Source organism: Beta vulgaris, chromosome 4 (assembly GCF_026745355.1).
Source record: "Beta vulgaris subsp. vulgaris cultivar EL10 chromosome 4, EL10.2, whole genome shotgun sequence".
Taxonomy (NCBI): domain Eukaryota; kingdom Viridiplantae; phylum Streptophyta; class Magnoliopsida; order Caryophyllales; family Amaranthaceae; genus Beta; species Beta vulgaris.
Genome location: NC_079205.1, coordinates 62578496 through 62650584, shown reverse-complemented (window position 1 = coordinate 62650584; position 72089 = coordinate 62578496). Strand labels below are relative to the sequence as shown.

General features: G+C 35.9%; 3 protein-coding genes, 2 long non-coding RNA genes, 1 other non-coding gene and 2 pseudogenes across 14 annotated transcripts in view; 3 read left to right on the top strand and 5 right to left on the bottom strand.

Annotated features, from left to right (window-relative positions):
* The window catches only part of LOC104890072 (uncharacterized), a 4589-nt gene extending 2957 nt beyond the window's left edge, over positions 1–1632 (top strand). Inside the window, exons 1-3 of the transcript XR_008969202.1 lie at positions 1–453; positions 1441–1526; positions 1621–1632. The exon at positions 1–453 is cut by the window's left edge and continues 2957 nt beyond it. This is a non-coding gene — a transcript (uncharacterized LOC104890072). The remainder of the gene's footprint in view (positions 454–1440; positions 1527–1620) is intronic.
* Positions 1617–9844, top strand: LOC104890074 (hypothetical protein). Of its 7 annotated transcripts, none has more exons than XM_057394532.1 (9): positions 1617–1725; positions 2467–2542; positions 3051–3155; positions 5883–6112; positions 6544–6777; positions 8056–8079; positions 8171–8339; positions 8505–8629; positions 9230–9844. In XM_057394532.1, the coding sequence occupies exons 1-5, from the start codon at positions 1655–1657 to the stop codon at positions 6758–6760; spliced, it is 699 nt and encodes a 232-aa protein (XP_057250515.1). In that variant the 5' UTR covers positions 1617–1654; the 3' UTR covers positions 6761–6777; positions 8056–8079; positions 8171–8339; positions 8505–8629; positions 9230–9844. The 7 variants fall into 7 exon arrangements, 6 of the variants coding, with proteins under 6 accessions (XP_057250515.1, XP_057250514.1, XP_057250512.1 ...); XM_057394531.1 differs by adding an exon at positions 7242–7612 and having other exon boundaries at positions 8056–8339; XM_057394529.1 differs by adding an exon at positions 7232–7612 and having other exon boundaries at positions 8056–8339.
* A 4656-nt stretch (positions 9845–14500) lies between these two features.
* On the top strand, positions 14501–20405 carry LOC125491542 (uncharacterized). 3 transcript variants are annotated; one of them, XM_048643730.2, is made up of 7 exons: positions 14501–14814; positions 16952–17038; positions 17580–17694; positions 18963–19064; positions 19143–19195; positions 19637–19680; positions 19909–20405. In XM_048643730.2, the coding sequence occupies exons 2-7, from the start codon at positions 16952–16954 to the stop codon at positions 19946–19948; spliced, it is 441 nt and encodes a 146-aa protein (XP_048499687.2). In that variant the 5' UTR covers positions 14501–14814; the 3' UTR covers positions 19949–20405. The 3 variants fall into 3 exon arrangements, with proteins under 3 accessions (XP_048499687.2, XP_048499685.2, XP_048499686.2); XM_048643728.2 differs by having other exon boundaries at positions 14502–14814; positions 18960–19064; XM_048643729.2 differs by lacking the exon at positions 14501–14814 and adding an exon at positions 16167–16354 and having other exon boundaries at positions 18960–19064.
* A 2897-nt stretch (positions 20406–23302) lies between these two features.
* Positions 23303–31681, bottom strand: LOC104885111 (xanthine dehydrogenase 1-like; annotated as a pseudogene).
* Positions 31682–41126: 9445 nt separating this feature from the next.
* LOC104885112 (hypothetical protein) lies at positions 41127–42809 on the bottom strand. The gene is made up of 2 exons (XR_008969199.1): positions 41607–42809; positions 41127–41526 (listed from the first exon to the last, which is right to left on the bottom strand). It is a non-coding gene; the product is annotated as a hypothetical protein (long non-coding RNA).
* Positions 42810–64434: 21625 nt separating this feature from the next.
* LOC125497092 (uncharacterized) lies at positions 64435–68338 on the bottom strand. The gene is made up of 8 exons (XM_057394167.1): positions 67859–68338; positions 67711–67765; positions 67180–67259; positions 65449–65679; positions 65257–65352; positions 65064–65150; positions 64895–64980; positions 64435–64501 (listed from the first exon to the last, which is right to left on the bottom strand). The coding sequence occupies exons 1-8, from the start codon at positions 68336–68338 to the stop codon at positions 64435–64437; spliced, it is 1182 nt and encodes a 393-aa protein (XP_057250150.1).
* A 445-nt stretch (positions 68339–68783) lies between these two features.
* Positions 68784–70155, bottom strand: LOC130589386 (xanthine dehydrogenase 2-like; annotated as a pseudogene).
* A 254-nt stretch (positions 70156–70409) lies between these two features.
* Positions 70410–70819, bottom strand: LOC130589414 (uncharacterized). Its single transcript, XR_008969201.1, has 2 exons — positions 70694–70819; positions 70410–70611 (listed from the first exon to the last, which is right to left on the bottom strand). It is a non-coding gene; the product is annotated as an uncharacterized LOC130589414 (long non-coding RNA).
* Positions 70820–72089: the final 1270 nt, after the last annotated feature.

Below are 72089 nucleotides of genomic sequence, written 5' to 3'. Positions count from 1 at the left end.
TGTGGAGAAGTTGCTTTTGGAGTGCTTTTTCTCAACTGATTTTGATCCAAACACTAGTGGTGTCATTGTTGGAGGTCTTCAAGCAATATGTAGTTCTTGTGCTCCCACACCAGAAATTGTTGGTGCTGTCATGTTATTGCCGAACAATAAGTTCCCTGATTTTGCTGCTTCCATTCTCTCTCATTGGACCATAACTAATGCATCAATGTTCTCCAATAGTGTAGCTGATTTTTTGATTAAACTCGAGAACAAGAATGGGAATGCTCCTCTTGACTATAGCAGTGTTTCCATCAACCAGTCTGCTCTCTTATATTTGTTAGAATATTTTGAAGCACAAGGTGTACAAGGTGTTAACATGCTAGAGAAACTGGCGTTGAATTTAGCAGACATAGAAACAAGACTCGGGAATCCTACAGTTCCAATGGATACTGGGTAATTCTGTCTTGTGTCATGGTGAGCTAACCCTACTGGTATATATCATTACTTTCAATTCGTGAGGTCAGATGATGTTGTTTGCTTTTTTTTTTTTTGAATTAGGTTTAATTTACTCAATAGTTTGGGATTTCTGCTCTATGTTTAATTTGCGTTTAATTTACTCGATTTTCTGTTGTTGATGTTGAAGTTCTATCTTTAATCTAGGGTTCTTGATTTTATATTTTAACCTTTTGAAGTCTTTATCGATTTTTTTTCCGATTTCATGGTTGGGGTTCGTGGGTTCAGGTCTTGCTTTTTTTTTTTTAGGGTGTGTTTGATCTGCGAGAAAACTGAATTTTACAGAATTCTTGATCAAATTTAGGGGGTGGGGGTGGGGGTGGGGGTGGGAGAGGGATTGATGATCAATTATTTCCAAATGGTGGGTTAATCATAATAAGCTCTTTGAAGTTGAAAAGATAAGGCTTAAAGAGTACTAGGGTAATGTTGTGGTACGGCTTTCTGTTAAGGAAGAGGGAAGGTTAATCAATGTTTACAAGGCTTTTGGATAGAGTGGTTGTCTGGTTGATAACTTGATGTGGATCTTAACCATGCAGAAATAGAAATCTGTGACCCTTTGGCAAAATGTCTTGTCGCACCATGTGCTATTGCTTGAGATCTTGGAGAAAAAGCCGACTGGCTTAACATTGTTGATATTACAAAAGTAAATGTCGAATATTTACTTTGGTAATATATATTATGTAAAGATATACACCTATTCATGTTTGATATATATATTATGTTAAACTAGCTTAACATCCTAATCCTAAGCCATACAAAAACAGAGGATCGAAAGAACGGTTGCTCACTTAATTCATTCATTAGTTCTTGGAACAGTTCCAACACGTTCTCTTTTAACAGTTCAGGGGATTACAAATGCAGAATTTGGAATAGAAACTTTAATGTACTGTTTTTTCCACGTCCTCAGGGTCTTCTGTGTGGATGATAACAGAGTTTTCATCTTGACAGGTTGAGAATATTCTAATTATGGGCCATAGTTGCTGTGGGGGAATCCATGCCCTCATGGGTATGCAGGATGAAGAAGAAGATTCAAGGTTCTAGTCTACTCAGTTATTGTTAGACTGCCCACACTGTGGCTTACTAATTTTTATATATTATGTTCTGATTTGGTTCTTTACTGCTTACTAGGAGGTGCATTAGAGTTGGGTAATTGTTGGCAAAAATGCAAGGATTAGCACCAAATCTGTGGCTTCTAATCTCAGTTTTGACCAACAATGTCGACATTGTGAAAAGGTGCACATCATTGGCAAACTCTTAACTTTGGATGAAATAAACAATGGTTTCAGTTTCATTCTCTTGGTTATGCATAAATTTCTTCTACTTCCTTCGTTCTAAAATAGTTTTCTTGCATCTTCGTTTCAAGTGTTATGTTGATTTGTTAAACCTCTCTCTCTCTCCTTGTATGTTTTCTTGCATCTCTGCTTTTTATGCATAAATTTTTTCTACTTCCTTCGTTCTAAAATAGTTTTCTTGCATCTTCGTTTCGAGTGTTATGTTGAATTGTTAAACCGCTCTCTCTCTCCTTGTATGTTTTCTTGCATCTCCGCTTTTTCTTTCTTCTAAATTTTTAATCTTATGATGTTTGCTTCTTTTTCTTTTTAAATTAGGTTTAATTTACTCGAGTTTCTCGAATTTTGCGCTTCTTTTTTTTCTCTAAAGCGTTAGCTCGAAATTGATGGATTTTAAGGAAGATTGTTCATCTTGATACCAAAGAATTTAGCAGCTGAAACTTTTCTTTTCCGTGTCTCGATTTAAGTTTTTATTATTGTGTTTCTGGGGGAAATGCAGGGAAATGCGTTGTAAGGTTATGTCCTAGAGGTGTTCAGTGGCTCTTTTCTCTCTCTATTCAGTTTGCCCAATACCCAACCCCTCCTGTTTAAATCTTTTTAAAGTGTCTTCATTGCTTCCTTAAGATTGTTTCTGTTAACAGGAAGAATTCTCGGCTAACAATTGATTTTAAATGTTATTTATCAGTTTCTTTCAGTGTGCTACACGCCTACACGAGATCCATCCTCCATTGACATTGCACCGGCACCCTATGTGTGCTGAAGTAAGTTGTTACTTTGTTTTTGAACTTCATTTCTGATCTTCTGTCGTGCATGCTACAGCTTAGCATCTTGATTTTATGTATGTTCTGGAAACTAACGCTGGTTATTGGGTATTCTATATCCCTTCTACTAAAAGGTGCAGTGCTGTATATTCAAATGAACTTGCAATGTGGTATTTTTCTGGCTGTTAATAATCATTTTCTTTCCTATCTGCAATGTATCAACGTAATTTTTTTGTTCCTGTGGTCTATGGATGGTAATCTGTACCTATATATTCTCATGCTACTTAATCTAAATCCTTCTTTCCTTTTGCCCGCGCTATCATATAATCTCTTTTTTCCCCCTAATTTGTGTCATTTTGAACTAATCAAGTATTTTTCTCTTGAAAGAGGTGGCAGTAAAACAGCTTATTTGACCCAAATTTGGTTATTGTTACCCTAGCCCTTCTGCACTCCCACATTTAAAAGATCAGAGGAGGTATTGACTTTAGACTCTCATTGTATCGTGCAGATCATTGAGGCATTCCAGAAATGTCATGCAGATCACCCTTTTGGCAAAATTTTCGGCAAGTGCACTGAGCTCAAAATTAAACTTGATGGCTGCTTCAGGAAGGAGGTAATTACTCTCCATATTTATATATATAAAAGTCTTGAACATCTTTTTCTTGGGTGGGTGAATGTATTGGATTTTATGTTTGTAGTGATTTTGTGCTGATTTGGACTTCATAGATAGTTTAGGTGACTTTAATGTGGTTACAAAAATTTTGAAATTGAAGAAAGAAATTAGTAAACCGTTTACCACAGGACAATAATTTCAATGTGATTAGTTACGCCATTGTTGGTGCTTGTCTTCTAAGCACTCGGGTTCCTATTTTTATTCGGTATTTGGTATATGGTTTAAGAGATACATTGTAGCTAATGAAGTATGTATAATAGTTTGAAGGTTTTTCACCCTAGGATTAGTTTTCTCCAACCCCTTTCTCTCTCCCTACTCTATGGTCTCAGGCTCTCCCTCAAGGTCTGTTCCCAAGGTAAGAAGAGAATGTTCCAATATGATATAAGAGCAACCGATTACAATTGAATTGCACCATATTGCTGGAAAAATTGGCCCCTTCATGATTTTAAGCTTTTAGGGGAATCTTTTCCTTTTGTCAACCTCTTATTTCTGTGATTTAGTGATGCAGCTTCTGGGTAGCAACTATATTCTAACAACTTGTGCTCACTTGTGATAAAGAAAAAGAAGTTTTGTTCACTTTACTGAACCAGAAAACATATTTCTTCCTTAATATTCATTCTTTCAAGTGGTTGTTTTGCTGTAATCTGATAGTTTGGGTTAGAGATTAATACAAGAGTTTCCGCGTTAAAGCATGGGTTGAGGCTGTTCAATGGATTCGTATGATAGGTGTTTCAAGGGAGTGATGGAGAGTTTAGACAACAACTTTTGTTAATATAATTAAAGGTGTTGGGGATTAATAAACTGGGCCGTCCTGACTGTCTTCTCTGTTTCACCAAATATGATTATAATAACATTGTATCTTCCATATTTCTGTCCCTTGCTTAGTATAATTTTTAGCCAACCAAGTTTCGTCACTTGAGTTGAGTGTGTGTGGGCATTTACGTAACTAATTGATGTGGGGCCCACCTTAACTTTTCTAGGAGTAGTTATATGGTAGGTTATCTAAATTAAAAACAGTTTTTTGGAGAAGTGCTCAAATATTGGATCCAAAATCTTATTTTGAGCTATCCTTTTCTCTCTGTTCTGGTCCTTTATGTTTCCGTAATGATTTTCAATTGACCCCCATGATGCATGATTAGAATGTCCTGTTGACAGGATTACGCCGGGTGGCGGAGAATTGAAACCTTCTCTTCTCTTCTAGCCACTTGTATATCCTGATGCAACTGTTGAGTTCTCTCTTTTCTTTTTGTTGGTAGTAAAGAGAATATTCCAAATACAATAACGACTCATATTTAGTCAGAAATAAAGGGGATAATGGTGATACATTTATGTGTCATTTTGTGAAAATGTTCGATTGCAATACCTATCAAGCAGGCCACAGAAGTTTGTAATTTTGCCCCACTTTGCTGCCATTATACCATGTTTTATCCTTAGACGGGGACATGGAAACATTAACAAATAAGTATACTGCTGTGGGTCAGTCTGGTTAGTGAGTTTGATAGTATCTGATATTTTATGTTTCCTATTTAGCCAATTTGACAAAATCTGAAATTTGAATGCAGTGTGTTGAAGTGAGCTTGGCGCTGTCAGTTGTGCATCACTATTATATGTTAACCAACTGTTTTGAAAGATGGTTTTTCACCCTAGGGAGAACTATTTTCCACCATTTACAAACCAAACACTCTCTAAAGCTGAGTGCGAATTGTTCATGAAAATGCAAGTCTTTCTTTATGTAATCTTATAGTACTTAAACCTGCAATTTCCCCTTTTCTTTAAAGGTGTTTTATGTTAACCAGTAACTGTAGACTGAATTATTTTTTGTATGTTGTTGACCATTCTAGCTTTTGTTAACTTCTATTAGTAGATTGAACTAATTTCTTTTATGTTAACCATTTTGCTTAAATCAAACTTTTCCCCCCTTCTTTTTCCAAAGATTTATTCCAAAAATGGGTTATTCAAGGAGCTATGATTGTTTCTTCAAGTATACAAATCATATTAGGTTATAGCCAACTCTAGGACCTCTTTTCACGATATGCCTCGGGTCTCCTTGCAATTTGTAGTGTTTGGCGGGTCCTGTTCTATTGTTGCTTGGTATTTTTATGCAGACCACATACATTTGCACATTCTTACAGATTCTTTAGTCCTCTTGGGATAGCACCAGTTGGCAGGTCCTATTCTCTTGTCCTTTTCAAGCTTGCATTGTTTGAAAGTCATGTTGTAATACTGTTTGTCTATGCTTTTAAAAAGAAGGTGTACATTCTAAACATTCAGCAAAAAATTGTTTATTACATTATCTTTCTGCTTTGTGAAGGATTTGTGATTAGCTAAACAAGTAGAAGTCTAACTGCTACTTGTAAGCTTGCAAGTATTTCGATATGTTTGCTTCTTATTGGACAATGATTTCGTTCTTAATTTTTTTCATTCTAGATGATATAATGTACTTTGGTTAAGCATAGTTTATTATACTTCATCTTTAGATGTCTGAATATGTAACTTATTAAGACTAATATATATTCGAAATTCGAGAAGCAAGCTTTTTGTTTTCTATCCTATGTTTCGTTCCATAGTATAGACCCTTATGATAGTAAAATAGTGCTCTGGTGCTTACATTGAAAAACCTGATCACTACCATAATCTCTTATACTTGTTATTTCACTTTCAATCCAGGTGGATGCTAGAGCAAGTTATAGCCTGTCATTAGGAGTATCCTATCCTGAGTTACTTGTACTTGATGATAAGAATACTCCATTATCTACAGAACACTTGCGTTCAGAAAATTCCGTAAGACAAAGAAGCAATGGAGGTTGTGTTTGCCTTAAGCATATCACCCTCTTTTACTTCAGCGACATCGACATAATCTGCGGGAAGCCAAGAAGGATGTCGCTAATGCTATTGATGTATGACTACTCGCACTTGCTCTTTCTATTGTTTTACTTTTCATGAAAAATATGAATTTTGCTATACCAAATTTCAGTGTCATCGCCCTTCACCTTTATTGGCTGAAGTCTAACTAGGTTAAATAACATATGCTCCTGCGATTTCAGAGTTCTTGTCCATATGGTCTTACAAATTCCGTGTAAATAATGAACTCAAATCAACCAAAGTATGGTAGTCTTTTGGGAATGAATATAAGTTAATTAAGTAGCATTTATTAATTATAGAAGACAATAGAAAACGAGAATTACAAACTATAAAGGTGGTCGTTATCTTGTGTATGTTGATTTTTGAGTTGGGCTGTCATGTTATTGCCGAACAATAAGTTCCCTGATTTTGCTGCTTCCATTCTCTCTCATTGGTCCATAACTAATGCATCAATGTTCTCCACTAGTGTAGCTGATTTTTTGATTAAACTCGAGAACAAGAATGGGAATGCTCCCCTTGACTATAGCAGTGTTTCCATCAACCAGTCTGCTCTCTTATATTTGTTAGAATATTTTGAAGCACAAGGTGTGCAAGGTGTTAACATGCTAGAGAAACTGGCATTGGACTTAGCAGACACAAAAACAAGACTCGGGAATCCTACAGTTCCAATGGATACTGGGTAATTCTGTCTTGTGTCATGGTGAGTTAACCCTATTATTTCTGGTTTCTTACGATTATCTGGATCAATTATAATACAGGCTCTGGATGAGTAGCTAGAAGATGAACTGCTCTTCATCCTGGGTTCTACTTTTTGTGAAGATAAACAGTATGATACATTTAAATGGCAGCCAAGCTATACTGTGTGTGTTCTATTTTCATTGAGAACATACGTTAAAGTAAGCTGGTTGTTTATCCCCTTTATTCTTTTGCGATAGTGGGAACTGGGAATTTGGGGGGGGGGGGGGGGGGGGGGGAGGGAAGTCAAACTTTATGCTCCCAAGCATAAGTTGTAGTTTTTGTTTTTCTTCTTTCTGGATTTTTCCTTTTGATGTTTCACATCAAGTGCATATACTTCCTCTCAAATTTTAACGTAAAGCAGAAAGGTTTGATTAATCATCAGTCCCTCTATTAATTAACTTATGTTATCTTTGAAGGAATTGTTAGCAAGCTCACATGGCTCACAGTGTGGATTTTGTACTCCTGGATTTGTCATGTCCATGTATGCTTTACTAAGGTCTAGTCAAACTCCTCCAACTGAGCAGCAAATTGAAGAAAGTCTGGCAGGGAACTTGTGTCGCTGCACAGGTTATAGGCCAATTATCGATGCCTTTAGAGTTTTTGCTGAAACTGATGACATGATATACACAGTTGGTAACTCGGCAAGCCAACAAGGCAACGAGTTTATTTGTCCTTCAACTGGTAAACCCTGCTCATGTGGACAAAAGTCTGATGGGAATTCACCTTGCCGTGCCTCCCGCCCCAGGCTATATTAGGCTGTGTGCCCGGGCAGCAAATTTTCCAGCTTTCCTGCCTCGGTATCTCCATGCCCACCTCACTATGTTGAGCTTACTTCTCACTCCACAATGGAATGTAGTAGATAAACAGATAAGTACTCGAAATTCCTGTGCAATGTGCTCTTCACGAGTTTAAGGCAAAATATCGTGAAAACCTATTATGATATTTTTGCACCTGCACGTGAAACAATCATCCCTTTTATGGTCTGTTGTCCCATAGATTTTTAATGAAAAGATGCTTGAGTTTAACCTTGTATCTTTTTCTGAGTCAAATACTGGATTATTATATTGGAGCACTAGCATTGTGGATGATGTTGAAGCCCTAGCATCCTTGTCTTCCTCATTTTGTGCTTGTTGCTTTATTGAATCTTTCTTTGTGTATGTAGAGCTTTTATGATTTGGTGTGACAGATTTGAAATATCGGATATATTGATTCAATTAATGTTATATATTACCCGGTACAGGTTGGATTTACAAATGAGGGAAAGGTACTAGCTCTGGACCTTGAGATATATAACAATGCTGGAAATTCACTTGATCTCTCTCTTGCTGTCCTTGAACGCGCAATGTTTCATTCAGACAATGTTTATGAGATACAAATGCCCGCATAAATGGCAAAGTTTGCTTCACCAATCTTCCAAGCAATACTGCCTTCCGTGGATTCGGTGGCCCACAAGGGATGCTGATTGCTGAAAATTGGATTCAGAGGATAGCCATGGAGCTCGAGAAGAACCCGGAGGAGATCAGGGTAAGAAAAGTTGCTGTGTTTGCTTCTATACTCTGTAGTGAGGTATCTAGGCTTTGTGTTTCGCACATTATTAGTTTGTTGTCAACTTTTCATCCAGCATATTTATTCATGAATATTCTAGTGATCAAGGTTTACACAATATGCTCAAATTTTGTGCTGTTGTAGGAAATAAACTTCCAAAGTGAAGGATCAATATTGCACTATGGCCAAATACTTGAGCATTGTACATTACCCGAGTTGTGGAATCAACTGAAATTATCACGCGACTTCCATAGAGCACGTCCTGATCTGTGAGTTTTTTCGCCATTGTGAAATTTGGATTCTGTGAGATGAGTATCTTCTTGGTTGTGCTTAAAAGTCCAAAGGAATAATATCTCTCTTGTGGAGAGTGTTTGGGAAGGAGTATTTTGTAGAAAAAAGAGTAGATTGGACCTGAAATTATGAAGTGTTTGGTAATTAGTTGGTCTTTAGAGGATCATGTATATTCTTTTGCAATATATACGAAGTATATGAAGTTGAGGTGGTGGAGTGGTGGCATCAATTCTCACCTCGTATCTCTGAGGTCTAGGGATCAAACCTTATCTTATCTTAAAAATAAAATAAAATTATACGAAGTATTTGAAACCATTTAGAAGATAACACTTTTATCATTAAATTTAAGTATCGTAATGACCATTTACCCCCTAGACTAATCATTTTCTTTATTTTACAAAAATACCCTTGTAGAGTTGTATGTCATACAGTCATACTACCAATCCAGAGAGCTAGGGGATAAGTTACCAAAACATTATCAAATAAATCTCTATCTGCTCGTTAAATATGATATAACATGCTATTTGCTAATGACCAAGCAAGGACGAAGTTTTAAGAGATATTGGGTTGATATGCAGGGAGCTCCAAATGTTAAGGCTATACATTCTTCAAAAGCTGTTGGCGAACCTCCATTTTTTTTGCTTCCGCAGCCTTTTTTGCCATCAAGGATGCTATCGCAGCTGCTAGAGCGAAGCAGGCTACAGTGGTTGGTTTCCTCTTGACATCCTGCTACACCTGAGAGAATCCGTATGGCTTGCACTGATGAATTTACGTTGAGATTTGTCGATCCAGAGTTCCGTCCTTAACTCAGTATCTGAGTTGATTCTCATGGAATTTTGAGTTTTGTGTACCTTCACATGAACAAATACCCCCTAGTTCCAGGGGTTACAAGATCGATTTTCATCCGTGCATATGGTGAGTGGGCCTGCCATACATATTTCAAAATGAAAAAGAAATCTTCACTACCGTGTAAATTAATCAAACATGTAAACTGATATGTTGGTTTAGTAGAAAGTGAGATCATATGGTGAGTATTTAAATTAGCATTATAGAGGCTAAATATGAGTTGAGCTTGTGATCATATACTACTATGAGCTTAAAAGTTTAGCACAGGTCTGAAGTGTTTGATTGTTTCTCATGCCGCTTGACTCGTTCCAATTTTCTAATAATTCAGCTGGAATTAAGTTGCTTGAGTTTCAGTAAAATAATGAAAATCATACATTGCCAAATTTTTATTTCCAAATTTATGAAAGGTAAGACTGTTTTGGGAGGATCGTTGAAAGGTGGGATTATTCCCATCAAAAAATTATGTCCCTCCTTTTTCTAAAGATCTTTCTTGTTACTGTTACTACAGATATCAATGAGAATTAATTTGTGTGAGGTGTAGGGTGTAGGGTGGGTAAAGTAGGAGAGAGAAAGGGGTTAAAATAAATAAACAAATAAAAAAAGGTTAAAGTATGAAAAAAGGGAGTAAAATTGAATTAATAATGTAATGATGGATTATATGATATGGACACGAGAGGGTAAAAAGGGAAAGAAAAATTCCAAATAAGGAATAAAGTAAAAGAGGGAAGATCTTTTGGAAACGCACTTAAACGAAAAGAGGGAAGATCTTTAGGAAACGGAGGGAGTATGCATTAAGGGATAGACAGATGAAACGTTTTAATCCGTTGAAGAAAATAGTTGTTTCGGACAAAGGCCTGCTCGCAACCCGTGAGATGGGTCGCGGGTCGCGAGGAGCGCCGGCTCCTCCACAAAGCGCTCGCTCCCAGCTAAAACGCTCGCAAGCTGCCCCTGCCTCCGTTTGCCAGTCTCAATTAAGGTAATTGTAATCGATAAACGCATGTTTTTCTTTATACATTAAACACTTTTACGCGTAAATAAATCATACTTGCCGCAAATTCAAGAATTCATGCCACAAAATTATACATAATCATATTAAGCACAAAAAATTAAAGCATGCAATTCATGAATCAGACATATATATAATATATATATATATATATATATATATATATATAATATATATATATATATATATATATATATATATATATATATATATATATATATATATATATATATATATATATATATATATATCATATTCTAATTAACAACTCAACTAAAACATGAAATAATATAACAATTATGTATATTCATGTAGTGAGAAATGTATAAACAACTTTTATACTCCCACTAAATTAAAATTCAATTTTAATCATGCAAAAAATATCCTCATGCTAATACCTTCCCCTGAATGAATTAAAAAATGAAGTAAAAACATGCATCAACATGATCATATTAATCTATGCAATAAGCTAACAGAATATACATAGATAGGCATACATCTAGACTAAACAAAAAAAGAAAATCAAAATCCTTTTTCCCCAAGCTTGAATGAAGCATTGTCCTTGATTCATCAAACAAGACCAGAGGGTGGGAAGGGACGAAAAACAAACAAATTAAAGGAGATCGAAACTATATACTTCCTCCGTTTCTTTTTACTCGCTACACTTCTCATTTCACGGACTCCTAGGCAATTTTTGGAGAAGAGAGAGGTAGAGAGTAAAAAGAAAAGGGACCCATGTGGGAGGAGAGAGATAGAGAGAATTTATTGCCCAAAAAAGAAGTGTAGCAAGTAATGTGAAACTTCCCATAATGGAAAGTGTAGCGAGTAAAAAGAAACGGAGGAAGTACAAAGAGAAGTGATCATGTTATCTAGTAAATATCAACGATTCTCAACAACTTTTCATATGCTGCCGCACATAATTCCCAAAATATCAAATAGGAAATCACAAATAGAAAAGCATGTACAAAGATCGAAGCAATGCTATACCTAGATGCAATATGGTCATGATAATAAAGATGGGAATCAAAATAAAAATCTAGAAAATAAGAAGAAGAATCAAAATGAGAAAAAGAAGAAAAACTATCACTCTAAGAATTTTGATCATTAGAATGCATGACATCACAACTAGGAGAAGAGGGAGGAGGTATACCAAAATCAGATTAAACTTGGCTATAATGTGAACCCATGTCCCACTCATATGTGTCTTGGGCTACCCAGTTCTAGTAATCCAAAGCTTCATTCATAGAATTAGCCCCAAACTCACCATTGTACATACCCTCAGCCATATATCTCTTGTAATACCTCCAAAATTACTCATTCTCAAATTGAGGTATTGAAAAACTAGCCATTTTTAAAATGAACCTCTTTTATACAAAACTAAAGCTAAGCAAAATGTTAGTAATGACAATATAAAATCAAAACAAATAAAGAAAAATGAAAACAATAACTCAATGAAATTAAAGTATACAAGTTTGGGAGATAATTGTGTTAACCTGATGTAGGTTAAAATGGTATTTTTTTTTCCCGAAAATCTCTGGCTCTGATACCATGTACAAGTGTGGAAAATAATTGTGTTAACCTGATGTAGGTTAACCCTGACATTCAATATATATAGTGTTTACAGTACATACCTATGACTTAGTAAAATACCATTCTACCCATTCTACCATAATTTACATATAATATTATCCAATAAAAAGATTCAAGCTAATCAAGTGTTGCTCCCCGGCAACAACGCCAATTTGATGAAGGAGTTTTGAGGCTCCTCAACCATATAAAACCCCGGTTGTAGCGTGGTAGGGGGTTATCGAACATGGGAACAAGGTTGGCCAATATTTGAGCTATTTAATTAATTAAGGGTGTATTTTTTTGGGTTTTGGAAAATGATTCAAATTGACTACATTACAATCCAATTAAAAGCTAACAATTGAAAAACTAAAAGATCGAAAATCAATAAACTAAAATCTAGGTATGCGGTTTCAGATTCACTTGATTCCGAGAGAATTAAATCAACTAATCTACGGTCAAACTAAATGATGGGTTTTAAAATATATATATCGCAAGTGCACGGTGTCTGTTTAGCATAAACTGGCAAATACGGATCAATCCACATGGAGAGGAGTTCTACAGGCCCGGTCCGAACACTATAGAGGCCCTGTGTCGACGTTAAAAAACGAATCTCTATATCTTAGTTTTGCTATATATTTTGGGTACAATTGTTAGGGCCCCGTTTCTCAAGTAAAATACCTAACGAATTTAAAAGAATAAGATTATTTAAAACGGGTCAGTTCCACTATTAATATTGTAACAACTAACAACAATCGAATGACTTTTAAAAAAAGGAGATAACCGGCTATCCTAAAACACATGATCAATGCTAAAATGTTAAAGCAATATTTAAATCTCTATTATATAAGGGAAGGGGGAGAGGAAGATGGTGTCCTCATTTGGAAGTATTAAATTACCCTTAATGAACTAATGGAATGAAAAAATTACAAAAAAATAATAATTTAAGAATCATTTCTCATTTAATTTGGACTTGCCATTCAAAACAAGTTAAAAATGGTAATGTCAAATATTTTAATCAGAAAATTATATGGACAAAATATCTTCACCTTCTTTTTATAAGAGAATATGGTATACATGACGTCCACCTGAAAAGTTTGAAACACTCACTACCTTTAGATACTCTTTAATTCAGTCATAAAAAATAAATATTAAAAATTACTCACAACCTTTATTAGTTTTTTATATTGGCAAATTAGTATATCTAAATTCATCGAACTACTAATTTTTGACGTTTTAAGTGTAATCATAGTTATAGTACGAATAGAGTATATTATAATTTTACCAAATGCATCCCTTTAAAGTGATCACTTTGTTAATTGCAGCCCTTTTATTTCAATATCTTCAATTGCAACCTCAAATAAAACAAACACTTTTAAGTTGCAGCACAAAAGTCAGAAAAATAAGTTGGATTTAGGCTGCAATTTAGAAGTATTTGGTTTATTTGAGGCTGTAATTTGAAGAGATTGCAATCAAAGGGATGCAATTAACAAATTGGTCACTTTAAAGAGTCGCATTTGGCAAAAAAACTATAATAAAATAACAAGTTTTGAAATCAACGCATGCATCGCATATAAGACTAGTATCATCAATTAGAGCCTGGAAGGACACATGCAAGAGTAGTGGTCTTGCAAAATGCGAATCGCAATTTGTTGTCTTCTTTTAGCAATTAGAGCCTGGAAGAATATAGATAACTAGTTATTAGGCCCAGGCTATGCCCCGAGTAAGAAAAAATTTCATTTATTAATATAATACTTTATGATAATAACACTAAATACAACTTAGTCTAGTAGTTAAGACTTTAGTATATGTACTTGAGGTTTTGGAATCAAACCCTATACTAAGCAATTTCAAAACTTTTTTCTGCTGAACTTAACTTACTTTTTTGTTGAACTTAACTTATTTTTTCAGAACTTATTTTTACTGAATTTATTTTTGTTGATGCTTAGAGTAGATTTTTTGCGAAACTTAATATTTTCGCTCAAATTTTATTTTAATAAGAACATAAACCTTAGGGTCTCTCTCCCCCAACTTATTTTCAGTTTAGTTTAGTTTAGTCCAGTTCAGTTGCAATCAATTTAGTTCAGTTCAATTCAGTTAAGCTCCAATTATCACTTCTGTAAGTTACAATTTAATTCATTTCAGTTCAATTCAATTCAATTCAATTCAATTGCAATTAGGGTATGTTCTCTTCGGCATAAAACAGCTGAATTGAACTGAACTGAACTGAAGTGAATGGTGATATGTGAGAGTAAAAGTATTGTCAACAGTTGAGCTCAACCGAACCGAACTGAACTAAACTGAATTGAACTGAACTGAATTGAAAATAAACTGGGGAGAACAAGTCCTTAGTCTGATTCGTTCAATTCAGTTCAGTTATAATCAGTTCAGTTTAGTTGTTTTATGTCGAAGAGATTGATTGCCACTTTACGAGCGAAAAAGTCCTTGAAGGACTGATTCAGCTCACTTATCTCCCTACCCAACAACAATTAGCTGATGTTTTTCCAAAATACTTCCTTCTCCACAGTTCACTATGCTTCTTCACAAGTTGGGAAATTGTAAATATTAGATTGCCACATCAGCATATAGTTAGTTAGAGGTTGTTATGATGCTTAACAACCTATTGTATAAATAAACCCTCTCTCTCTTTCCTTGTAATAATTCATTCAATTCCTAAAACCTTTCTCTCTCTAGATTCTCTTTCTCTGACGCAGCAGTGAAATTCAGCTTCACAACATAACAGAGGTATAATTGATAGATTAGTTGATTTATGAGATCGTATTAACTTTTGTTTTGATTACTCGAACTACTTGTTTGTGATTTACCGCAATTAATTTAGGTTTATGAACGACGCTTTATTATTATTTGATTAAATTTCCTCGATTGTCAAAAGTTGACGAAAATTTTCTAAGTTGAGGTCTAGTTTTTATATGATTGTCACAAATTTCATGTCAGCATTGTTTTCAATTTGAGTAAGTTCAAATTTGAGTAGCATGATCATTCGTTTTGCTTGTCAATGTGATCTGAATGCTAGTGATCATCAATTAAAGGAGTTATATAATGAAGAGAAGTTCTGCAATTTTGGTGCAGAAATTTTCATTTTCGCTGCTTGTCAATGTGATCTTGAATGCTAGTTTTGCTTTCATATCAGCAATTTACGTTCCAGTTCAGTGCTTATTGAAGGATAAGTGTGTTTATTGTCTATAATCAATTCGGAAGCTCGAATTGAACAAAATTAGTTACAGTTGTGCTTTATAATAGTTAGAACTTTGATTCTGAACTATCATATGCGAAAACGAATTTTCATTGCTAGTCGTATGTGAGGACAAAGTTATTTTACGCAAAGTATTAGTTTGATAGGATCCGAACTTTTAATTCGTAATATGCATCCTCCCTTTCCTGGCTCAAACGTACTCACTTACTGTTGTGGCTGGAAATCAGGGATGAATGACCTGTCATCTTAGTTGATTATAAACTATTATAGCCCCTATCAAATTTTTTACCAATTTGTGTTTATGGACTATGAATAGAGTGAAAAGGGAGAAAAAGGATTGTTTACGATATAGTTTGTTGATTTTTATCAAGGCTCGATTAATTCGTATGCTTTCGTTATGCGTATTTGTGTTTTGTGAACGAAAATCTTTGTGATGCTATGTGATGAGAAAACAAGAGAGTGATAATTTTAATTTGAAAATCATGATGCCTAATGCATTCCTAACTTGTGAAAATATGATTGGAAGTAATTTTCCTATAATGTGGATTGTACTTTAAATTGATTTTGTTGGCTTAAAGTATTTTGAATTATATTAGATATTGTCAGTAGGATCTCATAAGTGTTACATCCATGTAATGTTTGTGGTGCTAGCTTATGAGGAAATGAGAAGTAATGGTTTTGGTTTGAATATCATGACATCTAATGCAATTCTGTTTCTTGATCAACGATATCTAACCTATTCAGAATTGATGGTGGCGGTTATCATTTTATCAGAAATTCATTTTTGTGTTCCATTGGTCGATGATCATTAAGTTTTTACACTTTTAAAGCCTCTACTTCATGAACAGTGTTTTCCAAGTTTTTATTTTCTTGTACAGTAAATGAGTAACGGCCTTTGGTTTACGCTTCTTCCCCTCTTTCCTCCTCACTAGTGGTCACCACTCAATTTTGTGCCCTTTTACGTCTACAGAAATTGTTCATTCTACAGACACTCAAACTATATTTTCTCTCTTTATCCACCATTAGAAGCTCAGGTTCTTGAAAGCATGGAGGCCTGAATGTTAGTTGCTGGTGTGAATTTGCCAACATTTGGTTTTGAATTTTTTGCTTGTATAATTATCTATTGTTTTTCACTTGTTCTAATCGCTATAGGAACCCAATTAATCTGCTTCATGAATTGTTTGCTGTTTTTTTTTATTATTCAAATTGACTAGCGGTTTATGAATTCGTTTCTGAAACGAAGGACTCAAATTAGGATTTTTATTCATCTGTGCCTTTTCAATTCTTCGCTTCTATAGTTTAGAGCCCAAATTCTCTGCTTCATGAATTGTTATTATTAGAAGTGTTTGATTTTTGCTTTTTGATTTTTTTTGCTTGTAGTTGTATTATAGTGGCCTGTTTTTCCAATCTCACAGCTTTAATGCGGCCATCAAAATGGTTTATATGATTTCTTGACATAGTATAAGTGTATAACCCCCTCCCCCTTATTGCAATTTGCAACTTTTCTCTCGTTCTCAATTTTTCTCTGATTCTAGTGTGTATTTTATCGATCTGTTTAGCCTTTTTGCTTCCATTTTGCTATCTCGTTAATTAATTGGTTTCATCTCTTTGTAGAGATTGTATTTATTTTTAAAAAACCTAATAGTTCCCGGCTTTTTTCTTTGATAGATGGCATTTAGAGGTCGAGGTCGTGGAAGAGGTTTCGGTGGAAGTGACTACAAGTTTGCAAAGCAAGAGCCTTTCGTACTTTATCCTGTGAGTCAATTGACCTGATTTATTATCTTTCTGTCTCTTTTGACACAACAGAATCTTGATTTTCATGGATATCACTTCTGCCGGGTGCTTTCTTTGCAGAAAGGCAGAATCTTTTTCTTTAAAAATTTAATCACTTAAGCCCGCTGTAACCTTCTTGAAACTGCCCTCTCTTTGTGTAATTAGTAATGTGAATTTGCTCGACAGAAATGGCTCACATAAGATTTTAACTCGTGTGCGTATAGTCATATAGCTTTAAATGGTTGAAAGAACTTGCTGGTTTTGGTTAAGCTCATTATGCGCGTGACTACATTCTACGTACCCCTAAGTTTTCTGTACGTGTGTGTTGGGAGGGGGGTGCTGCCGAGAGAAGCATTTTTTTTGTGCTAGTCAGTTGTTTGACTTATTACCTGTGTTGATATCTTTTTCTCTATCCCCTTGTTTCTAACATTAATATGTTCTGTTAGAATGTTTGATATCTCTCAACATATATTACTCACCGGAGCCTTTTGATAGATGATGTGCTTGGTCTTTTGGGTTACAGGATATTGAGCTACCTGATAGAAACAACGTTCCTGAAGAGAAGGAATTAGCAGTACATAATCATAGGTTGCGGAATTTATCGCACTCACCCTACAACCTTGGAGAAACAGCCTCAGGTAGTAATTAGTTTGCTGCATTTTTTTTCTTTGGTGCTTGTGTTTCTAATTTTAAAGTGTACAACTTCAATGAGATCGAAGCGTCTGAGAGTATGTATCTGCACATTTTGACTTGAGTACTATAACCTGAAAACATATATAAGACCACAAAACACTATGATGGGGATTTAGATAATTTCACTTCTGCTGTTAACAGGCATAATTCCTATCCTCCCTCTTTGCTCTCTTTTCATTTGTGTATTATGTCTCTTGAGAGCTATTGGGGTTTAGGTAGATAAAAAGTTAAAATCATTGACTGAAACTTTGTATCTTTTACTCCTTTCATTCCAAAAGATGGTCACAATTTCAAATATCACTTAATATGATAGTGCTTCTTGTCATATACATGATAAGACATCAGTGTTAAATACAAGAATTTTAGAGAACATTGTTTTCCCCCTTTATAGTCCATATACACTTTGAAGAATCCATGATGATTGCTAAAATGGACTAGTTTTGGTCTGTTCAGTCATCTAGTGCAGATATATTAAGAGTGATTATAATTGATGGAAGTATTAATGGTGTTCAATTTATTTTACATTAGGACACCTTCTAGGCTTCAGCGTCATCTTTAAGGAGTTTTTAAGCTTGTTTGTACATATGAATGATGTAAATGAATTCAGATAATTAATTCCAACTTAGCTTGTTGCTATAATTGAACGAGTAAATTGTTAGCTTTGGATGAGTGGATTAATCCAAGAATTTTAGGAAGTCCCGCCTTGTTTGACCATGTTTGTGTTGCTGTGTCTTTCAAGGCCAAGTTGTAGATAAGTTTACCTGGTTTTCTGTGTTTGTATACTTCCTTTTGTCGTCCAATGTCGTGATAGTTGGTAGTCATTACTCATTCATGCACACAATCAGTTGTTGAAGCTTCAGTGTCATCAAAATTAACCCTCAATAATCCTTAATCTAAGCAGTAGTATTTAATCTCTTCCATCTATCAGGACTTCCATTCGAACAATATATCATTAATCCTTGCTATTCTACAGTGCAGTACATGGTTGATCCTCATGTGATGTAAACATTGTGATCACTTTTGAGGCAACTAGTTAGTCGGGTTTCAATGTGAGGCTTTTTCATTTGGTTAATGATTTTAGATGAGAAAACCTTTCATCTTTTGAAATAAAAGGGATCACAATTACAAAAGCTTGATTTAAATTTGATTGTGCATTTATGCCTATTTGTTGGATGAAGAATCGTAATTACTTTGTGGGTTGTCATCTCAGAAGAAGATACGGTGGATATTGAGAGGTACTCTGATAAGGCCAAGGCTAAACTTACTGACTATATAAAACTTGAACATGGCTATTTTCCTGAAGAACTTCTTGAAGGTTAGTGAACACCTTTTGTTGAAAAGGAAAATAACTTAGTTTATTACTCTCAAGGTTGGTTGACAAGTTACTTTACAGGCACAAGCCGCACAACATGCAGGAGAAGAAAGTGCAATGGAATCCAGAAAGAGGTACTTTATTCTCTTTCACTATCACCAAGGATGTTTTAAAAGGTGCTAACCTCCTGGTTTTGCAATATGCCACTATGGAAAGGGTCTTGTGCTGTTCGTTTCTCAATAGTTGGGGCCTCTTCGATACTTTGTTTCACATTTTTATCTGCTGCGTTAAGAGACTTAAGACTGTTAATCGGTTGATCTCCTCCCTCTTCTGAACAAGACGGATGAAAAATTCAAGATGGAGGTACAGGGGGTAACATGTATTGCGTGTTGCCAAGGTGTAGCTGTTGCTTACTTGCATCAGCCCATGCCTAGCCGTATCCACTGCACGAATTATTTGGTCGTCATTTGCTAAGGCGTATTGTTCCAGCTGATATAGACCTGTGTGGGTTTCCAGTTATCAGTCCCATTTTATCAGATCTATATATGTTGGTAATTGTGATTTTTCTGTGGCAGACCTTGAAAAGCTGGATTTCCTGGAGGATCTGGAGAAGCTTCAAGTAAGTTTCTAAAGACTGTTACTTTGTCTATATCATCCTTTGGAAAAGCTGCAGACAGCTCAGAAAAATCAATTTTGTTCTGCTTATAGTTTATAGGTATTCTTAGTTTAAGATATCTGAGCTTTAGAAGTTCAAAAGTCAAGTGCGCACTGATAATTTACTGCTGTTAAATCCCCTTCTTGTGTTGTACTAATTGATAAGTACATCTTGATTCTTTCAAATGCGTAGAGTAATGAAGACAAAAAGGCAAGAAAGAGAAAGAAGGTGAAGATGACGAACAAGAAGATGAGGATGTAGAGGAGGAAGATGAACAGATTGCTCAGGAGAAAAAGGAGAAGAAGCTGAGGCGACTGGCCAAGGAGAAGCTGAGGAAGAAAGGATACATTAAAATGCTCAATCGAGAAGCTGGAGCGAATGGGGACGCTGTGTATGCCACATCAGACGAGGCTGAAGATTCTTCGTCCGTTAGTTCGGGCTGAGGATTCCATTTCATTATCATCACTGTGTGTCCTATTTCAGTCTTACTTGAATAATGATCTATAAGGTAACATGAAAAAGGAAGGTAACACAAGTTGTAGACCTTATATCACTTTCAGAATTCTAGATAGTAGAAGTAAACGTTGTTACTGTTGTAGTTGCTGTTACTATTTTGAGCTGTATAAACGCAACAAAACTTTCTTCATAACTGATAAAAACACAGAAGTAAAAGTTGTTACTGTTGTAGATGGATTTGTAGTTCCACCAGCAGTTGTTCAGGAAAGTCAGAGGTAGCCCCTCTCTAGTGGAGGTCTACCTGTTGCCTGTTGGTCTCTTTGAATTGAATTCTTCGTTGGCAGTCTTCCCCTCCTTACAACTTTGGGTTCTGGTTCATTATCATCACTGTGTAGTGTGTGTCCATAGGTTCTCGAAATTTTTCATAGCCAATTGGTGTATCGTATGTGCCTGGTAAGAAACCAAGATTCAATAAATGGCATCCAAGAATGGTTTGGATGTTATGAATGTGTTCTTGTTAATTTAGGATAGATGCACCATAGATTGGACTAACTAAAAGACATAAAATAAATGGCATACAAGAATTATAATCAATTTTCATTTTTTAGGATGTCTGACATATGCCTTTATTTCCTGCATACAAGAATTAAAAATTACGATCAAGAGCCTATATTATTATTATTATATAATATGATCTCGAGAATTTGACAACCTCTTTACCTCCTCGATCTCCAGTTTTCAACATGTTATATATATGTTACTGATCTTATAGCAATGCAGGAAATTTTCAATAACTCATCACACTCTCTAGTTCTCACGTCTGTTATAAAAAAGTGTATAAAAAGTAATACATTAAGCACAATTATCATTTCTGTAATTTGGAAAGCAATTAGCAAAGGTAACAAGTTTAAAGTAAGCAAGTGTCACTACTTTAAACTGTCCTCCAAACTTGGTATTAGAGGCCTTTGTTAGTCTTGTGATAAAAATAGAGAAGGGAAACTTAATGAAGAAAACATACCACTTAAATCTACCAATTGCGAGTGCATTTTCTGTTAGGATGAGAATATGTCAGATTCTGTGATAATTCACTGCAACATAGGTAAAAGAAGGAAAATTACAGTTGTTCATCATCTATATTTTGATTCAGCCTATATGCCAGAAGGGGGGATCACATAGCTAATCATTACTGATGGAAAGCACAAAAGAACCATAAGCTTACTCTGTAGTAGAATTTCGTATACGTAGGTGGTGGTGGTAGAATTACTATTTATGCTTTTCTTATTTTTCATTTCTGTGATTCCCTCAAATTTTCAATGATTTTTGCAAAGTATATAACAATAAAATTGTGATAAATTGGTGGTTGAAATTAATAAAATTCAATGAATAATATGATTATAAGAAAAATGGGTAAATTTGCATGAATGAAGTAACGCTGTTTTTTTTGAGGGGTGCATGAATGAAGTAAATTTTATGGAGGTTTAAAGATGAATTATAGGTGGGATGTTAGGTGAGATCATAAGCAACTACATTAAATGTTTGAAATTATTTTCAAGAATTTCTTTGATTATGAATTTTGTAACCAAAGCATTTATTACAAACTAGGAAAAAAAATGCTCATATATATAAAATCAATGAGGATATATTACCTGGGAATTTTGATAGATGAAGAAAATGAAGATGGAGAATTTGCAGAAGAAATTTGCAAAACATGGAAATGTAAATATGAGAGGAAGAAAAAAGGTGGAAGCTTGAAATGTGAAACTGTTAGTATCACATGAATAGTGATGTAGGACTTTGATGACAAAAAAATGAGAGTGAAGAAGAAAAATCAAAATGAAGTCACCCCTTCTAAAACGTTTTGAATATTTATATAATATTACTTTTTAGTATGATGAACAACTGTTAGTATAACCGTGGATTTGATTGGATGTATTTTGTTTGTATTTGTTGTGCACGAAACATTGATGAATGCTAACTTCCCAGTCAGGCTTCGCAATGAGTTCAAGGCAGTGACTGATAACATGAGTGTTTTCGCCTCTACCTCCTTCCTTCTGCTGTAGAATCTGAACACAAGCTAAATTGTCCATTTAGATAATTAGGCAGCCAATGTTGAGTTGTCTTGCAAGGTCCAGCCCTTTAGCGAGGGCTATAAAATTGACAAAATTAATAGTTGATTGTTCTCATAGTATTTAGGTGTTATAGGTATATTGAGATCAATTTTATCTTAATGTATTGTAATTAGAGATTTTGATTGAAGGTTCGTGAAGTAGGTTTGAATGTATGGAATATTATCTCTATGATCATAAATCATAATACACAGCAAGTTATGTTATAGTCGATTCTTAATTTTGTAAGCAATGACTATATACTAACATAGAAAAAGAAGAAGAATTGTATATTAGTAGTTCATTATTTAAATTTAAGTTTTATGTCCTTTTGTTTGTTGAAATTCTATATTAAAAACCTTCACTTTAAATTTGTTATATAGAGTTGGTCTCAATGATGGCCTTATCATTATTTCTCATTAATAAACTTCTAAGTGAAACATTTTTTTTATATCTTCTTTTATTTGTTTGGATTTTAAAATTAACTTAATTAGCTAATTTATGGACTTTTTTTGTTAGACTCATGATATCCCACTTTAAAATTTTAAGGGGAATTTTAAATGATAGATAACCCTGGACAATGGCTTTTTCTCTTTGGTATGTAGCCAAACTTAATTTTAATTCTCAACGTTAACATCGTGTTTATTGTTATATTTGAGAAAGTGGTATTAATAGACATTTGTTGTTATAAAGAGTTAGTGAAAGGGTTGTTTATAAATTAATCAAGGTTCTTTAGACTAGAATGACATAAGTTCCCTTAGAAAAAACTAATTTTCCTTTTTCTCTTATTGAAAACCTATTTTATTCCCGTATTTAGAGAGATGAATTAGAATGTTTTTTTAAAGGAAGATTTGTGTCTATCTACATCACTCTAAAATACTTACATATGAAAACAACCCTTTTAGCAATTGTATATAATGAAAAATTGTTAATAATACCACTTTTCAAGTATAACTATAGATACGGACCGGGATTACCATTGAGAATATAAATTATGTTTGACTACCAAAGATAAGAAGCCAGAATTCAAGATTATAAGTGATTTGACTACCAAAGATAAGAAGCCAGAATTCAAAATTATAAGTGAGAATTTCCCAAATTTTAAACTAATGAAATTGATTACAAGCTTAACAAAACAAGATTTGAATTCAAAAGCATCTATCTAACATAAGTACTTATTAAGAAAGACATAACGATATGGATATCAAAGGGACACTTCCACACCACCCACCACCACCTGCCACCCCTGCAACCACCCACCAGCACCTACCTCCCCACTGCCACCCGCCACCTCCTCCACCATCCACCTGGAAGCAGGCAAAATCTTTTTAGGAAGATGGGCGAACGTCTGGCCTGGACGTTCACTCCATGGGGCGAACGTCTGGCCTGGACGTTCACTCCATGGGGCGAACGTCTGGCCTGGAAGTTCGCTCCATGGGGCGAACGTCTGGCCTGGAAGTTTATCCCATGAAATGAACGTCCAGGCCAGGCGTTCGACCCATGGAGCAAACTTCGAGGCCAGACGTTTGTCGTCATCGTCCTAAAAAAATTTCGTCTCCTCATACAAAGATGTAAGTGCTTCCATGTGAGTTATACAAGCTTCTTTCAAATGGGGAGGAATTCTGTCAAATCTTTCGTGGTTGCCCAGTAACCGATAAACTGTGACAGGATGTTTCCGAAATGTTGGGAGGCCTACCAAGGTAAGCACAATTAGTTGAGAAATGTATATTAGAAGTTTAGAACTTAGAATGAATATGGCCAGTTTTCAGACCCAGAATATATCACATTTCCTTAACAGAACTTTATTGTAACAAGAGGGATCAAAAATTATGTATATTAGCATTTAGCAGCATACCTCTTTCGCAAATTTGGTGGGAAGGATGTCAACAGCTGAGCAAATCACACCACTACCCTCCATGTCGTAATGGTATGATTCTATCAACGGATCAAATCTGAAAACAGAGAGTTCGATAAACTGAGCCCGTGTCATAATGGTATCTACGTTCATTCACAGTTTCACACACTAAACATGTAGTCTACAGTACAGCTTAATTACACCAGGGATTTGAGATCTAAACCTCGATACATTTCGTGTTTTTTCAGGTTTATGCTGGTGTGTTAGACAGGGATATAAACAGTTTGGTAGTTGGTACATATAATCTCTTGGTATAGTAGTAATTATCAACTTGTTAGCAGTGTGCAGTTGACAACCAGGGTGAAGAAATGAAGAATCATATCAAGAGCCAAACAAGTTACAGATTTGTGTTCTCCAAGTTAAGAAAGAAACTTACAGCACATTACCTAAAGCGTCCACCATGCTTCAACATCTAGAAATCAAACACAAAATCAAACGAAAATAAAGAAAAGTTCAAGGTTTGCTGATTTTTTACAACAAATTGAGTATTTTATCTTGACGTGATAAAATAAAAAAATCACAGCAGGTTACTTGATATGTCTTCCATTTTTAGTAGGCAGCAGGAAATCATGGAAGTACCTAAACAGAAAACTTGATTATCACCTTAACCAAAACAAAATCATCTTATTAATTTCCTAGAAAAAAATCTTCTCAAAGTTACCAACAAGAAGCTAATCTTGCCCAGATCTGCGATTAGATTTGTGAATATATACATGTACGGATGTACCGTGAGATTTCCTCAAACCCCAACATTTTCCAGTCGGAAATGCTTCATTGTCCTACAAATTAAAATTGAAGATCTAGAAACAAACCCATTTTCAGTACTAATTGAACCCATTTTCATCTTTATGTGTTAGTAACAAACAGTAAGTCTCACCAAATCAGTGTGAACAGTGGGTTGCTTCCCAATTCTAAGAAATCAGGATGTTCAATATTAACGCAACTAAGCATTCAACTAATATACTAATTTTGCAATTAGAAGCCATCAAGCCATCAAGAGAAGGAATCAAGAGAAGCCATCAGAGAAGGAGAACAAACAGTTACAACTAACCAATGGCAACTGAACAATATTTGATTTTGCAATTGTAAAAGTTGAATGTTCAATATTAAGGGAACTAAATATTCAAGTGGTACCAAATTTCCAATTAGAACCCATCAACAAAAAGAAATAATTTTGCAATTTGATTTGAAGAAGATACCTTTTTTCGATTGTATTCACATCCAGAACTGGCTTCAAAATATCTAACTTTGCAATTATTTATCCGAGAACAGCTGAGCATGGCAGAATCCATGGTTGTGTTTAATTTTCGCTGTTCTTTTGTTTTGTTTGACACGAGAAATATGTGCGAATCGCTGCCCTTTTTTTGGTTTGACAGAGGAAATATGTGAGAATGATGGTAGGGGTGATTGGCCGGCGATTTTTGGCAGGTGACGATGGCGAATCGCAGGCACCAGGAAGTTAGAGAAGGGAAATGAAGATGGCGAAGGAGAAGCAAACAGAGGAATGGAAATGGAGATGGTGAAGGTGACGTGGAACTTCCAGGTGATGAAGCAGCCACGTGTGGTTAACGGCCAGACAGTAGTTAGAGGAAGTTGGGAGGGCAGAATTGTCAATACACTGTTACTAAGCTACAGTAACCGAACTCCCCACTTTTTAATAGGTATGGATTATGAACATTAAAGTCATCAACCTCAGCACGTGCTCTATGGAAGTCGCATGATAATTTCAGTTGATTCCACAACTCGGGTAATGTACAATGCTCAAGTATTTGGCCATAGTGCAATATTGATCCTTCACTTTGGAAGTTTATTTCCTACAACAGCACAAATTTTGAGCATATTGTGTAAACCTTGATCACTAGAATATTCATGAATAAATATGCTGGATGAAAAGTTGACAACAAACTAATAATGTGCGAAACACAAAGCCTAGATACCTCACTACAGAGTATAGAAGCAAACACAGCAACTTTCCTTACCCTGATCTCCTCCGGGTTCTTCTCGAGCTCCATGGCTATCCTCTGAATCCAATTTTCAGCAATCAGCATCCCTTGTGGGCCACCGAATCCACGGAAAGCAGTATTGTTTGGAAGATTGGTGAAGCAAACTTTGCCATTTATGCGGCCATTTGGTATCTCATAAACATTGTCTGAATGAAACATTGCGCGTTCAAGGATAGCAAGAGAGAGATCAAGTGAATTTCCAGCATTGTTATATATCTCAAGGTCCAGAGCTAGTACCTTTCCCTCATTTGTGAATCCAACCTGTACCGGGTAATATATGACATTAATTAAATCAATATATCCGATATTTCAAATCTGTCAAACCAATCATAAAAGCTCTACATACACAAAGAAAGATTCAATAAAGCAACAAGCACAAAATGAGGAAGACAAGGATGCTAGGGCTTCAACATCATCCACAATGCTAGTGCTCCAATATAATAATCCAGTATTTGACTCAGAAAAAGATACAAGGTTAAACTCAAGCATCTTTTCATCAAAAATCTATGGGACAACAGACCATAAAAGGTGGATGATTGTTTCACTGTGCAGGTGCAAAAATATCATAATAGGTTTTCACGATATTTTGCCTTAAACTCGTGAAGAGCACATTGCACATGGAATTTTCGAGTGCTTATCTTGTTTATTCTACTACATTCCATTGTGGGAGTGAGAAGTAAGCCCAACATAGTGAGATGGGCATGGAGATACCAAGGCAGGAAGCTGGAAAATTTGCTGCCCGGGCACACAGCCTAATATAGCCTGGGGCGGGAGGCACGGCAAGGTGAATTCCTCCTTCAGTTCAGCACTTCTCCTTTGGTTATCAGGTCAAGATGCTGAGCGGCCAATCAGGCAGCTCCACTGCAAGGTAGCAAGGTTATTTTAGTGTCTTAGTATCAGGTAAGGGTATTCAGGAATATTACTTTATCTTAGTTCCTATTATAAATTGATAGTAATTAATCAGCAGAAGTATGTAATTAGGAAAGCATGATTCCTAAGTATCACGTTTCTCGTATGAGTCCTTGTAAAATTTTGTTTCCTAGTTTTGATAGAATTGTGATGATAGTTTCCCCTATGAATGAGATGCTAGGGTGCGCATATTTGTCTCCTAAAATGTGAGAAAGAGCCTTGTGAGAGAATTCATGAGAGTTTTTACTAATTCTGTGGGAGAGTTTGAAAATTCTCAAACATAAGCCTATTATTGTTACATTTTGATAATAATGCAAATAGGGTGAAAGACTTCTTTCACCAAAATACATGTTTTAGTGTCAGAGTTGCTATAGTAGTTCCCGCCTATTATTCATAAAGATGCATCAACACTTCCCTTATCTAAATACTGCATAACACACACTCCTACTATTGCTATGCATAAGAAGTTAAAACACACAAATTGTTGTCATGAAGCAACAGTCAGCAACTAAAAATATGATGTACACTTTTCATAATTTGTGGATCTAATGCAATCTATAGAAAAGAGCATGGAGGTAATATAACTAATAATCTTGATCTGCGGATATTCTGTTATTTACACTTTTCTTGGTTCTGGGGGCACACTATATTGGTCTTGTTCTTCAGAACACGCTTATGCCTTCATTTCATCCTCTTCTCCTTACAGTTCACATCCTGAATCAATTTAGAGTCACCTCTTATATTTGACAAGCAGAGTGAACCTTTCTTGGAGCTTTGATTGGACCAAAGATGCATTTTAGTGGGGGAAACAAGTGCAGAACACAACAAATGGATGAGGTTTTGTCAGCTTGATTTAGCTCAAATATGCTCCTACATGCATGTCAATCACAGCATAAAATCAATGTCAAAATAGCCAACTGGTGAAATTAAAGTATACCTTATACTTTCCAAGAAAGCTGTGACGCTGCCCAGTTATCATCATGTCTACATCTCGGTCTAAGGTGAGTTTTACATGCCGGTTTAACAGATAAGACGGAACAGAAGCTGCAGCAGCAATAAAAGCTGATCTTGTCTCCTTGCCGCCAAAACCGCCACCAATTCTCTTGGTTTTGCAAATTACTTTTGACATAGGAAGACCAAGTACGTGACTGACATACTTCTGATGCTTCTGAGGAGCCTGCAGAGTTATTTCAGTGAAAAGAATTCACTAGAAGACCAAAAATAAAAATAACGGGACGATCCACATTCAGATAGACAACTCAAATTACACTAACAATGTAATGGTGCACAAAAGAAACTAGCAACTTTAGAGTGATACGTACTTGAGTAGATGAAATCATATGGACCTCATTACCACCATCCATGGTCCATACTAAACTGCTCTGTGTTTCCAAGTAGAAATGTTCTTGACCACCTACTTGTACCTCTCCTTCAATGATCCTGTCACATGCACCTAACTGAAAGCAGAGATCAACATCGCCTTTCAGGAATTGCTTCTCTGAGCCAGGATGAAAACTTTTAAATTTGAGTGCATCCTCTATAGATAAAACAGGATGCAACTCTGCATACTCTACATGCACTTTTCCCGCTGCTAGTTTTGCATTTTCATGGGTATCAGCAACAACTATGCCAATTACCTGTACAAATCCCAGGCATTAGTTCACATGCTGCTAAAAATAGTATTCAATTATGAATACTTAAAAATCTTAGTACCTGGCCCACACAAGTAACCAACTCTGAAGCAAAGAGCTCCTCATCAGCGACAACGGGTCCAATATGATTATCCCCAGGGACATCTTTGGCAAAAAATATGCCTGCAAACCCAGGCAAAGTCTTTGCCCCAGAATCATCAATTGAGACGGTGCGGGCATGAGGCTTTTTACTCAGAATTAAAGCAGCATGCAAACCATTAGGCGGCATCCCATATCATCAACGTATTCTGCCTCACCTGTGACCTGAAAAGAGTGACAAACCAATAAGGCGCATAAGTGACTAGTGAAGCTGGCAAGTCAGCTGTTATATTTGTTATTACTTTCTTAATTTCTTGCACTGTTTTAATTGGTAGTGATAAGTTAAAACTGGTTTCAGCCTGAAAGGGACTAACTGAAAACCGAGATGACAGTTTCCAGCTTGACCAAGTCAAAGGGTTCTTTTTCTTTTTATTAAGGAATCCAAACATTCTTGGGTCAGGCTTCCACACAATTTTTTTTTTATTTGAGGGGGGGGGGGGGGGTGCCAGGGTGCAGGACGGAGGGTTTCAAGACCCTTCTTATTATAATTTTGCTCAATGATAGCTATTAGACAGATAAAAAGGTAAGAGGGCTAAAATGAATTATATGCAATCTGCTACAGTTCAGTATGCAAATCAATATAGAACTTAGGGCTAAGGGTGTTGGATATATTGAAGTATCGACCTCCAGAGTAGAGGACCAAATACCACCCACAATGCTTCCGAGAGGATTTTGGAGCTCTCCCAATGAGTGACTCTCTTTCTACTATATTCTTTGGATGCCCACAAAAATATCAAAACCTTCCTATTTATAGCCCTATACTGGACCCAACACTAACAACCTCCTGCTCTATTCTCCACTACTAACAGACTAGCTGAGTCATCATTACAAATTTTACTTTTTTAGTTACAGCCTATGAAATCCCCCTTCTGCCCTGATTAGTTTTTTCTAGCCCTCCTAGAATACGTGAACCTGATGGGAGGACGTGTAGGAGATGTTGCATAATCTTCATAAACGAGATAGAAAAAAAAAGGAGTGAGGGAATAACCATTCAAATATACTTCACGTGTGACATTATGTTACATAGCTGATTCCATCTTCACATTTGACTTTACGAATCGAAAAAGGAGACTGAAAAAAGTGGAGCAGTAATCCGTGATTCATAGTACATGAAACAAAGCCCTGCTCCACGGAGCCCCACACCCCAACCAAAAAAAAACCCAAAATAGAAAATATCAAACGATATAAAAATTCAGAGAAAGAAGACAGGATATTTAGTGATAATTAATAACACACCTGCAGTGTTGCACATAATTGAACCTCTGGAGATCCCACAGCTGCCCCATGTTTGACCGTATCATAGTCCTGACTCCCCATAACATCGCCTATGGGATGGCTGTATTGCTGACAGATAAGATGGTGGTACTGTTTCTGTCAAACATGTCTTTACATCCATTTCACGAGTGACCCAAGACATTCCACCAGGTGCATCTTCCCTCAGAAAAATGTCCTCCTCTAAGACTTTTAATGCCTCGCCTAACAAATCCTTATTCCAACTCTTTCCTATGAGAAACTCTTTTGTTTTTGAAGCAAGAAAAGAAACAGCAGCAACCGCTCCGTAAACAATTGATGCATCTGAGACAAGCCATTCTTCATCTTTCTTCTCGAGATGAACACGCATTCCAGCATTTACTAATGCAATATCATCATCTCTACGATGAGCCTGCTTGAACTCTTTCACAAACTCGAAAGGCCTAGTCCATGGTAAATGTATCGATAGTAAAATCTCATCACTTGACAAATCAACCTTGCGATAACCAAGGAAAAAATCTTCTGCCAACACTGGTCTAATGTTTCCCTTGCTATCAATGATTTGAAACTTTGCTCCAGCTGCCATCCAAAGAGGATTCAAATCTGATATAGGACTAGCAGTGCATATATTCCCACCTACAGATGCAACATTTCTAATCTGAGTTCCAGCAAACCACTTTATTTGCTCAACGAAAGCATTACAGATTGATATTTCATGAGTAGCACGCTCTACAGAAACTCTCCTCAAAACACTTAGAAGCTCCTCAAAACTCAGGTACCTGTGCAACTGAAACAAGAGCTTTATACTGCATTCTCTTCAACCTCATTTCAATTCCAACCTCAGTGTTACCAATCACCAACCTTGCATCTGGATATTTGGATTTTAACTCAAGAACAAGTTGAAGTGACAAAGGTCTGTACCACTTAAGTCCATTAAATCCACTCAAACTCAAAAAAGATCTCCTTAGCAATAGTTCAGGAGGAAAAATAAGCTCTCGGTCATTGTATTTGCTACCATCAACATCACTGTAAGAAAGATGTTTGTACCTTTCACTGCAAGCCCCGCTTTCCTTCATATCGCCAGTGTTCCCATCAGACTTTTGTCCACATGAGCAGGGTTTACCAGTTGAAGGACAAATAAACTCATTGCCTTGTTGGCTTGCCGAGTTACCAAATGTGTATATCATGTCATCAGTTTCAGCAAAAACTCTAAAGGCATCGATAATTGGCCTATAACCTGTGCAGCGACACAAGTTCCCTGCCAGACTTTCTTCAATTTGCTGCTCAGTTGGAGGAGTTTGACTAGACCTTAGTAAAGCATACATGGACATGACAAATCCAGGAGTACAAAATCCACACTGTGAGCCATGTGAGCTTGCTAACAATTCCTTCAAAGATAACATAAGTTAATTAATAGCAGAAAGAAGAGAAACGTACAATAGCACCCGAGCAGCTGAGGTTGAGTTTAAATCACAGGGAATCTTAAAGTATTGGCTCTCTTTCCCTCTGGAAACATCAAATCGCAATGCCAATGCCACAAAGATGCCTAAAGAAGTCGCAAAACCAAGTCACGAAATAGAATTGTCAGAAAATGTCTTTGCTCACTTTTCACAGTAGACTTTAAAGCTACAGCACTTATTTATCTTAATATGCACATTAATTTACATAAAACCACCACTCCCTCCAAGACAAAGAATGTAAAGTCACAATAAGAATGCCTCTCCACACATCCAAGAGTTTTAAAAGGAGCTTCAGACTCCCAAATTCAGAAATACCCATGTTACCGGCAAACACGGAGCATCAAAGTGGTCCACCTCCAAAATCAGAGCAGTATTGTCATACACATAAAACCAGTGAGCACTGAGAAACTAAGATGGTAAGGTTGGCTATCAGAAATTAGGAGAGAGGAGTTGGCTCGAGAAACTGGAAAAAAATGTAGAAAGAAAGGGCGAGAAAATTAACAGCTGTGCATCACCAGTTTGCTGAAGAGCCGTAGGGGTAACTATTATGGGTAGATGACTCATGGCCTAATACTTGTGAGCTGCTTTCTGAATTCTGAGGACCTAAATTTCCTCCTAATTAATCCAATTTTGGTGACTTAATTAATCACCAGACCTTTACTCAAAGGCGACAATTACATGATTTCCCTCACCAATTGCCTGTTCTTCATAATATTAGGCACCCTCAATTAGAAACTTTTACTCCAGTAATGTTATTATATTAGCTAGAGTTCAAAATTCTAATCCCATCCATTTGATACAGCATTTTCATTATTCAGCCATAGGCTGACATAGCGCATGGTACCTATGTTAATGCCTCCCTTTTAAAAGGCCCAAGGTAACATCTCCAAATGCAAGCCCCAAGCAAATCTATCAACCTCATCCCACAATTGATGTCTAAAGGACAAAATAAGAACATTCACACCTACACATTCCATACAAATTCAAGATGCCACCTAGAGTACATGTTAAAAATAAAAATAAAAGGGCTATATATTTTGCACATAGAACAAGGCTTCACAACTCAACAAGTGGAAAAACAAAAAAAGTGATCATGGATGAATGAAAGAAACTAATCGACTAAATTTCCTTGTCTCACCAGGGATAACAATATCTCCTAATCCCAACATAGAAAATGGTCTTGCAGCATCTCCTGTGGGGAACAAAAGCTGCAGAGTAGATGGGTAGATGAACCATTAACAATCATGGAACAAGCATATAGCAGGAACAGAGCAATACAATCTTAAGGATCAGACTAAGAACTTACCTTTATAGGTGCATCAAAGGACTTGGCTACACTAACCATAACTGGAGTAAAGAAGACCCAAAAGATATCATACAGAAAAAGTCCACCCTGTAGTTTGGCATTAGTAAAAAAAAATTGTGAGATAGGCAGACTGATGAAATTCTACAACAGGCTAACAGATGTGTATTTGCTAAGTGCTCACAACCACAAATCAACTAAAGCTCGCCACGCCTATAATAATAATTCACAAAAATACTAGGAGTATTCTTTCAACCTTTGAAATGGTGGGTTAAAAAAATGATCTAAAGAGAAGGAAACCTTGAAAAGAATTCAAAAGGCATTGAGAACCAATAATTTCCATAAATCCACAAACTAAGCAGCACATTACCATAGTGATATTCCTATTAGTACTAAGGTCATCATTTGGAGCTTCGGGCATATGTAAAATTAAAACAGAACACACAAAGTGACTGCTTCAAATTCTACAGTTTATTTATGTTCTTCTTGCTTCACTTAATCTTCTCTTATTATTTTCTTTCAGTCCATTTCTACCCAGACTAAAATAACCGCAAAAACGCTACAATTTCCAAGTCTCCCATATGGTTGCTTGGCACAGAGCTATAAGAGATACACTCTAATCATTATAAAGTGAAGATAGTAAGGTTATTGAACATCAAAGGGTACTATTTAGAATCCATTGAATTCAATTCATCATGCGATCTAGTGAACTAGAAAAATCATATCTAAAGAAACAAAACGATAGAAAACACTCCTAACTTCTACTAGATGTCTTACGTGAAATGCTTTGAGAAGACAGCAGACAGCACTACCAAACTTAGCTATCTCAGCACCAAAATCAAACATAGGAGAAATGAACTTAATTAGACGTATTCTTTCTGCTAAACATATAGGAAGACCACCTTATTGAGAATTAAAAACTGAAAAAAATGAGAACTTCCTATGCGCATACAAAACACATGTTAACACTCAAAAGTGAGCCTAAGTATACAACGGTACAATGCAATGCATCGGATTAGGCCACCGGTCAAGTTTACTTATGCGAGACGTAAGAAAGGGGAACATAAGGAGAATTAGAATCAATTAATATTTTGTTGTGAGGAATGATTGTATATAGGTGAGTGGGGGAAAAGTAGCCTGTCAATTCTGTTAGAAAAGGGGGTGAGGTGGCATGTTTGTCTGAGAAGTGTGGGATGGAAATAAAAGGGGAGAGAGAGGATAGAGAAAGGTATCCAGAAAAGTATTGAGTAATTGTAGTTGGGAAAGAGTGAGCCTCTCGAAAGCTCACATTCCTTGTTTTGCTTCATTTTGCTTATTACTCAATCAATCAACCTCTTTCTCTAACTGTGTGTTTCTGTTATTAACGTTTGTTAACCTGCCGGAGTAAGGGAAATCATTCCAAGTGGTATCAGAGCACCGATCATGGCACCGGTGAACGCTTCGCATAGGTTGGACATGGTGGAAGAGAGATTAACTAACCTCGATCAGTCGATCACCGCGAAAGTGGACGCGGCTGTGGACAGGGCCATCGCTGCTGCGATCTCGGCTATGAGGGTATCCTTGTCGGAGCAGATCATGAAGGGGCACGCTGACGTGTCAAGGAAGCTAGGGGAAGACATGGGGGCGGTGGTGGTCCGATTGGAAGAAAGGTTGGGAAGAACCCGGGAGAATCAAGGATTAGAGGTTAATCAATTGAGGGAAAATCAATTGAAACTTCAGGAGGAGGTTCGGACGGTGGTTACGAGCCTTCAGAACCAGAATCAAACCGAAGGTAACTCCCATTTTACGGATATGGCGGCCATGGGCGGAACATATGGAGGGAATGAAGGTTTTGGGGTTTTTCACGCCAACGACTCGGGATTTGTGGGAAGTCAAGGTGGTGGGCCACATCGGGGAAATGGACCCGGCGGAGGGGGTTGACGTTACCGAAAGCTTGACATGCCGATTTTCGATGGATCGGACCCTGATGGATGGATCTTGCGTGTGGAACGTTATTTCTCGTTCTACCGGCTATCGAATGAAGAGAAATTAGAGGCGGCGGTGGTGGCGTTGGAGGGGGCCGCCCTTCGTTGGTAGGGGTGGGAAAACAAACGCCACCCTGACTGTGGGAGGATTTCAAGGTTTTCATTCTGAGACAATTTCGACCGGAACATACCGGGTCGTTATACGAGCAGTGGTTGGCCACCACTCAAACCACCACCGTACCGGAGTATAAGAGGAAATTCATTGAGTTGGGCTGCTCCGTTGGAACGAATACCAGAGACTATTTTATTGGGTCAATTCATAAATGGGTTGAAGGAAAAAATTAAGGCTGAATTGAGGTTGTTGGGCCCAATAAACCTGGAGCAGGCCATGGAGATGGCTAGTAGGGTCGAAGAAAAAAACCGGGTGATGGGTCTAGGCCTTAAAAAAAACTATACGGGCTCTTTTAAACCTGGCCCAACTGGCCGCTCACTTAGGATGGGAGGATCCACAGCATCCACGTACTCTTATGGGGGGGCCACAAATTCCACGGCTTCAAGAAATTGGGCAAATGAATCTCAATCCTCACTCTCATCACCAAAGTCGACCATCAGTCCGACGAAATCAGTAGGGGAAGTCCGGCGACTAAGTGATCGGGAATTACAAGAAAAAAGGGCTAAGGGGTTATGTTTTAAGTGTGATGAAAAATGGGGAATTGGGCATCGCTGTCGAAGGAAGGAACTGAGCGTGATATTGCTGGAAGGGGGAGAAGAGGAGGACACGGATGAGCCGGAGTCAGAGCCACCGCTCTCGCTGCCAGCGGATTTAACAACCGAGGTATCTTTAAATTCTGTCATTGGAATTTCTAGCCCTAAGACATTGAAATTGGTGGGAAAAATTGGGGAATCGGAGGTAATAGTGATGATTGATCCCGGAGCTACCCATAATTTTATTTCACTTTTGGCTGTGGAAAAATTGGGAATTAACGTGTGGGGGTCTGGCGGTTTCGGAGTATCCTTGGGCAACGGGGAGGCCATTCGAGGGTCTGGTATATGTAAACAGGTGAGGTTGGTGTTAACGGGGGATATAGTGGTATTGGAGGATTTTTTACCACTCGAACTCGGTAATTCTGATGTGATTCTAGGTGTTCAGTGGCTCGAAAAATTGGGGGAAGTGGTCACGAATTGGAAGACACAGGTGATGGAATATAAGATGGCGGGAAGGATAATTCGATTGAAAGGGGATCCCACCTTCGCTCGTTCGCGGGTTTCATTACAGGCTATGATTCGGACATTACAAAAGGAAGGTGGAGGATTTTGGGTAGAAGTTAATCAGGTCCAGAAGGAGGAAAAAGGGGTTCGAATGGAGGACAGAGAGGCGCAACCAGAAGGTTTGGGGAAGATACTCACAGAATTCCAAGGGGTTTGCAGCACCTGAAGGATTGCCACCTCAACGGGGTCACGAGCATTCGATCATACTAAAGGAGGGAAGTGATCCGGTGAGTGTACGACCATATCGATATCCACAGTTTCAGAAGGATGAAATTGAGAAACTCATCCAAGAGATGTTAGCTGCCAAAATTATAGTACCCTCAACTAGCCCATTTTCGAGCCCGGTTCTTCTTGTGAAGAAGAAAGATGGATCATGGCGTTTTTGTGTGGATTATCGAGCTCTCAACAAAGAAACTGTGCCGGAAAAAAGTACCCTATTCCGGTTATTGATGAACTCTTGGATGAATTGCATGGGTCGGTGATTTTTTAGAAGTTGGATTTAAAGGCGGGTTACCATCAGATTCGGGTGAGACCGGAGGATACACATAAGACAGCTTTTCGCACTCATGAGGGTCATTATGAGTTTCTGGTAATGCCGTTTGGGCTCACTAACGCCCCGGCAACGTCTCAATCTCTTATGAATGAGATTTTTCGCCCTTTTTTAAGGAAATTTGTGCTTGTTTTCTTCGATGACATACTCATCTACAGCCGTAGTGAGGAAGAACATTACCATCACCTACGGGAGGTTCTGGGTATTCTGGCACAGCAGCAACTTTTTGCAAATTTTAAAAAGTGTGAATTGTGGAAAACAGAGGTGGCGTATCTGGGGCACGTAATCTCCCAAGCGGGTGTAGCAGTGGATATGGAGAAGATAAGTGCTATGCTGGAGTGGGATGAGCCGAAAAATCTCAGGGAGTTACGGGGTTTTCTTGGCCTCACCGGGTATTATCGGAAGTTCATCGCCAAGTATGCTTTGATAGCAAGGCCTTTAACTGATCAGCTTCGCAAAGATAATTTTGGGTGGAACGCTCAAGCAGCAGACGCGTTTCGGCAACTCAAAGAGGCAATGACCCAGCCTCCGGTGTTGGCTATGCCAGATTTTGAAAGGCCTTTCGTGGTTGAGACCGATGCCTCGGGGTATGGTCTAGGGGCTGTCCTTATGCAAGCAGGGAGGCCAGTCGCTTTTTATAGTAAAACGCTTGGAGTTCGATTCCAGCAAAAATCTATCTATGAGAAGGAGTTAATGGCGATTTGTTTAGCAGTACAAAAGTGGAAGCATTATCTCTTGGGTAGGCGTTTCATAATACGAACTGATCAACAAAGTCTGAGGTTCATGGCACAGCAACGAGAAATTGGGGCAGATTTCCAGAGGTGGGTGAGTAAGCTCATTGGGTTCGACTTCGAAATCCAATTTAAACCGGGTGCGTCCAATCGCGTGGCAGATGCATTATCGCACAAGAAGGGCAGTACAGGGGAGTTAGGAGGGATGATCACTACACAAGGGGTGAATTGGGAAACCTTGGAGGAAGAGCTTGCTAGAGACAGTCCCCTACAGCAGATTAAGTTGGACCTGGAACTCTGTCAACGTGAACACAAGGGGTTTACTGTGGTCAACAACCGGCTGCTGTACAAGGGCAGGTTAGTTATTCCTTCCAACTCGTCTCTTATACCTCAGTTATTACATGAGTATCACAATACACCCACTGGAGGACATGAAGGGGAACTTAAAACTTATTTACGCACAGCAGCAGAGTGGTATTGGGTTGGTATGCGGAGAGTTGTGACTGACTAAGTGAAGAAGTGTGTTGTGTGCCAGAAGAATAAATTGTCGCAGCAGCACCCAACGGGGTTATTACAGCCCCTTCCCTTACCTTCTCTGATTTGGGAGGATATTAGCATGGATTTTATCGAAGGACTACCTGTGGCAAAAGGGGTAGATACGATCTTGGTGGTAGTTGACCGTTTGTCAAAGTATGTGCATTTCATCGGGTTACGTCATCCGTTCTCGGCAGTGACGGTGGCACAAATGTTCATCAAAGAAATAGTGCGTTTGCACGGGTTTCCAGCTTCTATTGTTTCAGATCGGGACCGGATATTTTTGAGTAATTTTTGGAGGGAATTATTCCGGTTGCAGGGCACAACACTCAAGCACAGCACAGCTTATCATCCTCAGACGGATGGCCAGACGGAGGTAGTCAATAAGGGATTAGAAACGTATCTACGTTGCTTTGTAGATGGCCATCCGAAAACTTGGGCTCAATGGCTGCCTTGGGCAGAATTCTCCCATAATACTTCTGTGCATCAGTCCACTCAGATGACCCCATTTAAAGTGGTATACGGAAGGGACCCTCCTCATCTGTTGAAGCTAGGCCGTGGGCACACACCAGTTAATTCCTTGGAAGAAATGCTGCAAGAACGGGACGCCATGTTGGATGATCTCCATTTCTATCTGGTGAGGGCTCAGCAAATAATGAAGCGAGCTGCTGATGCTAAGAGGCGTGATGAACAGTTTGAGTTGGGGGACAAGGTGTTCTTAAAACTGCAGCCCTATAGACAGAGATCTTTGGTTAAGCGACCTTTTGAAAAACTTGCGCCACGTTTCTATGGTCCTTTTGTGGTGCAGTAGAAGATTGGAGCAGTCGCTTACCGTCTCCAGCTGCCACCTGAGAGTAAGATCACCCCGTATTTCATGTTTCACAACTCAAACGGGTTGTGGGGGACCTGCCAGTTGGAGACTCTATTCCAACTCAACTGACTCAGGACTTAGAGTTGGTCGTGGAACCTGAGGCAGTGCTGGATGTAAGGGAAGTGATGACAGGCGATTTGGTGAGGCTGGAGGCACTGATCCAATGGCAAGGGCTGCCTGCTTTTGAGGCTACGTGGGAAGATGTGGAGTTAGTTTCGGCTCGTTTTCCATCTTTCCACCTTGGGGACAAGGTGAGTTTTTGGGGGCGGGGTAATGCAATGCATCGGATTAGGCCACCGGTCAAGTTTACTTATGCGAGACGTAAGAAAGGGGACATAAGGAGAATTAGAATCAATTAATATTCTGTTGTGAGGAATGATTGTATATAGGTGAGTGGGGGAAAAGTAGCCTGTCAATTCTGTTAGAAAAGGGGGTGAGGTGGCATGTTTGTCTGAGAAGTGTGGGATGGAAATAAAAGGGGAGAGAGAGGATAGAGAAAGGTATCCAGAAAAGTATTGAGTAATTGTAGTTGGGAGAGAGTGAGCCTCTCGAAAGCTCACATTCCTTGTTTTGCTTCATTTTGCTTATTACTCAATCAATCAACCTCTTTCTCTAACTGTGTGTTTCTGTTATTAACGTTTGTTAATCTGCCGGAGTAAGGGAAATCATTCCATACAACTCCATAAATTCAACAGAACATTTACCAAGAGAATGGCCCCAGTCTTGAAAGAACCAAGTGAAAGCATTTCAATTCCCTGTAAGTTCAGATCAGAAAAAAGGAAGTTACAATCTACTAACGACACAAAGGGGTAAGCAAAAAGGAAAGCAACTGTCCAGGCAAGAGAACAATCAAGTGAGACAACAGAAGAGCCTAATAGTCGAACCTGAATACAGAAAGCCAGGCCCAAGATATTGTTGGCAAGCCAATACTTCTTTGCAGCATACCAAACACAAAAGAAGAATCCAGGAATTGCGGCGACTACCTGAGACTTTGTGAACTCAACCTCCAAAGCTGTGGGGCCAAACAAAAAGCATCATTGTTGATACTACAACCAACCACGCATAAAACCTTTATTTAGGATTTTAGGTTCAATAAGCTAATAATTGACTTCATCATGCAACAGAGCACACATACAGAGAAAGGGAGCAGGTAGAGAGAAATAAAATCCACATAGGCAGAAAAGAGAGATGTGATATAGTTGTGCAGGGCAAAGAATCTTATTCTTAAAATTCAAGATAATGGAAACCAATATCTTACAGCTTAAATTTAAACACCCCGAGATCTTTTCCCATTTGAGCAACTCAATAACATTTCTTAGCCATTCATCACAAAATTGATGGTCTTCCCATACATGATAGATATTAAAAAAGAAAACAGCATCATGCATATGATGTTTCCATGAATTATCTAACATATAAACAAGCACTATGCACAATTTCCAGTACTTCATCCAAGCGAAAAAATTAATTCACACCACCAAACCACTGCCCGCCAAACAAAAAAAAATCTTCATCCCATTTTCAGGCCAAGAAAATCTATTGCATGTGGAGTGAGAAGCAGTACTTAAAAAGATTTAGCAAAGACATAACAATATTAACTTTACGACTATCTTGACAAGTGACTTTTACATGGACAGCTGAGGTTGAGAAACGTACAATAGCACCCGAGCAGCTGAGGTTGAGTTTAAATCACAGGGAATCTGAGTTCATAAAACTTATGTCAGAAGGATATATCATACAATGTATGACATGACCCAAAATGACTAAAACATAAAAGTAAGGACAGACCTCAGCAGTTTTGCATGGACAGCATCTTTGCCTCGATTTTTTCTGCAGCTTCAGCCATCCCTTGGCATTTTTTTCTTGTAGCATGGTAGCAAAGGTTATATAACCTAACTGACAGTTTTTTTTTTGCACAAATCCCAAAAATAACTCACTCATTTTATCAGCATTATCTCAAAGGGCAAGCCAGTCAGCTCTGCCTTCCTAAAATCCCAAGCATCTTTAATTTGTGCGTAGGTTTGGCATCTTAATTCATACCAATGTTGTTTGTGAAGCAGTCCAAATATCTAGTAGAATGTCTTTGTTAGACAGGATACGTCAAAAAAAAATTGGGTAGCATGATAATTAGGTAGTCAATAAAGAATAGTAACCAAACAATAATATTGATGTAAACCATGAACCTATCACGAGAACTAAATGGGTAAAAACTAATCCAAGAAACAAGAGAAGGAAAGATGGTTGTAACAGCGCAAAAGAGCATATAAGCAACCAAAGAAGAAACAGATACTAGGCAACATTCAAGAACAAGGATGAGCATCTCTTTCAAGTTTCAAACTCTTCATGGGAATGCCTATGATTAGACATTAAGAACTAAGACTGTTGGTCCAAGGAAAGCATCTTCAGGCCAATCAATTGTGAAGGAAAAAAAATCACATATTCACCATATTACATTAACAGAGACCAATCTCAACGGGTCTTGGATATATAAAAATGCATAGTATCAAAAAAGTTCAAACAAATATAGTATAATTAGATGATAATTCAATGTCTTCATAAAAAGAAGGTGCGCCTTCAAAATAGTTTGGACCAGCAAGTCTAGAATGCTATATCAGGAATACTAGTTACATGCATCAGTCTTCTTCAGTTGCCTTTGTTGTCCTCTTCAGAAGTATCAGACAAGATCCTCGGTCAACTAGCTGCACAAGGCAGGATCCGCGTAAGAAAATATAAAGTCATCACTAACACAAGATATAATCTACCAGAGTTAGCAATGTACATTGATCACAACGATCTGGATTTGTTGGCTTTAGACGCTTCAATGAGGCAAAGCATGGAGAATATATGAAGGCAGTACCCACCAAATGAATATCTTCCTTAGAACGCTCAGCAATCTTCTCAACAGTACCATTAAAAAGATGGAATGCAAAGATGGATGATTCCACGTCAATGAAAACAACCGGTTCCTCAGGATGGATGATTATGATATATGGAGAAATATGTTCTCTCGCAACTTGACGAAAAAATTTCTCAACAAGTGGTTGGCATACAGAAGTACCCGATTTCTTGAATATAAGCTGCGGGATCCAAGGATCAGAATCTGTTGATCTTCCATCGTGTTTCCAAATCCATAGGTTCGGAAACTTACGGTTGGAAAGATAAAGACATCCTTGAGAGACATCCAATTGTGATTCAACAAAGCCCCTTTTGATACAAGAAGGCAGGCGTATAGAGTAAGGCTTACTTCGTCCCTCGAATGGAATTGAACTGCCACAACATGTCTCTTGTTCGTCATGAAATATAAGGTGCTATCCAGAAACACAGCACCAGACACATTCCATCTTTCTAAATAGACTTCCTTTTCAAGGGGAACTCTGACGCAGACCATTGATGCTTGTTAGAAGAATAAATCTCAACCAATACCATGCTTTTCCTGTTCTTGTGTCCTTGGAAAAATAATGACACTGAAATTACATTCAGTAGAAAAGAGACAATCTGAAAAATTAATGATGGTTGCTAGCTCAGTGGGTTGATATCTGGAAAGTTGAGAAGGAGACTTAGGTAGGACAAAAACTTCATTGGTGGCAGGATTGTATACATGATAAGTATGAGAATCGACGATGCTAAGCATCAAGCCACGGTGCATGTTCCATAACCTGTATTTTTTGGCATTTGAGATCCAGCCGCCAAATTTTATAGTTAAGTTACCCAGCAACAATCCACTAGTATTACCATTATGATAATCTCCATGGGTATTTTGATGGTCAGTCATCTCTAGGGTAGCACTTCCAGTTTGATCATCCTTGGACCACTTTGTAATCTTGTAGTCACCAAGGGATAAATAACCCAGTTCGAACTCTGCTTTACATCATTCTCATTATCATAACCAAAACCACCAGGAACACGCATAATGTGGAATAAAATGCCACAAGGAGGAAGCTCTAATCCCTTCTGGGTGTCGAAAATGTGCAAGACATGAGAGTGCCAGTCTTGGATACACATTTGCATATATGAAGAGGCTTAATAGGCAGTTTCAACATAATCTGAATCCAAATTTCATCTGGTAGCTCAGGCAATTTACTACGACTAATAGCCTTACATTTGGACATCCATCTTTCTTGTTTATTCAGACAATCCATATGTGAAAACTTATGATTGGCAAAACAGAACTAAACAAGCTTCCACAATTCGGCAAATTAATGTAGATAATTACTCAAGTAATAAATATCTACAAGCAAAGAAACACACAATTTGCTAAATAGATTAAAAGTTGCAAACTTTATTGAATTTTACCCTAAGAAATCAATCTAAAACCTCAGCTTTATTACTTCAACCATATAAACAGCCTAAAGTATGGATTTTGTTGAATTCGTATCCAAATAGTTACAGAAAATATTAAAATATTAAAGCATAACTGTGTAATTAGCTTAAATAAACCTTGGATTTAATGGAATTGTCCAGGAAATTCTTCAATTTCTTTCTTCGAAAGGTAAATTTGAGTGGATGAATATGAATGAACCCGTAATCTATAATCTCTAATCTGTAATAATTTGTAATCTGTGATCTGTAATTTGCAGAGAGAGAGATGGCAATTTCCTTGTAAACTCGAAAATTCTAGGGATTGAGGGGAAGCCGAAGACTATGACTTATGAGTGAGGGAAGCTGATAGGTTTATAAAGTTTAGGTTATGGGCAACAATGGCTCCAAGCTTATTGTAGAAGAAAGGAGAGAAGAAGATGATGGGCGGTGGTTAGGGCTGAAAGTTCGGTGTGCGGTTTGGATTAGGGCCTAATTCAATCCGATCCGAATAAAATTTGGATTTCAATTTTTCGATCCGAATCCAAACCAATTAGGGTTTGAATCCGATCCAATCCAATCCGAAATTTCATACCCTAGATTGGATCCGATCCGAAAATCCGATTTTTTTAAAACTCTAGTTTTTCGATGAAATAAATTAAGCACAACAACAGCCTAGTAGATCTAGGAAATGAGGAATTAAGTGCAGTTAGTGTTTTAGGGGAAGGATTGAAGTGCTATGTGTATTGGGCTACGGAGTATTTTTTTATAATAAAAAATCAGTTAAGCACTTAAGCCCAATCCAGATACATAATACAAGGCGTATTACTATTCGGTTATATTGGATTTTTGGATCCAATTACCCTCAATCCAATCCGATCCGAAAATTCATTTTTTCAAAAAATCTCAATTCGAATCCAATCCGAACATAGTTCGAATCCGATCCGAATTACTAATTCGGATTGGATTTTGGATTTTATCCGAATAACTTTCACCTCTAGCGGTGGTGGTGTTGGGTTTGCCGTGGAAACTTAAGGAAATTTGCCTTCTTTTCTTTCTTTCTTTTTTTTGTTATTTCTTTGTAATTGTTAAATAATTCATAATAATCATAGTAATTCACTATGTTTTAGTTTAGTTTCTTGTCAAAAAAAAGTAAGTTCGTAATATTTAGATATATATATTCCGTTTTTTGGATTGAGAGAAATTGAAACTGAACTAAATTAAACTAAAGTAAACTAAACTGCTTTAAAAAAAAAAAGTAAACTAAACTGCTTTCAAAAAAAAAATAAACTAAACTGAAATTAACAGAACTGAGCTGAACTTGATATTGATATGATACATTTAGTAAACTTGTAGTTCACTAAATATTTTTTGAAAAAATAGAATCCCTCAATTTGTAATATGATTCACTAAATATAAGATATGATTCACTCAATTTGTGACAAAATTCAACAACTTTTTGATATGATTCCATCAACTTGTGATATGATAATATTGTGATTTAAGGTAACTAATAAGTAACACCTTAAGTATTTTAACTCATATCACTCATATTAAACTCATATAAAATAAGAATTAACAATTAATTACTAATAAGTAACAATTTGTAGCTAATAAGTAAGAATTAGTAGCTAACAAGTAACAATTAGTTGCTAATAAGTAACAATTAGTAGCTAACAAGTAAAGGTTAGTTGCTAATACATAACAATTAGTAGCTAACAAGTAATAATTAGTTGCTAATACGTAACAATTAGTAGTTAATAAGTAACAATTAGTAGCTAACATGTAACAATTAGTAGCTAATAAGTAACAATTTTATCTTTTGATCCATATGAGCCACGAAGGCGGTACAAATTACAAAGAATGGGAGGAGGGATTCGAACCTGTGACCTATCGTTCACAGTACCTCAATCTTAACCACTAGGCCAAGACATCCTTGGTAATAAGTAACAATTAGTTGCTAACAAGTAACAATTAGTTTCTAATACGTAACAATTAGTTGATAGGAAGTGTTTCATGTCGTTGTAAAGGTAACTAATGCATATCCGTAACAACCATACAATTTCCTATCATAACTCATATCAGAATGGGGTGAAATTGTATCCATCATTAATTGAATCATATTAGAACATCATTCAATCATATATATATATATATATATATATATATATATTATGTTCTTACTTATTTTGAACATTTATAATAAGATAGATAAATAAATAAATATAAAAAATAATCGCATAAATATTACTACATTACTTTATTCACTTTATTCCAATAATAAGCCGTAAACGAAATAAGGTATGTTAAGTCGTGAAATACATGACTATGATATTCACTTTATATATGTTATATATGTATGGATTATTTAGCTAGACTAATACAAAAATATTCAACCAACATTCAATGGTATTATATATTTTATCTAATGCTTATAAATAACCTTTTGTATGTTTTTTTTTCATTTATCACAATTCTTCTATATCAATTTAAAAGTGACTACTACCGAATGAACGGGTTTGGATGTCACTATTATCGAATTAACGAGTTTAAATGTGACTATTATCGAATGAACGAGTTTAGATGTGACTATTATCGACTGAAGGAGTTTAAATTTCACTATTATCGATTGAATTTAATGAGTTTAAATGTGACTATTATCATATGAGCATAGACACACTATAGTTGTAAATTAAAATACCAACATATGATTATTCTTTAGTGCATCTTAAGTTTTTTTATCGAATACGAGTTTACGATAACTTTTATAACTTAAAAAATGTACTACCTATATTACCTATTCCCTATACTCAATGCATAACATGCGCCTCAAAAATAACCTTCTATTGTGTATTGAAAGTATAAATATTTGATGATGTACAAGTACTCGGAAATTAATTGTGTGAGATGTTTAGTCTGTTTTAATCTCTTTGTGATGTCCACCATTCTTTGTCTTATTCTAGAGCATTATGGTGTAGTCTTCATATTCTTCTCCGGTCTATAAGAATTTACCAAATTGTATTGTTGGCTTGGTATTAGATAACATTGTATGTAAAAGGATATAATAGTCTTTTACTAGTCATAGGCATGTATTGTAAACCTTATCTATATTGAATGTCAGGTTAACCATATTAGGTTAACACATTTATTCTCCACATTTGTACATGGTATTACACCCATGCTTCCGCTTCAAACACTGCATCCACGCAGCTGCCGCCGACGTCGACCTCCGCCTCGTCGTTGCCTCCGCCGGCGCAGATCACGACTGCGACGCAACCCCCCTGCTCGTTGTTCTCACAGCCCAGCCCCCCTGCATTCACGCAGCCCCCTGCTCGCTGATCTACATAACTTGAGTTGAGAGTTTGAGACACACATATGACGTGTGGTGCGCTTGTAATATATGTATCGTCATACCTTTCTTAAATTTAGGTACGTTCACGTAAGATATAATTTGCAAAGCATTAAACCATCTGTAATACTCCGTATTTTTTAGTAAGTTAATATTTATATTTTTATAAAATTTTTAGTTTTTGAAAAAGGTTTTATTTACTAAAAAGGCTTATTATTTATTAGAAAGGCTTTTATAAGAAAAGTTTTGGGTATTTAAAATAAATTTTAGCCCAAATGAATTTTGGGCCTAACCTTCCTAAATTTTATATTCAAGTAGTTTGTTCAAAATAAACTAAAAATACTTTAAAAATCATTTCAAAAAGAATTACAAAAAGGTTTATTAAAAGAAAAATAAAAAATAAAAAAATCTCAACTAACCAAATTCGGTGCAAACTCACGTCAGTGAGTTGCATCCAAATTGGTTATTGTGGTTGTTGTTATCTTTTGGTTAAATTTGTTTTATTATCTTTTAGTTACTTTGTTTCTTTTATCTTTTGGTTAATTAAGCATCTAGACTATTTATCTTGTGAATATTCCTCTATCTAGCATATATCATAAAAGATAATTTATTCTAGCTAAAGTAATTATCTTTTCTCAAAAATCTATCTTTTAGTTCCTATTCCTATTCTTATCCTATTTACCCAACTAGTATAAATAAGGGTCTCTACCCATCATATTCTAAACACCAAATTTGAGAAATAAATCTCTTTTCTCAAGTTTAAACTCTCACTCCCTCTTAGCCTACCTTTTCTCTTCTCCCTGATAGTTATAATTATTCAAGGTGCGTGTATACGTAGATCTTAAATGTTATTTACATAGGTAGTATAATGTTTAGACTTGTTTTTCTGAATTGAAACATCTGTTTTATGAAGTTGATTTTTAAACGTTACGAGTTATTATGAATTCTTGAGTTTTTGTATGATCATTAGTAGCTTACAATGAGTTGATAGTATGATTTTAAATTTATTAGTAAATCACGTTTAATATGAGATTTCATAGTCTACAATTGGACCTTAGTTGCAACATTGCGTCAGTTTGTTTCTCCAAGCTAAGGATTGTCAACACCCACGCATGATTAGTCAATTTTTGTTTTTTTCTTTGTGGTGTTATTTGTTATTAATACAAAATTTATTATCTAATGTATCATTACAATTTTCCAAGATGATTTCATTTATGCCTTTATATGGCTAAGTTTTAAGAATTGTTATTCTTTTTAAAGGAGGATTATTTCCGAAGGATTTTTTTAGATATGATCTTTTATGATTACAATTATAAGAGGCCACGGCTTGTTATTTATTAACAAGAACGGTAGCTATTATATTATTTACCCATGTACTTTTGTATAAGTCATGTGACAAGGTAGTTCCCCTCGTAATAGACTCAGTAAGAATACTAACTTGGGGGGTGTGCACACTTTAGGCAAGGTACCTAGGCAAGGAAAAAGGATTTTTATCAAGGTTATATACTTTATATTTATAAGTATTATCAAGTATCCAAGAAAGGTTTTTTGAAATTAAATATTCAAAAGTTTAATTAAATAAAGTGTTTAATATTCCGCATATACATGTATCAGTATTTTTACTGACACGCTTTTGTTTTGTTTGTTTTATGGCATTGTCCCTGTGATGACCCTTTTGTGAGCAGAATTTACAGGTTGATTGATGCATACTTCATATGGGGGAGCTAGTGCGGAATCTAATTAGTCAAGGAGTTGTTATTTATTTTCTTTATTTCCATTGTTATATAGTTGTACAATAAAGTTTATCTCTATTACATAAGCCAAGGGAGGAGGTGTGGTTCCTCTTTTGAAGTGACTAAATACCCTTAATGATCTAATTAATGGAATAAAAAATTACAAAAGCAAATCATTTAATAATTCATTCCAACTTGCCATTTAAAACAAGTTTAAAATGGTATATGCATCAAATACTTCAATCAAAAATTAAATGGACAAAATATTTATACCTTATAAAAAAGATGGCATACATAACGTGCACATGAAAAGTCTGAACATTCACTACCTTTGATACTCTTTAATTCAGTTAAACCAACTCATTATTTTTGTTCTTTCGGTTCAATATTCATTCACAAAAAATTAATGTTAACAATCACTCACAACCTTTTTATTTTTTTACATTAGGAATTAATATATCTAAATTCATTCAACTATTGAATTTTTCACATTAAATTTAATCATAAATAAAGTACGAATAGAGTATCTAATAGAATAACAAATTTTGAAATTAACGCACGCATCGCGTGCATATGAAGGCTAGTATTAATAAAGAGAAGTTAGTTCAGTTATTCCGCTGCATTAGTTTAAAGTTCAGTTAGTAGTTAGTATTAAAGCCTTTAACGTTATCACGTGGCAGTAATACTCTCAAGTTTCTCAAGGAGTTTTATATTAAAATGAGTTTTCCAAAAGAGAGAAATTTGGGGGTGTTACAAAGTGGTATCAGTTTTTCAGGTTCTTTTATAAAATAAAATAAACAGTTAATGAGAGTATGGGTAGATCTAGGTAGGGCATATAAGATAGAGTTTCCGCATCTATTTGCATTTTTTTTTACATTTTATATTATGTGAAAAAAATATATATATTCTTCTTTTTAAGCAAATAGTTATATTTTCAAGTAAAATATTTGATATTTTTGACGAACGGAATAAGTATGTGGATTTATTTTTCTGAGGAAAGTTCTGCTAAGGAAAGACTTGGTACTTAAGTTGGCCGTTTGTGCCGCACCTCTCTTTCCTGGGAACTCACTCGACTAATTATTCATACACTAAGCCTAGTACTCAAATAAACAACTATTTTGGTCATATACATATATATGTATTTTTTTCAAGCATATCAAACGAAATTATCTTTTTGAAATTTTTTTCTAGGAATTCCAAATAAATTTTTTTCGATTCATTTTACAGTTCAAATGTTGTTTTGACTATTATGTCAACATGCAATCCGTATTTATCTTATAAATCTATATATTTATTCGAATTATAAAGCTGAAACTTTTTATAAAGTATTGATTTTTTTAAGAATTGTTTAGTGTTTATTGTTCTATTCGTAATATGATTATTTTTGAATATATTCTAAGGAAGTTTGACTTATTGTCAAGTTAATATGAAAAATCTTCGTATTTTTCATAAGCAAAAGAAAGAGTTTATATTGTTTATTATAAGAATTGAGTTATTATTCTGTCTTTTATGACATATTATTAAGAAAAGCTACTTGCAAGTTGTGAGATTACTATCTCTTACGATATTTTTTTTGGCATGTATATTTTCTATGAGTTGAAGTTGTTTTTTTTTTTTACGTCTTATATGACATGTATGCATGTGATCCAATTCATGCAAAGTGATTTATATACATTGTGTAAAGCATCAATATGTTTTTTTTTTTGTGGATTTATAAGTGTTAGGAGAACTTATGAGTTCAAAGTAAGCCAAGTTGACTATTTGAGATTCATTAAAGGTGAAAATTGTTCTAGTTTTCCTTTGAAGGAAAGAAGTTTAGTAGTTATTTGTTTTAGTAGGAGTGAAAAGGCATACATTATGTTATGTGCTAAGAATTGTGAAATTAGTCATTTGAAGTTTTATGTAGTTGGATGATCTTTAATGTTTAGTGACATGAGCAAGGAAGGGAAATTTCATAATTTGTGGAAACAAGTAGGAATTCAATGGTTTATACCAGCTTTGAGGAATTATTAAGATTTAGATAAGTTGTATATTTTGTTTATGGATATAGTCAACACCGTCTTAACAATTATATAGAGATAACCTTTGAAAGGTGACATAATAAGGAATATTATGAGGACATTATAGGTATATGAGATACCGGCCATATTTGAAGCTGGATTTAATCAAGGAATTTTCCCCTATGCTGAATCGCAAATATTTTAACAGGAGTTATCGTTGTTATAGTTAAGCAAAGAAAGTACGAAGTAGACCATATTTGAAACTTTAGCAGGTTCCTTTAGATCATTTTTATTTTCAAAGGTGAAGTAAGATACTAGAATTCTCTAAATGTATTCTAAGTTGATTTTGGAGATTATTGAAGGTCAAGAGGAGTATTATTTTGGGAATAGTCTTAAACTTTTGCTTGAATGATAGTGTATAATAATGATTGTTTTGGCAATATGAAAGATAGAGTGATTATAAGGATTGGGTACATCACTTATTGAAATAAGTGACTCTAATAATAGAAGGAATATATTCTTTTGGGAGAAATATGAAGCTTAATAAAAGAGAAAAAGGGACGAAACTAGTCAATCAAGGTAATGGTTTTGGAAAGAATATCTATTTTTTGTATTATGGATTTAAGCATTGAGTTTATATTATATAAAGGAGTTAATGAAGATTGTATGAATTTTCAAGAAAGATTGTTTAGTTACCATCTCAAGTCCTAGTTGAGTACTGTATATTTTTTTGAGAGAATATATATTATGGTACTTTAAGAAAATTTGGAGAGGAATTTTGAGGAGTTTTAGTTTTGAGGACCTAAGTAGGGAAGTCTATTTTTTTTCTTCAAGTATATGTTGTGTTAGTATATATACTAACAAGTTTTGCTTGTGAATAATGATGAATTGATTTGATTTTTATTTGTAATAAAGTAGGATCAAGGGTAATTTTTTATGATATTCATTGTGAGACCTTCATGAGTTATGTGAAGCTGCTGATTAAATTTTGAAGAGAAAGTAAACGCATTTTACAAACAAATGAAAAAAGCTGTTTGAATATTGTGTTTTCAAGTAAAGCTTACGAAAGGTTTTATAAAGCCCTTTTGTTCTCACTATATTATAGTATTTTGATAATATATTAGTATTTGCTCAAATAGTTTTCCTGCAAAATTTATCTTTAGTATTAGTATGTTATTCTTTATTATTTCAAGAATTTGGAAAATTTTCCTACTCAAGTTTTAGAAAATTTTTAGTTTGTCATAAACTATACCCTTTTGTACTTATACTTTCTTTATTATGTTGATCTATTTTTGAAGGCATTTATTTATATTATTAATACCTTGAAATAAAGGTTATTCTTTTAAAAGCCTAAAGATTATTTTTAAAAGTGTTATTTCTCTAGTGATTTTACTATTATATTTCCAACAACGATTTTTGTATTGTTTTTGTATTATAAAGTTGGTAAATAATTTTAAGTCAAGTTTTAAGCCTTAGCGAGTTACGGGGCGTAACTCCTTTTAAGGGGGTAGAATACGATAGAGTTTCGCGCTTTTAACTTAAAACGCTATTTTTGACCTACTTTTACTTATTTATGAGTTATTATTGAGCCAACTTATTTCATAAAGAGTTTGTGGTATATGTGAATTACTGCTTTACTTCTTACTTGCTTGTTTCAAGTTAACGAAACTTCTTTTAAGGGGGTAGTCTGTAATACTCCGTATTTTTTAGTAAGTTAATATTTATATTTTTATAAAAAATTTAGTTTTTGAAAAAGGTTTATTTACTAAAAAGGCTTATTATTTATTAGAAAGGCTTTTATAAGAAAGTTTTGGTATTTAAAAAATAAATTTTAGCCCAAATGAATTTTGGGCCTAACCTTCCTAAGTTTTATATTCAAGTAGTTTGTTCAAAATAAAACTAAAAATACTTTAAAAATCATTTCAAAAAGAATTTACAAAAAAGGTTTATTAAAAGAAAAATAAAAAAATAAAAAAAATCTCAACTAACCAAATTCGGTGCAAACTCACGTCAGTGAGTTGCATCCAAATTGGTTATTGTGGTTGTGTTATCTTTTGGTTAAATTTGTTTTATTTATCTTTTAGTTACTTTGTTTCTTTTATCTTTTGGTTAATTAAGCATCTAGACTATTTCTTGTGGAATATTCCTCTATTCTAGCTATATTATCATAAAAGATAATTTATTCTAGCTAAAGTAATTATCTTTTCTCAAAAATCTATCTTTTAGTTCCTATTCCTATTCTTATCCTTTTACCCAACTAGTATAAATAAGGGTCACCATCATATTCTAAAACACCAAATTTGAGAAATAAATCTCTTTTCTCAAGTTTAAACTCTCACTCCTCTTAGCCTACCTTTTCTTTCTCCCTGATAGTTATAATTATTCAAGGTGCGTGTATACGTAGATCTTTAAATGTTATTTACATAGGTAGTATATATGTTTTAGACTTGTTTTTCTGAATTGAAACATCTGTTTTATGAAGTTGATTTTTAACGTTACGAGTTATTATGAACTTCTTGAGTTTTGTATGATCATTAGTAGCTTACAATGAGTTGATAGTATGATTTTAAATTTATTAGTAAAGTCACGTTTAATATGAGATTTCATAGTCTACAATTGGACCTTAGTTGCAACATTGCGTCAGTTTGTTTCTCCAAGCTAAGGATTGTCAACACCCACGCATGATTAGTCAATTTTTGTTTTTTTCTTTGTGGTGTTATTTGTTATTAATACAAAATTTATTATCTAATGTATCATTACAATTTTCCAAGATGATTTCATTTATGCCTTTATATGGCTAAGTTTTAAGAATTGTTATTCTTTTTAAAGGAGGATTATTTCCGAAGGATTTTTATTAGATATATGATCTTTTATGATTACAATTATAAAGAGGCCACGGCTTGTTATTTATTAACAAGAACGGTAGCTATTATATTATTTACCCATGTACTTTTTGTATAAGTCATGTGGACAAGGTAGTTCCCCTCGTAATAGACTCAGTAAGGAATACTAAACTTGGGGGGTGCACACTTTAGGCAAGGTACCTAGGCAAGGAAAAAGGATTTTTATCAAGGTTATATACTTTATATTATATAAGTATTATCAAGTATCCAAGAAAGGTTTTTTGAAATTAAATATTTCAAAAGTTTAATTAAATAAAGTGTTTAATATTCCGCATATACATGTACTCAGTATTTTTACTGACACGCTTTTGTTTTGTTTTTTGTTTTGGCATTGTCCCTGTGATGACCCTTTTGGTGAGCAGAATTTACAGGTTGATTGATGCATACTTCATATGGGGGAGCTAGTGCGGAATCATAATTAGTCAAGGAGTTGTTATTTTATTTTCTTTATTTCCATTGTTATATAGTTGTACAATAAAGTTTATCTCTATTACATAAGCCAAGGGAGGAGGTGTGGTGTCCTCTTTTGAAGTGACTAAAATACCCTTAATGATCTAATTAATGGAATAAAAAAATTACAAAAGCAAATCATTTAATAATTCTCATTCCAACTTGCCATTTAAAACAAGTTTAAAATGGTATATGCATCAAATACTTCAATCAAAAATTAAATGGACAAAATATTTATACCTTATAAAAAAAGATGGCATACATAACGTGCACATGAAAAGTCTGAACATTCACTACCTTTGATACTCTTTAATTCAGTTAAACCAACTCATTATTTTTGTTCTTTCGGTTCAATATTCATTCACAAAAAATTAATGTTAACAATCACTCACAACCTTTTTATTTTTTTACATTAGCGAATTAATATATCTAAATTCATTCAACTATTGAATTTTTCACATTTAAATTTAATCATAAATAAAGTACGAATAGAGTATCTAATAGAATAACAAATTTTGAAATGATGCTTAGGAAGATGGGCGAACGTCTGGCCTGGACGTTCACTCCATGGGGCGAACGTCTGGCCTGGACGTTCACTCCATGGGGAGAACGTCTGGCCTGGAAGTTCGCTCCATGGGGCGAACGTCTGGCCTGGAAGTTTATCCCATGAAGTGAACGTCCAGGCCAGGCGTTCGACCCATGGAGCAAACTTCAAGGCCAGACGTTTGTCGTCATCGTCCTAAAAAAATTTCGTCTCCTCATACAATGTAAGTGCTTCATGTGAGTTATACAAGCTTCTTTCAAATGGGGAGGAATTCTGTCAATCTTTCGTGGTTCCCCAGTAACCGATAAACTGTGACAGGATGTTTCCGAAATGTTGGGAGGCCTACCAAGGTAAGCACAATTAGTTGAGAAATGTATATTAGAAGTTTAGAACTTAGAATGAATATGGCCAGTTTTCAGACCCAGAATATATCACATTTCCTTAACAAAACTTTATTGTAACAAGAAGGATAAAAAATTATGTATATTAGCATTTAGCAGCATACCTCTTTCGCAAATTTGGTGGGAAGGATGTCAACAGCTGAGCAAATCACACCACTACCCTTCATGTCGTAATGGTATGATTCCATCAACGGATCAAATCTGAAAACAGAGAGTTCGATAAACTGAGCCCGTGTCATAATGGTATCTACGTTCATTCACAGTTTCACACACTAAACATGTAGTCTACAGTACAGCTTAATTGCACCAGGGATTTGAGATCTAAACCTCGATACATTTCGTGTTTTTTCAGGTTTATGCTGGTGTGTTAGACAGGGATATAAACAGTGTTAGATCTAGAAAAAGGGTGAAGAAGATGATTAATATGAATAACGAATCTTCTAGGCGTGTTGGGACACTTTCCCAAAAGCAATATTCCTACCCTATACTGAGAACGGGTTGCAAGGAATTCACTTCCGAGATACAAAGAAGAACAACAAATATCACGCTCGTTATGAGATTTGTCAAAATGAGTGAAAGGAAGAAAACTTTGTAATGATGATGAACTTTTGATTTAATTCTTGTGCAAGAGAGAGAGTCTGATTTTTCATCTATCCTTCATCATATGAGAGTTCTCATATACATACCAATGCTCAATTGTTTATGAGAAACTGAAACAATACATTGAAAAACCATCAATTCGCGAAGCCACGTAAAACCGCAAGAAAATAGAAGAATTTCGCGAGTCGAGATCAGTGTCGCGAGTCGCGACTGGGCGCCGTCGCGAGGTGCGACCCAGGTCGCGAGTCGCGAGCACTCAATCATCTTCTCGTTCCTTCTGCTTCGCGAACAGCACGCTGACGAAAGATCTCGCGAGGTGCGACATAGGTCGCGACTCGCGACCAAGCCCAAGCCCTGCCTTGCTTGTACATGTGCTTGCTGCGACATTTGCGAGGCTTGCTGCGACTTGCATAGCATTGTATATTCATGTATTTATTTGAGCAACGACACCATGACCAAGTAACTCACATAATACATCATGAAATAAACTAAACTCTATACTCTAAATCTCCAACAATCCTCCCCCATTTAGAGTATATATAATAGTTATGCACAAGCATCATCTTTACAAATCAATCTTATGCATAAATGAAAGTGTATAAAACTTGAACTTCCATATAGTAAAGTACACATTCCAAGTATCCGTATCCAATTGGTGTCGATAACGATTGAACCAATTTCAATACATAATGGAAACCCGAAGATACTATACACACAAGATAAATTTACTTAAACTCATTATAAACCGACACATAAAGCCTTGTGTCCATATCTATTCATAAGTGTATCAAAGCTATGCCCCATTAGCTCCTTGAAGCGGCTAAACTTCACACTTACATAGGTAGATCTCTAAAATACATGCTACTGTGAAAAGCATAAACAAGAGACCTATTAAGTTATACAACCTCCTTATACAACACAGTTATAGAACTATAAACTTAGGATGAATAAAAGTTCTACAATCATCTAAATGAAGAAATTAATCTTATTGAACTTAAGACCCAACGTCATATTGGGCGTTAAGTTAAGATTCCCTCATTCGTGATTCTCGAGGGGCTCCAATCCTAAACCGATTGCCATCCTCTTTACATTATCTCTAGCCAAGGCCTTTGTAAAACAATCCGCTAGATTATACGTTGTACGTACATAGTCAACAGTGATTACACTATCCTTGATAAGTCCTTGGATGTAGCTATGCCGCACACCAATGTGTCTTGACTTACCATTATAGACTTGACTATATGCTCTTGCCAAAGCAGCATCGTTATCACAATGAATCGCTATTGGCGATATCGGTTTTGGCAACAAAGGAATCTCAATCATGAGATTCTTCAACCACTCCGCCTCTTTGCTTGCGGAAGACAAAGCAATGAATTCCGAAGTCATGGAGGAATCCGCTATGCAAGTTTGTTTCTTGGAAGCCCAAGATATAGCACCTCCCCCAAGTAGAAATACCCATCCACTTGTAGAAGAGTGATCTTCTTTTTAGAGATCCAACTTGCATCCGAATACCCTTCTAAAACCGAAGGATATCCACTGTAGGATAAACCATAGTCCTTGGTTTTTCCTAAATACCTTAAACACGACGAATAGCTTGCCAATGTTGTACACTAGGATTACTAGTATACCTACTAAGTTTGCCTACCGCAAATGCGATATCCGGCCTAGTACTCGTCATTGCATACATCAAACATCCAATCACCCTTGAATACTCAAGTTGAGATACAGCACTACCTACATTAGGTAGTAATTTCTCACTAGGGTCCATTGGAGTTGACACAAAAGAGCAACCACTAACATCGAATTTCTTAAGAACCTTTTCGATGTAGTGAGATTGAGACAAACTCAATTTACCTTTGCTTCTTTTAATTCTAATTCCTAGAATGACATCCGCCTCCCCCAAATCTTTCATTGAGAACTTAGACGATAGAAAAGATTTAGTCCATTCAACTTGGGATAAATCAGTTCCAAAAATTAGCATGTCATCTACATATAAGCAAATCATACACCATGACCATTGTCATCAAATTTGCTATATACACACTTTCTGAATTGTTCAATTTGAATCCTTAGACAACACTACCTCATCAAATTTTTGATGCCATTGCTTAGGTGCTTGTTTTAGCCCATACAAAGATCTAATTAGTTTGCAAACTTTTTGTTCTTGACCTTTGACAACAAACCAACCGGTTGTCTCATGTAAACCTCCTCATCTAATTCTCCATACAAGAAGCAGTCTTGACATCCATTTGATGGATCACAAGATTATGAATTGCTGCAAGGGCAATCAATAATCTTATAGTGGAGATTCGAGCTACAGGTGCATATGTATCGAAATAATCGATACCCGGCTTTTGAGAAAAGCCTTGTGCCACTAACCGGGCTTTGAACTTGTCAATAGTTCCATCGATTTTCATTTTCTTCTTGAAAATCCATTTGCACCCTATTGGTTTACATTTAGGAGGTAGTCCGCTAAAACCCATGTGTTATTCCCCATGATTGAGTCCATTTCATCATCAATAGCTTCCTTAAAATGAAGCATCTTGAGATTGCATGGCCTCATCATATGTTAAAGGATCCCCTTCCACATTATAGACATATGGAAATTTAGTCAAAACACTATCTCTTGATCCTTCAACCAAATATACATGAAAATCCGGGCCAAAAGATTTCTCTTTCCTAACCCGTTTACTTCTCCTTGGTTGAGTTGATGTAGATGCAACATTTTCATCTAGAATTTGTTCATCTAACTCATGATCATCATTTTGATCAATCTCTTGAATTTCGGTACTTGGAGTTATATCCTTTGGTCTAGGAACCGATGAATATCTATTTTCATCAAAAATTGCATCTCTTGACTCCACAATAGTGTGAACCGACCAAAAGTCGTTTTGTTCTATAACATAGAACCTATAGGATTTGCTATGAGCAGCATATCCTATAAAGATGCATTCAACTCCTCTTTCACCTAACTTTTTACGTTTAGGTTCCGGCACTTTCACTATTGCCCTACATCCCCAAACTCTAATGTAACTTAGATTTGGTTTTCGTTTGTACCATAATTCATAAGGGGTAACTTTGTTCTTTTTCATAGGAACACGATTCAAGATGTAACAAGCAGTTAAAACCGCTTCACCCCAAAAACCATCACTCAAACCCGAGTAGGATAACATAGAATTTACCATTTCTTGTAAAGTTCTATTTTTTCTTTCCGCTACACCATTTTGTTGTGGTGTATAAGCCGCGGTTGTTTCATGTATTATTCCTAAAGCTTGGAAATAACTAGGATTATGAAATTCACCACCTCTATCGGTTCTAAACCGTTTAACCTTGTCACTTAGTTGCAATTCTACTTCATTTTTATAGATCTCAAATTTTTCTAGGGCTTCATCTTTAGTAGACAATAGATATACATAACAAAATCGTGAATGATCATCAATAAATGTTATTATATATTTTTTGTTTCCTAAAGAAGGTGTACTATGAAAATCACAAAGATCACTATGTACTAAATCAAGCAATTTAGTATCTCTTTCCACATTATTAGGGAAAGAACACCTAGTTATTTTGGTAAGCATGCATGTTCTACACTTCTCAATACTTGGATCAAAAGAAGGAATTAAATCATCCTTAGCCATAGAATATAATTTTCTATAATTAACATGACCAAGTCTTAAATGCCAAAGAGAAGAATTATCATTAATAACACACACATTGTTTACTAAAGCATTTGAAATGCTGAGTTTAAACATACCATTACACAAATAACCAAGTCCAACAAACAAACCACCCTTAGATAATATAAATTTGTCCGACTCAAAAACCATTTTAAAACCTATTCGATTCAAGATAGCTCCTGACACTAGATTACGCCTAAGTTCCGGAGCAAATACAACATCTCTTAACACTAGAGATTTGCCGGAACTAAAGACCAACTCTACTTGTCCTACACCAAGAACTTGAGCTGTAGAGTCATTCCCCATGTATAGAACTTCTCCATTGTCCACCTCCTTGAAGGTTTTGAATGAAGACGCTCCTTGCACACATGCCTTGAAGCTCCTGAATCGATTACCATGAACAATCATCCTGTACACAAAAGATTTCAGAAATCATACACATATAATTCAAACTCGAATTACATGAAAGTTGTGTACAAGTACCTTGTTTGGCTTGGGATTGGCTAGACTCGCCTTTCCCTCCACCTTGCTCATTCTTTTTGTTCATTTTCCTCTTCCATAGGAAGCAATCCTTCTTGAAGTGTCCGAGCTTACCACACTCCCAACAACCACGTTGTTGAACACCTCCACCATTCTTAGGCTTCTTAAAGTTGCCTTTGGTGAAATTATTAGCCCTCTTCTTAGGATTTGAGTCTTTGAACTTTCCATCCTCCACCATGTTAATGGTAGAAGAATTAGGATTTACCTCCTTTTGTCCATCTTGAACCCGAATGCCCTCTTCAATCCGAAGATGAGCACCCAATTGTTCCACATTTATATCATCTTTCCTATGTTTAAGAGTATTTCTAACATCCTTCCAACTTGGTGGTAATTTGTCAATTATTGAAGATACAATAAATGTTTCATCCATACTAATATTGTGTTGTTTAAAACTTCCTAAAATCCTTTGAATTTCATGGAATTGTTCCATCACAGGCCTTGTTTCATTCATCTTAAAGTTATTAAATTACTAACTAAGAACTTCTTACTAGATGCATCTTCGGCCATGTATTTTGACTCAAGGTCATCCCAAAGCATTTTAGCGGATTCATAAAATTGATAAACATCAAATAAAGTGTCAGACATACCGTTTAAAATATGACCACGACATATATAATCATCGTTCTCCCACTTGTTCCTTCTCCTTGAGGCCTCCAAAGTTTCATCTTCCACAAACTCGGGTTTTGGAGTACTCAAAACATATGCCACCGAAAGAGAAGTGAGAAGAAAATGCATCTTCTTTTGCCATCTACGGAATCCCACACCCTCAAACTTGTCAAGTTTCTGAAAATTCGAAGTCATTTCACGTACCGTAGCCATCTTCAAAAAATATTGCTTTTGGATTGTTAGAAAACGGTAAAGGGTGAAGAAGATGATTACTTGATGAACTTAGAATCTTCTAGGCGTGTTGGGACACTTTCCCAAAAGCAATATTCCTACCCTACACTGAGCACGGGTTGTAAGGAATTCACTTTCGAGATACAAAGAAGAACAACAAATATCACGCTCGTTATGAGATTTGTCAAATGAGTGAAAGGAAGAAGTTATTTGTAAGATGATGAACTTTTGATACTTATGCAAGAGAGAGAGTATTTTTCTTTCTATATCCTTCATCATATGAGAGACTCATATTTATACTAATGCTCAATAGTTTCTGAAAAACCGAAACCATTCAATGACAAACCGTCATTATACTCGAAGCCACGTAAAACCGCAAAACCGCAGTAGACACCGCGAGCCGCGAAGCAGCGTCGCGAGTCGCGACTGGGCACCGTCGCGAGGTGCGACCCAGGTCGCGACTCGCGACCATCATTCTGCCTCCTCGCTTCTTCTGCTTGGCAGTCGCACAAAGTCGCGAGGTGCGATCTCGCTCGCGAGTCGCGAGCTCTGCCTCCTCGCCTGGCTTGTGCGAGAAAATGTGCGAGAGAATGCCTGAGTGCTGCGAGGCTATTGCTTGTGTGAGTTTGCTAGTATTACATATATTGATTCAAGTTACACCACCATAACCAAGTAACTTGAAACAACATATCATGAAATAAACTAACCTATACTCTAAATCTCCAACACCCATCAGACTTTTGACCACATGAGCAGGGTTTACCAGTTGAAGGACAAATAACTCGTTGCCTTGTTGGCTTGCCGAGTTACCAACTGTGTATATCATGTCATCAGTTTTAGCAAAAACTCTAAAGGCATCGATAATTGGCCTATAACCTGTGCAGCGACACAAGTTCCCTGCCAGACTTTCTTCAATTTGCTGCTCAATTGGAGGAGTTTGACTAGACCTTAGTAAAGCATACATGGACATGACAAATCCAGGAGTACAAAATCCACACTGTGAGCCATGTGAGCTTGCTAACAATTCCTTCAAAGATAACAATTAATTACTCATATCACTCATATTAAACTCATATGAAAATAAGAATTAACAATTAATTACTAATAAGTAACAATTTGTAGCTAATAAGTAAGAATTAGTAGCTAACAAGTAACAATTAGCTGCTAATAAGTAACAATTAGCTGCTAATACGTAACAATTAGTAGCTAATAAGTAACAATTTTATTTTTTGATCCATATGAGCCACGAAGGCGGTACAAATGACAAAGAATGGGAGGAGGGATTCGAACCTGTGACCTATCGTTCACAGTACCTCAATCTTAACCACTAGGCCAAGACATCCTTGGTAATAAGTAACAATTAGTTGCTAACAAGTAACAATTAGTTGCTAATACGTAACAATTAGTTGATAAGAAGTGTTTCATGTCGTTGTAAAGGTAACTAATGCATATCCGTAACAACCATACAATTTCCTATCATAACTCATATCAGAATGGGGTGAAATTGTATCCATCATTAATTGAATCATATTAGAACATCATTCAATCATATATATTATGTTCTTACTTATTTTGAACATTTATAATAAGATAAATAAATAAATATAAAAAATAATCGCATAAATATTACTGCATTACTTTATTTACTTTATTCCAATAATAAGCCGTAAACGAAATAAGGTATGTTAAGTCGTGAAATACATGACTATGATATTCACTTTATATATGTTATATATGTATGGATTATTTAGCTAGACTAATACAAAAATATTCAACCAGCATTCAATGGTATTATATATTTTATCTAATGCTTATAAATAACCTTTTGTATGTTTTTTTTTTCATTTATCACAATTCTTCTATATCAATTTAAAAGTGACTACTACCGAATGAACGAGTTTGGATGTCACTATTATCGAATTAACGAGTTTAAATGTGACTATTATCGACTGAACGAGTTTAGATGTGACTATTATCGACTGAACGAGTTTAAATTTCACTATTATCGATTGAATTTAATGAGTTTAAATGTGACTATTATCATATGAGCATAGACACACTATAGTTGTAAATTAAAATACCAACATATGATTATTCTTTAGTGCATCTTAAGTTTTTTTTATCGAATACGAGTTTACGATAACTTTTATAACTTAAAAAATGTACTACCTATATTACCCCTTCCCTATACCCAATGCATAACATGCTCCTCAAAAATAACCTTCGATTGTGTATTGAGAAGTATAAATATTTGATGATGTACAAGTACTCGGGAATTAATTGTGCGAGATGTTTAGTCTGTTTTAATCTATTTGTGATGCCCACCATTCGTTGTCTTATTCTAGAGCATTATGGTGTAGTCTTGATATTCTTCTCCGGCCTATAAGAATTCACCAAATTGTATTGTTGGCTTGGTATTAGATAACATTGTATGTAAAAGGATAGAATAGTCTTTTACTATTCATAGGCATGTATTGTAAACCTTATATATATTGTCAGGTTAACCATATTAGGTTAACACATTTATTCTCCACATTTGTACATGGTATTACACCCATGCTTCCGCTTCAAACACTGTATCCACGCAGCTGCCGTCGGCGTCGACCTCCGCCTCGTCGTTGCCTCTGCCGGCGCAGATCACGGCTGCCACGCAGCCCCCCTGCTCATTGTTCTCACAGCCCAGCCCCCCTGCTCGCTGATCTACATAACTTGAGTTGAGAGTTTGAGACACACATATGACGTGTGATGCGCTTGTAATATATGTATCGTCATACCTTTCTTAAATTTAGGTACGTTCACGTAAGATATAATTTTGCAAAGCATTAAACCATCTTTTATTTTTCCTCGTGCTTTATTAGATTAGGTACTAATGAAAATGCAATAATTCATTGTTGGTCATCAAATGCTTGTCAAATAAAGCTAATCAAACTAGCTTATAAAGAAGTATATCAAGAGGATCTCATTAATCAGCTTAAGTGTGAAATTATAATTATTGAGCTTGAAATATACATCAAAATAAGACCTATTTATCTAAATATATACTACACTTTCAACATAAGCATTTACTAAATTATGGTGAATCTGTTTCTTATCAAAAATTTATTGCATTGAAAACTAAAAAAAGCTTAAGAATATAGAAGTATTATTGTAAAGGTTAGGATATATTTTGAAAAAGATAAAAAATTAAAGAGCATAAAGAAAAGGATAAAGAAAAATGATAACTATTTTGTGTGATAGAATTGGGATATTCCATTTGGTACCATTATACTTCTGGCTTTTCCATTTGGTACCACTATTTTTCAGATATTCCACATGGTACCACTATAATTTGATTTTCTTCTCTATTATAGCATTCAACTAAGTAAAGTGTTAATTTAAGTTAGAATAGGCTAGAGTTTTACTTCGATGTACATGTTTTAATTTGCGTTAAGGTTTTAGTAATTACTTTAGTCGTCGTTAAGGTCAAAGTTGAGGTCATATTTGACAATAAAAAGACATAGAATATTATGATTATTTTTATGAAAATTTTGACTGAAAAATAGAGCTTTAAGGATTAAAACGACACCCTAAAATCTTAATTTATTAAATTTTTGCAATTGCAAATAGAAACATGCAAACACAAACAAAATTGTATTCTTGTTTAACCATTAACTAACATTTTACTTAAAAAAATGGTATGATAAAGATTAATATTAAATTAGAGTGATATCATGTGGAATTTTAAAATAACAGTGGTACCAAATGAAAAAGCCAAAAATTCAATGGTACCAAATGGAATATCCCGATAGAATTTTATCATTGGCCAAAAAGCGTTTATAATCTAAGCCACAGGCAAAACAGCATGCCTAACATTCGTCGCCAAACGCATATACCAAAAAACAGAACAAATTCATCCACACAGACAACAAAACGGCATGTACAAGATTTAAACTTGTAGGTGCATTGGTGCATAGCCACATTAGTTTCTAAACAAGCACATTTCAATGATTTATACAACTATAGACAAGGCCAGGGGTGATTGAGTGAACGATCCCCAACGACAAAACTGATCAATCAAACTTGCCGATAAAAGAACTAATCTGCTCTAAAAGCCGCTACAGGGTGAGAGACAGAGTGACATGCAATGAACTTTGACGCAGACGCAAAACTGATATCGATTTCCATAATAGCCAAATGTACAACCCATCAATGTACTTCCTGCGGTTGCGACCTCTTTCATCCGGATCTGAAATACGAGGCCTTTGCCAGAATTCTACCATGTTTGACATTAAAGATCTTCAGTCCATGGAGGAGCTTGTTTCTGCAGTTTCGTCCTCACTAAAACTCGATGGCAATTCTGTTGATCTGCAAGGAACAAAACCCAGTTATTGGAGAAGCAGGAAGAATTAGTTGAACAAGAAAAGAAAGATGTTCCAAGTAGGTTGCTGATTTGCTGCAAAGAGTATATATAAGCTCAATTAAGTACATACATCCTGTGCTCCAAAATTATTGCAACACAATTTTTTAGTAGTTCTTTAATTAATACGACACTTTCGTACACAGTCAAAAAAAATATATAACCACACATGGGATCATTACACACCTAACTATATTCATACAACACCCCACTTCCACCTCCTCTACATATTTGGCCAAGGGTAAGTGTGCAATAATTTTGGAGCGGAAGAAGTATAATATTATATGAACAACAAAATAAAGCAATGTTATGATTAGATAAAGAAGCTATTTTTGCCTCACCCTTTATCTGTCTTGACACTGTGGCGGCTCTTGAGATCTGATGCTAAAATCTTCCTGCCAAAAATCCTCTCTTCCATCTTGCCAGCCTTCAGATGCATATGGAGAACTTAATAATCATATGCAGATATAAACAAATTAACAAAAATATATATTGGTGACAAAAACTCACTCTAAGCTCATTTGTCGGACGCATCTTCAATTTGATTGAATCATGGGGTTCACCTATCGACCTTCTGTCTGCATAAAGTTCTTCATCCTGCCAATTGTCATTCCTTAAAATATTCAATCTTAAGATCATCCAGCTCACAAATTACATATGCTAACAATAGTTTAATGAGAAAGATGTGTGGTTATGATCACACCTTCTTCATCCTGCTAGGTGGTACTCTATCCTCTTTAACCATGGGGTCCTTGTGCCTAACTGGTACAGCAGCAGATCTGGAATCGATTCGCTTCTTCTGCGAACAGCCACGGAATTCCCCTTATCAGAATTATGCCACCAAGGCTCTTCCGGTTCATTGGTAAATTTTCTCCATAGGAATCTGATCCCGTGCCTGGGGTTTCATGCTTGCGCTGGATATGTGGTTCACACTACCATCATAATCTGGATTTTCTCTAGCAGGGTAAGAATCCGCACAAAAAGAAGACTTCTGGACTGGGAAAGCACGACCGTTATTAGGGAAAGGTGATTTTTGTTTAGGTTGGCGGTAAGCAAAACTGTCGGGGTCAGACTTATGCAAGGATCTGTAGTCTGTAGGAGCAACATACTTGTCCTGATTTCGTATCTACAAACAATATACCTATCAGTTTGCAAATTCAGGAAGTAATATATTTCAATATCTCTATTATATAAGCCAAGGGAGGAGGTGTGGTGTCCTCTTTTGAAGTGACCAAAATACCCTTAATGATCTAATTAATGGAATGAAAAAAATTACAAAAGCAAATCATTTAAATATTCTCATTCCAACTTGCCATTTAAAACAAGTTTAAAATGGTATATGCATCAAATACTTTAATCAAAAATTAAATGGACACAATATTTATACCTTAAAAAAAAGATGGCATACGTAACGTGCACATGAAAAGTCTGAACATTCACTACCTTTGATACTCTTTAATTCAGTTAAACCAACTCATTATTTTGTTCTTTCTGTTCAATATTCATTCACAAAAAATTAATGTTAACAATCACTCACGACCTTTTTATTTTCTTACATTAGCGAATTAAATATCTAAATTCATCTAACTGTTGAATTTTTCACATTTAAGTTTAATCATAAATAAAGTATAAATGGAGTATCTAATAGAATAACAAATTTGAAATTAACGCACGCATCGCGTGCATATAAAGGCTAGTGCATACATATTCTACAGTGCCTGCCCACAGACACGCATGGAGCAAGGAGGAGATTAAGCATTTTAAGGTATTGTTACAGGTATCTTGTGGAAACTCAATGTCATTAGATAAAAAAATATTCACTAGTACCTTTTTCTTGAAACATAGTAATTCGGTATATAACTTGTAAAAGATACTTAACTAGAAAGAAGCAATAAATATATTTTTATTCCCCTTTCCTATTATTAATCCAGGAAAAGCTTCACTTTCAGCTATTTAGCTGCATACCAGGATCATTGAACAGAAGAAAGAAAAGAGAACAGATAAAAATGCATTATACCCCCTCAAAAGAGAATTGTAATGTGGAAGTAATATTATGTTGAGAGCATCTGAGCATGTAACCAAGATACTTCATTCCAGTTCTATATTTTACCCTAATACCTCACAAAACTACAGAGTTTTATCCCTCATCAGAAATTTCAGATGACCTGCTGTTGATATAGAATAATTTATGAACTGGAACCTCCCAACCAGTTCTATCTAAGAAGCTAAGATTACAAACAGCAACCACCAGTTGATAAGAACCCAAGAAACTGGTTTCTTAAAAAGGAATCATAACCAAGTATATCGTAACCAAGTATATCATAACCAAGTATATCACTCTTATTCTTATAACTGGTTTGCAGTGAACATACTTGCCCCTCCAGAAAAAAGGGATTTCATGTAAAAAAAAAAGTTAATTTTTAACTATCGAACTCCCATAGTCCCATGCGAAAGCTTTATAATCATGTGTACCCCAGGTGGTGGAAAGGGAGAAATGAAAATTCTGGGAAAGGTCTAGGAACTTAGACTACATGAGCGCAGAAACTAATCATAAATATGATATGAAAAAAAATATACAACATATAAGAAGAGGAGAAAACAATAGGCAATTCAAAGATACACTTACTGCCGTTAAGGCCAGGTCGCTTATTAATGACCCAATGTCAAAGAGCAAGAAGGCAATGGGTTCTGCAAGTCCATAAGCATCTGTCCAACCAAGCAAAGAGACAGCGCTTTACAAATGAAATGACTTGTAAGGTGATTACTCAGCAGGATATATGCAAAAACCACAAATGAGAACAAAGCACATCTTTAACAACTAAACAAAGCAATATACAACACTGAGAAAATTTATCCAACGAATATGAATCAGATCTTCCATAGAAAAAGGAGTAAAAGTTTGGACCAAGAGCCAATGAATTCCATCAAACGTACAACACATTAATATGAACAGCTCTCTCTTTTATCACTTCCCAGAATTAAGTACATAATCATCAGGAAGAAATCCCTTCAAGTTCAACAGGAGCTCAAATTGGAAATATTACACGCTTATGCTGTGACTTGTGAATGCCAACAAGACCAATATTCTACATCACCTTGCATTGCAAGTTTGCTAAAAGCCACAGTAGAGTACTGTATAAAGAGAGACTGCACATACCAGTATTAGCAATCTTGCTTGGTGATTCAAAAGCACCTGGAGGAAGTGGATCAAACTCAATCCCAAGCACATACCAGTATTAGCAATCTTGCTTGGTGATTCAAAAGCACCTGGAGGAAGTGGATCAAACTCAATCCAAGTGATGGACCATCCTCCCGATAATGCTTCCTAATTGTCTCTTGACTGCAGTTACAGCAGCATTTTCTGTTGACCTTAATTTCAAGTATCCTGAGGGCCCCACACGCCTCTTGTTTGGAGCAATTAATCCATTTGGTGCGCCGTATTCAGTTGTTTCGACATTCAAAGGACTCCTATTATGAGGGTAAAAGCTCCCTGGCAAAGCTGAATTACTTTCTGAAGATGTATCATCCATCTCAGTTCCATCATCAAGCATCCTTCGCTCATATTTTATCTCAGCAGCAGGAAGATCGTTATGACCAAATCTCCGACTCTCAACCTCCCTCACATCAGAAAGCCTATAATCACCTTGTTTGGTGCTACTGCACGAATCCTGCCTTAGTCCACTACCACGATCTTGTATAACACCACTTGAAAGATCCTGTCTACCAGGTGGGTTTAACTCACCATTTACGATTCTCTTATCCTTCAATCTGCGGTGGCAAAACATCCAGAAATCTGCTTCTCAGTCAAACCTAAATGATCAGCGAGCTCCGCCTTCATGGATTCAGTTGGGTACTTGTGTTCTGCATAATTATAGAAGACAAAAAGAACAAGAAAAGAGATCAACTCCTCACAACAAGATGACGTACAAATATTTAATTTACGGAAGGTCAAAAGACAAAAAGAACTTCTACCATTATAAAAGTCCTCCAAAGCCTGCAGTTGGGATGGTGTCTTGAACCGCCTTCTTTTGTTCTTCTCTGGGAGTGCTTTATTTCTTCACCTTGTAATTCATTAGTTTCTGACGAATTCAACAACACAATTAATAACAAACAAAAATATACTCTTTTCAGTGAGTCGGGAGCCAGGGGAGGTCATTGAAGACCATCAGAACTCACAAGCATGTTTTAAAAATGCTTAATACACCTTCATATAAACTCAAACACTTCAAGTATCAAGATTCAAGACATTAAGCAATTTTTCCAAATCATAAATTTTATAAAGATTCTGATGGCATAGATAGCCAGATTTAAGATTTAAGATTTAAGTTTTAAGTTGACATCAGAGTAAATATGATATTTGATTCAAGGGGCAGAATACCTCCCGTAAATCCCTGTGATTTATACTGCATTCTCTTCAACCTCATTTCAATTCCAACCTCAGTGTTACCAATCACCAACCTTGCATCTGGATATTTGGATTTTAACTCAAACAAGTTGAAGTGACAAAGGTCTGTACCACTTAAGTCCATTAAATCCACTCAAACTCAAAAAAGATCTCCTTAGCAATAGTTCAGGAGGAAAAATAAGCTCTCGGTCATTGTATTTGCTACCATCAACATCACTGTAAGAAAGATGTTTGTACCTTTCACTGCAAGCCCCGCTTTCCTTCATATCGCCAGTGTTCCCATCAGACTTTTGTCCACATGAGCAGGGTTTACCAGTTGAAGGACAAATAAACTCGTTGGCTTGCCGAGTTACCAAATGTGTAATTCATGTCATCAGTTTCAGCAAAAACTCAAAGGCATCGATAATTGGCCTATAACCTGTGCAGCGACACAAGTTCCCTGCCAGACTTTCTTCAATTTGCTGCTTAGTTGGAGGAGTTTGACTAGACCTTAGTAAAGCATACATGGACATGACAAATCCAGGAGTACAAAATCCACACTGTGAGCCATGTGAGCTTGCTAACAATTCCTTCAAAGATAAAATAAGTTAATTAATAGCAGAAAGAAGAGAAACGTACAATAACACCCGAGCAGCTGAGGTTGAGTTTAAATCACAGGGAATCTGAGTTCATAAAACTTATGTCAGAAGGTATATCATACAATGTATGACATGACCCAAAATAACTAAAACATAAAAGTAAGGACAGACCTCAGCAGTTTTGCATGGACAGCATCTTTGCCTCGTTTTTTCTGCAGCTTCAGCCATCCCCTTGGCATTTTTTTCTTGTAGCATGGTAGCAAAGGTTATATAACCTAACTGACAGTTTTTTATTTGCACAAATCCCAAAAATAACTCACTCATTTTATCAGCATTATCTCAAAGGGCAAGCCAGTCAGCTCTGCCTTCCTAAAATCCCAAGCATCTTTAATTTGTGCGTAGGTTTGGCATCTTAATTCATACCAATAGTTTGTGAAGCAGTCCAAATATCTAGTAGAATGTCTTTGTTAGACAGGATACGTCAAAAAAAAATTGGGTAGCATGATAATTAGGTAGTCAATAAAGAATAGTAACCAAACAATAAAATTGATGTAAACCATGAACCTATCACGAGAACTAAATGGGTAAAAACTAATCCAAGAAACAAGAGAAGGAAAGATGGTTGAACAGCGCAAAAGAGTATAAGCAACCAAAGAAGAAACAGATACTAGGCAACATTCAAGAACAAGGATGAGCATCTTTTCAAGTTTCAAACTCTTCAGGGAATGCCTATGATTAGACATTAAGAACTAAGACTGTTGGTCCAAGGAAAGCATCTTCAGGCCAATCAATTGTGAAGGAAAAAAAATCACATATTCACCATATTACATTAACAGAGACCAATCTCAACGGGTCTTGGATAATAAAAATGCATAGTATCAAAAAAGTTCAAACAAATATAGTATAATTAGATGATAATTCAATGTCTTCATAAAAATGAAGGTGCGCCTTCAAAATAGTTTGGACCAGCAAGTCTAGAATGCTATATCAGGAATACTAGTTACATGCATCAGTCTTCTTCAGTTGCTTTTGTTGTCCTCTTCAGAAGTATCAGACAAGATCCTCGGTCAACTAGCTGCACAAGGCAAGGATCCCGCGTAAAAAATATAAAGTCATCACTAACACAAGATATAATTATACCAGAGTTAGCAATGTACATTGATCACAACGATCTGGATTTGTTGGCTTTAGACGCTTCAATGAGGCAAAGCATGGAGAATATATGAAGGCAGTACCCCACAAAAGAATATCTTCCTTAGAACGCTCAGCAATCTTTCTAACAGTACCATTAAAAGATGGAATGCAAAGATGGATGATTCCACGTCAATGAAAACAACCGGTTCCTCAGGATGGAGATGATTATGATATGGAGAAATATGTTCTCTCGCAACTTGACGAAAAAATTTCTCAACAAGTGGTTGGCATACAGAAGTACCCGATTTCTTGAATATAAGCTGCGGGATCCAAGGATCAGAATCTGTTGATCTTCCATCGTGTTTCCAAATCCATAGGTTCGGAAACTTACGGTTGGAAAGATAAAGACATCCTTGAGAGACATCCAATTGTGATTCAACAAAGCCCCTTTTGATACAAGAAGGCAGGCGTATAGAGTAAAGGCTTACTTCGTCCCTCGAATGGAATTGAACTGCCACAACATGTCTCTTGTTCGTCATGAAATATAAGGTGCTATCCAGAAACACAGCACCAGACACATTCCATCTTTCTAAATAGACTTCCTTTTCAAGGGAACTCTGACGCAGACCATTGATGCTTGTTAGAAGAATAAATCTCAACCAATACCATGCTTTTCTCTGTTCTTGTGTCCTTGGAAAAACTAATGACACTGAAATTACATTCAGTAGAAAAGAGACAATCTGAAAAATTAATGATGGTTGCTAGCTCAGTGGGTTGATATCTGGAAAGTTGAGAAGGAGACTTAGGTAGGACAAAAACTTCATTGGTGGCAGGATTGTATACATGATAAGTATGAGAATCGACGATGCTAAGCATCAAGCCACGGTGCATGTTCCATAACCTGTATTTTTTGGCATTTGAGATCCAGCCGCCAAATTTTATAGTTAAGTTACCCAGCAACAATCCACTAGCATTACCATTATGATAATCTCCATGGGTATTTTGATGGTCAGTCATCTCTAGGGTAGCACTTTCGGTTTGATCATCATTTGACCACTTTGTAATCTTGTAGTCACCAAGGGATAAATAACCCAAATCGAACTCTCGCTTTACATCATTCTCATTATCATAACCAAAATCACCAGGAGTACGCAAAATTTCGAATAAAATGCCACAAGGAGGAAGCTCTAATCCCTTCTGGGTGTCGAAAATGTGCAAGACATGCGAGTGCCATGTCTTGGATACACATTTGCATATATGAAGAGACTTAATAGGCAGTTTCAACATAATCTGAATCCAAATTTCATCTGGTAGCTCAGGCAATTTACTACGACTAATAGCCTTACATTTGACATCCATCTTTCTTGTTTATTCAGACAATCCATATGTGAAAACTTATGATTGCAAAACAGAACTAAA

What these genes read in the sequence shown, in the direction of transcription:
- LOC104890074 (XM_057394532.1), top strand. Translation starts at nt 1,655, where the DNA reads ATGCAAGGATTAGCACCAAATCTGTGGCTTCTAATCTCAGTTTTGACC. An exon ending in GGCACCCTATGTGTGCTGAA is followed by an intron (nt 2,543 to 3,050) that starts GTAAGTTGTTAC and finishes TGTATCGTGCAG; the next exon opens with ATCATTGAGGCATTCCAGAA. An exon ending in ATGTCGCTAATGCTATTGAT is followed by an intron (nt 6,113 to 6,543) that starts GTATGACTACTC and finishes GTTCTCCACTAG; the next exon opens with TGTAGCTGATTTTTTGATTA.
- LOC125491542 (XM_048643728.2), top strand. Translation starts at nt 16,952, where the DNA reads ATGGCATTTAGAGGTCGAGGTCGTGGAAGAGGTTTCGGTGGAAGTGAC. An exon ending in CCTTGGAGAAACAGCCTCAG is followed by an intron (nt 17,695 to 18,959) that starts GTAGTAATTAGT and finishes TTGTCATCTCAG; the next exon opens with AAGAAGATACGGTGGATATT. An exon ending in GCAATGGAATCCAGAAAGAG is followed by an intron (nt 19,196 to 19,636) that starts GTACTTTATTCT and finishes TTTCTGTGGCAG; the next exon opens with ACCTTGAAAAGCTGGATTTC.
- LOC125497092 (XM_057394167.1), bottom strand. Translation starts at nt 68,338, where the DNA reads ATGTTTTGCCACCGCAGATTGAAGGATAAGAGAATCGTAAATGGTGAG. An exon ending in GAAGCATTATCGGGAGGATG is followed by an intron (nt 67,766 to 67,858) that starts GTCCATCACTTG and finishes CTTGGGATTGAG; the next exon opens with TTTGATCCACTTCCTCCAGG. An exon ending in AGTGTCAAGACAGATAAAGG is followed by an intron (nt 64,502 to 64,894) that starts GTGAGGCAAAAA and finishes TGTTCCTTGCAG; the next exon opens with ATCAACAGAATTGCCATCGA.